A 72,089-nucleotide genomic window follows, 5' to 3' on the forward strand; every position below is an offset into this window, starting at 1 on the left:
GTGTTAGGGTATCTCCCCGGAAGGTGACAACCAAACTCTCCCTCAATTTGCCTCTTACATCGAAAGAATTCTGGGAGTAATGAAACTCATATCTGACCTTACAAGTATTGTTAAGGTTGAAGGTCATTTCTAAGGCTGTTATGGGCCATAGAACTGGACTAGGAACCAAAATTCCTAAAAGCCCTCAGTACCCCTTTACTGGCTACACAATCTCCACCTTGTTGAACATCCGTTTCCTCATCTCTGCTTTACATCTGTCTGGACACCTCACTTCACGGGACTGGGGGCCAGATGAAATTACAAGGTGTAGACTGAAAAACACTGCCTTATGTATAAAATCATATCATTATACTTCCCAACTAATGGCTACAAAGCTGTGTGAAATAGAATTTTTTCATTTTATTTCTGAATAAGTTTCAAAGGTAAGTGACTGAACCTAAAAAAGAAAAAAAAAAAGGATAAAATCCAACTGGAAAATTTGGGAGGGAAATGCCTCTTCTCTAGGAAATTTGCACCAATGACTTTTTGATAGGAAGCGAACGTGGGCCATCCATTCATCTCAGGTGATTTCGTGACGTTTTCTGACTGCAGTTCAGATGCCTGGGAATGCGACAAGAATAATGCTATTTCATGAAAAAGGAAACTGCAGTCTGTGGCAGTGAAAAGCTGGTACAACAGACGCAGCTTCTAATAAAACCTACTTTCCTACGTTTATGAAGCAATTCCTTTGAGTCAAACCACATGGAAATAAATGGTTCCGTTTAAATGAAGATAAAAAGAGCAGGGATAGAGCTGCTGAAACCTTCTCATTTTATTCCAGATGCCCACATCAGAAAATTCCATCTAATATTGTGCTAATTTTTTCACTGACATTTAGTTCTAAATGTCAAGTTGCACCAAAAATTTCCCTTGATTTTATGGTTCGTGGCCTTATTCAGTTGATAAAAACTGGGTTAGCATGATGTCATTTGACGATTCTCCAGTATGGGAAAGAGCATAAATGCCTAGGAGAGGAAAGAGACAATAAGAGTTACTGCTTCTATGTCGGAATCAAGCATGAGACCAAAATGAAAATATGCCTAGCCAGGTCCTTATAACTCTGGACAGCTCCGGAAAGATGATAGGGAAAGCTACAGAATGTAGTTGGCTGATAGGCAGCCACATTTTCATTAATTCCCAAGAGACTTGCGTTCATCAGACATCTCTCATTTGAGAAGAGAAGAACCACAGCTTTCAGATACGGCTGAGAGGTGAGATAAAGTAGGTGTGAGATCATCAAATGTAATTGCTAGAAGGAAACTTTGTGATCTCTTAGGTTTTTCATATTACTGACGAGGGACAAACATCCAAAAAGGTTAAGAGATTTGTAAACAACACGCAGGCGGGTTGGTGACAGTGATAACAGGACCCAAGGTTTCTGGGTGGGCACACTGGACATTTGGGGAGGGAAGCCTTTTCAAGTTCAAACACCTGAACTTTATTTGGAATTCAAATAATTTTTCTTAGAATCTAACGTGAGTGGCCCATTTCTCTGCCCTCATAAAGATATTAACCTAATTTAACACGTAGTGAGACTTGGGCATTTAAATGTGACTTCAGCTTAACTTGTAACACAATACCTCTTCCTCACCCCTCTTGATCCACTCTTCTCCTCCAGGCATATTGCAACTCTTTGCAAGGCATACCTATCAGTCTTCCTGTAGCTGAATATCATTGACTTTAGCAACAGCCAATAGATGAGGGTAAAAACAATGCATGTCACAGCTGGAGGGGACAGTGCTTTCTCACCCATAGCAAGTGGTGGCTTCTCCCTTTGCAGGAACATTTTAGAGGGGAGGGGATGCCTAATACCTGGCCCATGCCCACTGCTCAGTTGCTGACACAAGGGGAGTGACTCTCCGGTAAGGACAAAATTGGTGTTCATCTAGCCACACTCCTGCACCCCATGATCCCAGTGATCAATGTCATCAATTTACATAATGTCTAAGTGAGGAAATGGTGGTAATTTGTGATGAAATTAAAAGGGACACCATGGGTCTCCATGACCCTGAAATCCCTAACAATGTTCGGTCAGCCCTGAGCACCATCCAGATGAACTTCAGACATATGACCAGCTCATATTCCTATACTTCCCACCTGAGGTTTTTAAAAGTACCCCTTCAATTTTCCTCATGTGATATATTCATATTCTTTCTTCTATTTTTTATTAACCTTTGGCTTATTGTTAACTCACCTTTGTGTTGCAGTGGGTTGAAAGGCTTGGGGAATTTGGGTTTGGCAGATACATCTGTTGAGTTCTGCTGCATAAAAGAAAAACAAGTCATTCGGAAATTAATTCTATTCGTTTAGTGATGCTCTGCATTTCCGACATCTTAATGTCATTAGTGAACCTTTACTCCATTTACATGGTGCACTATTCTGTTTTATTAGAGTACTCCTTTCTGATGCTTTCTCCTGCTTTAATCTTTTTAAAATGCCTAAGGACTTATTTCTAAGTGAATCTTGTGTTCCTGTATATTCTCACAACTTCTGACAACAAACCAGAAAGAAGGGTTTTTTTGTTTAATTTTTTTTAATGTTTGTTTTTGAAAGAGACAGAATGCGAGTGGGTTAGGGGCAGAGAGAGAGGGAGACACAGAATCCGAAGCAGGCTCCAGGCTCCGAGCTGTCAGCACAGAGCCCGACGCGGGGCTCGAACTCACGAGCTGTGAGATCATGACGTGAGCCGAAGTTGGTCGCTCAACTGACTGAGCCACCCAGGCGCCCCAAACCAGAAAGAAGTTTTAAAGAGGGCATTATTGGGGTGCCTGGGTGGCTCAGTCGGTTAAGTGTCCAACTTCAGCTCGGGTCATGATCTCACAGCTCATGGCTCCCCGGCTCTGTGCTGACAGCTCAGGGCCTGGAACCTGCTTCAGATTCTGTGTCTCCCTCTCTCTGCTCATACTCTATCTCTCTCTCTCAAAAATAAACATTAAAATAAATAAATAAAATAAAGACGGCATTATCTTTTTTCATGTCTATGCTTACATTTCTTTGGTTCACACATGTATCACTAGAAAAGAAACCCCAGGGGGGAAAAAACAATAGTTCTATAAAAATGGTCTCAAATAAAACTTTGCCTTATTCTCACTCATCTTAGCATTCAAATCCCTTTGTGAATAATCCTTTAGCAACTGCTGCAGAGGCTAAATAGAGTTCAAAAATTTGAAAACTGAATTATCTCACTGAAATCAAATTTTTTAAATGAAGAATAAGTTCTTATGGGGAAAGGTAAATGTGTTAAGATACACTGTATCCTTTTCCACTCACCAGTTGATTTATTCATCAATTTAACATCTCCTGTTGAGTACCACTGTATGCTAGACACTATGTTAGGCACCAGGAATAATTAGAAAGAATAAGATCCATTTTCTATCACTGTCCATATCATGAGGAAGCTAAATCAAGATGGAAGAAAAAAGGTTCTTGTTATATGCAGTGGGCAACCCAGTGATAGCTCCTGATTTTCATGGAAATATAGAAGCTGCTACCCCACATTGAGCTCTGGAAAAAAAAAAATTATCATAGAGAGAGGAATGAGAAATGTCTGAAAGTTCCAAAGCATAATAACTGATTTTCTAGATTCGGGACTTAGTAAACATATACTAAAGAAAAATTCTACGGTCATTATCATTGCTTTTAAAACTGCATCCTGCCCCATAGAGAGAGAAGAATCTTAGATTGCTTAGATTTCAACACACTCAGGGATTCTACATGGTCTGGGATAAAGCAGCCTCTTCAGACATGTGAACATAGGGGGTTAAGCTCTTGGTCAAATAAAAGGACCTGAATCATTGGAACCATAAATAATTAAGTATCTTCTCTCTGGAGGGAAATTCTGTAGAGGCCACCAGTGTCTGCCTCTTGGCGAAGAGTTGCAGAGAACATGGCTAGAGACGATGGAAGGGCCAAGAAGGGTCCCTGAGCCCTCAGCAAGGATTTGAGAGAAACTGCACCATGGGTCCACACAGTGTCATGGCGGCTTGAGGGATGGTCCTTGTGGAGAACACTGTGGGCTACTTTCATTCCTTTCAGCCAACAACCCAAATTTCACTGCCCTTTTAAGACCCCTATTTTGCCATCCATTTTTCCATCTCTTATTGGATAGCCTTTTCTCCTACTGTAAAAAACAAAACAAAACAAAAAAGTATCCAGGTCTGAATTCTCTCACCCCCTGACCCAATCTGCACACGTTGCTCTATCTGCATCAAACTGATGCTTCCTGTGTCCAGGGAAGAGTCTGACCCCTCTGTCTTAAGTCGAGCTATTCCATCTGCCTTCCCAAGAATCTTCTTCCTTCAGTCACCCTTCCCAACCCCTATTTGTTTCAGACTATCTTTGTTGGCTCATCCCTCCCAGCATAGGGACTTGCTCACATCCTCGTGACTCAGCTCTACCATCACTGCTGTCCTGAGTCTGCGTCTGCTTTCCACCCTCACTCTCGTTTCTCTCACAACGAGTTTCTTGCAGGAACATTCCCACAGAGGTATCTTTTCCTCCCCTTCTCATTCCTCAACCCGGGGTAATCTGGGTTCCTGTTTTACATTCAAACTTCCTCAGCATTTAAATGTGACTTCAGCTTAACTTGTAACACAATACCTCTTCCTCACCCCTCTTGATCCACTCTTCTCCTCCAGGCATATTGCAACTCTTTGCAAGGCTTACATATCAGTCTTCCTGTAGCTGAATATCATTGACTTTAGCAACAGCCAATAGATGAGGGTAAAAACAATGCATGTCACAGCTGGAGGGGACAGTGCTTTCTCACCCATAGCAAGTGGTGGCTTCTCCCTTTGCAGGAACATTTTAGAGGGGAGGGGATGCCTAATACCTGGCCCATGCCCACTGCTCAGTTGCTGACACAAGGGGAGTGACTCTCCGGTAAGGACAAAATTGGTATTCATCTAGCCACACTCCTGCACCCCATGACCCCAATGATCAATGTCATCAATTTACATAATGTCTAAGTGAAGAAATGGTGGTAATTTGTGATGAAATTAAAAGGGACACCATGGGTCTCCATGAGCCTTGGGAAATTACGAACACCCATCTTCTATTCTGCCAAATACACATTGATTTTAAAGCAAGTGAGCCACCTAACCTGAAAACAAAATCCCACTTTTGTCATCTGATTTAAAAATGACATTGGAAAAGGAGTACAAATCCACAAGATGCCTCAGTGACCACAGCTGCCTGCTGACCAGTGTCAACACTTTACATTAGAAACAGGGAGAAAAAACAGTCAGGCATCCTTACTTTTGTTTTTGTTTTGATTTATGTTGGGGTGTTTTTCTCTCTTTGGTTTTCAAATGAGAAAAATTCTGACTTCCTGCTTGGTGGGGTGGGGGTGTCTGTGTTACCTTGTTAACTTCAGGTCTTTCTATAATGCAGTCACATATGCTGTAGCTCCCTCCTTTTCTGAAGAATAGTGAGTGATTTATTAGTTTCACTTTTCCCGGTTGAAGAGTTTGGTTCTTCAAGACATAAACTCAAAATCACAGAAAGTCAGAACTTCTGCTTTCAGTGACCAGCCCAACAGTTAATATTAACAGTTGAAACAAAAATTAAAACCAGGGGCGCCTGGGTGGCGCAGTCGGTTAGGCGTCCGACTTCAGCCAGGTCACGATCTCGCGGTCCGTGAGTTCGAGCCCCGCGTCAGGCTCTGGGCTGATGGCTCAGAGCCTGGAGCCTGTTTCCGATTCTGTGTCTCCCTCTCTCTCTGACCCTCCCCCGTTCATGCTCTGTCTCTCTCTGTCCCAAAAATAAATAAACGTTGGAAAAAAAAAATTTTTTTTTAAATTAAACCCAAAAGGTACCATGTGACTTTCCTAAAATCATTCAGCCAATTGGTTACTGAGTCAGAAATACAGGGCAGGTATGCTCTCACGGGCCACCGATCCCTAACTCACAGCAATTCCCGGTACTAGGAAATGCAGAGCCAGGGAAAAAATTTTAAAGTCAAAGGTTAATTTCTTCACAGTTGGGCTTTTTTTTTTTTTATTATTATTATTATTTCAAAAGATTATCTTGTCCCTTATAAAAATCTCTAAACACCATGTAGGTTTACATCGACTTAAGTCAGTTGACTTTTATCAAACACAAAAATCTCTGCTTTAGAGCTCGTTCTGAAAGGCCTTCAGTGTTTTGCTGAAAAGCAAAAGACTAAATTGACTTCAAAAATACAAAATATGAACACGAAGGCGTTTGTTCCTACTATATTCTCCTTAAATGGATTGCACTATCATGGCAAAGAATGAAACAGGAATCCTCTGTTGCCATACAAATGTCTCCCTTTGTAGATTTAAGAGCTACAGTTGCAAGGGACAGTTATACCCACTTAAGAGGGAAAACTCAGAGAGGACATTTCACATATTAGAAGTTAATCAAGGACTTCACCGTTTACTTTTATGAAAGCAAAATGGTCTGCAGGAGGTCCAGAAAGTCATTCAGAGAAAAGGGTCTCACTGACTCTAGATATTGGCAGACAAGTCAGACTAAAGCAAACGGTTGCTCAAAGGTAGTTGCCCACAAGAACACCCACAGACCTCAGTGCTTGAACATCTTTGTAACGTTCCCTGCCTTCTCATTCATTTATACACTCATTCATTCATTCACTCATTCATTGTCCTCACTCACTCAACTTTATGAGTATTGACGCTGTGCTAGGAACCATGCCAGATAACAGAAATATAATGGTGCCAGAGACTCAAGGGGTTCTGCGAGAGTGGGCTTGCTGTAAAACGGCACACAGAGAAAAGTATGAAACCGGAACTTCAGGCATTGGACTCATGGCAGCAGATGATTACCTTTGATTCTTGCTTCTGAGAGCTTAAAGGAGTCAATTTGTTGAACAGCAATTGTCGCAGCTATAAGGCAACAAAGAAATATTGAAGACAGGCACATATTCAATCATAAAAGACAAATCCAGAACAAAACTACAGATTGGAATTGTTGTTTACTAGAGGTATTTCCCGGAAGCGCTTAATAGACCTTAACCATGGCTATCTGATGAAAGGATTTGTTATATTTGTTTGCTTTACCTATAAACAAATCTAAGATTCAACAAAGAACAACAGTACCAAAAGCTGTCATAATTCAGGTCCTAGGCAATAGTAATTTATAATAGTTGCTAAGTTGAAATTTCTCTTTGAAGTAAAGACTTTCCTGACCATGTGAATGATGCCATTAAGAGAATTAGTTAGTCTCCTCAAGAACAGCAAATTGCTTCTCTGTAAACAGGGATTTTGTGTATGTGCTAAAATTGTGCTAATTATAAAATATTCTTATCTTCTTATTAAAACAAAGCCCGTATCGCTTAGCTTACTGTCTTTACGTCTCTCAACAGACTTGCTCAAAGCTTGGGCAAAATAATGAAACAAGTTGATATAAATTTTTTTCCATAATCTTTTGCTCGCATTGGTTGTCCTTCATTAGAGATTTTATTTAATGTTAAAGGCTATTTAATATTTACCATATAAAACTCTAGAAATATGGGAGGAGATACTTCTTTCAGCATGTTCTAAGTAAATGCATACATTTAATCGAGGAGAAACAGAAAATTCAACCTTCCTGAAAGTACTTTCGCTCTTCAATGACTGCCAAATGGTGGATAAAAGCGGCAAAATGAAAAGTAAAAACAATTTCCCTTTTTTGTCTACAATGTTCACATTATATGTCGTGATTAGTTCTATCTAGTTTTATTATCAGAGGTGAGTATTTCCACTGAGTCTTCCTGAGTCTGCCTTTTATAAAAGTATAGAATTTGATTACAAAAGTACCCAGGGTCTCACCTCTATTGTGAATAAGAGCCCAGAAATCTTATTGGGTTGGATGCCTGGATTAGAAGAAGAAAGAGATAAAGAGAGAAATGAACACACATACCTTACTATCCCAGAGCATTCCAAAACATAAGATGAAAAAACCCTAAAAAAAAAAAAAAAAAAAAAGAATAGATCACGTGCATGGTCTTATCTTTTCCAGAAAAATGAAGCACTGATATGTAATACTATTCTATCACCCAACATGGAAGTTGTTTTCTTGTCTGTCTTCCTACTAGACAGTGGGCTCCTTGAAGGCAAGGACCCTGGGTCACTCCCCAATGCCTGGCATAACACGAGCCCTCAAAAATGTTTGTGTCGAATGTATAAAGAAGTGAGTGAATAAAGTTTTAAATGCATGCCCAGATTTCTTTTCCCCCTTGTGTCATCCTAAACCCAATACAAATCACTTCCATTTGCCTCTATATCTTAGTCTTTCTTTAGAATAGGCATTAAATAAACATTGACTAAACATTTATGACGGCAGTGGGCATTGAGGTCCAACCCTAAGATCAAACGGAGGACCTTTATCTGCACCCTTTCCATCAAGTCCACCCTTGGGGAACCCCTGGAAGAGGCTTTCTTGTACCTTGGAATCCTCTTCCCTGTCAGAGCACCCTCAACTGGTGCCTGTTCACACAGCATATCACCATGGGTCTGCCCTCAACAGAAGCTCCCTAAGCCCGTCACCATTAGGTCCGTGCTTTCGAGGTTTGCCATTTGTCCCACCACTGAAAACATTCACCAGTACGCTAACATAGGTGGAAAACCACTCGCTTTTAGAAGACGTGTTAGCATCTGCTATGTGCCAGGCACTGTGCTAAGAGCTAACTTATGCCATTTAGTCTTCACATCTACTTTATGATACAGGTAATGATATTATCCGTTTAACGGATGAAAGAATTGAAAGAGAGATTAAATAATTTTTTTATTGGTCACAGTTGATAACGTGACATATTTGAGCTGAGACCTATTTAAGTACAGAGCTCAAATGTTTAACCACCACCTTCCCGAATCATTGTCCAGAGGGGACCAGCAAATTTTCGTCAAACCAGGATTAAAGGCTCTCTTCCAGACTCATCAAATCCTAAAGATTACTTTGTCTACCTACTCTCTGACCACTCTCTGGTTGTGGAATGTAAAACCCATGCTTTGCAGCAGGGGTAGGCCAACTGTTTCTGGAAAGAGCCAGAGAGGACATGTTTTAGGCTTTGCAGGTCATACTATTGCAACTGCTCAGCTTTGCCAGTGTAAAGAAAGCAGCTGCAGACCGTATCTAAACAAACTGGTGTGGCTGTCTTCCAATAAAACTTTATTTACAAAAACAGAGCTGGCTACAGTTTGCCAGGTCCTGCTCTGTCATGCTCTAGAGACTTCCTTTGCACCATGCAGAGTCAACAAACACTCTTGATTTCTTTCCCTTTCCCTGAGTGCTTTTGCAGAGAGGTCTGCCCAAGAGAAAGGGGACTGACTCAGCAGTAAGAGGGATTAATGTTAGCTATATGAACTCAAACAGATTTCAAATCCTGGGATGGAGGGGTGCCTGGGTGACTTCAGTCGGTTGCGTCCGACTTCGGCTCAGGTTGTGATCTCATGGTTCACGAGTTCGAGCCCCGCATCGGGCTCTGTGCTGACGGCTCAGAGCCTGGAACCTGCTTCAGATTCTGTGTCTCCCTCTCTCTCTCTGCTCCTCTGCCACTCATGCTCTGTCTCTCTCTCAAAAATTAAAATCCTGGGATGGATTACTGAAGAAGTCTCATATTCTGCTTCAGTATAAGAATAACTCTTGGAAAGTATGGATCCTTTTGTTTGTTTATTTTCTATTCACTGTTGCCAGGCAGTGTTGGTTTACAGACCTGGTGGGGCCGGGAGAGGAGATAGCCTCCAGAGTGGTATTACCAACCTCAGTTCTCTATAATTATTCCCATCACCTGATGATATAAGAAGTTATTCTTATTGTTCTTACCTGGAATGCATTGAGTAATGCAAAAATAACATGCCAAGCCAGATTCCGGTTGTCCACTATTGTTCCTATGCCAAAGCCCCAGGTGAGCCCCAGCAGAGGGGTCAGGATGAGGAGGCTCTTTCCCATGCGGACAATAGTGGCCTTGTTGTCCTGACTCGGCCTTTCTCCAACAGTGGGCCTCCAGAGCTTTGTGAGAACTAACAGCACCACAACCAAATTCACAGCCACAATAGTCAGTGCAGGAACAGCAAAGGCCAAGAGGGGTTTGCTCTTATCAGACCAATTAAGCCAACACACGTCTTTCCTTTCGTAGCCATTGCCAGGTTGCGTGACAGCAATGGTGATGACAGATATGATGAGAGGGCACCCATAGCCCAGGCAGAACCCGAAAGCCATCATCAAATGCAGGCCCATGTGATGGAACACAAAGAGGATCCGATAAGCTAGCAGGATGCCAAGCATGAGCATCCAAAAGAACAAGGAGAGGTAGAAAAAGTGCATAAAAAACACCGCAGCTATGCAGACTCCAGAAAAGCTTACTGTGGAGTCTGCAGTGGCAGCAACGATAAACCAAACATCAGCAATCAGGAGGCACAAGGCTATGTTCACCATGCAAATATGGCGTGTGTAAGAAGTTTGGTTTTTCTTGACCTGCTTCCAAAACAGAGCTTCAATGATTAGGCATAAGGTGAGACTTCCGATGGAGATGCCCAGTCCCACAAAAGTGATCCATTTCACAAAGGGGATGATGGCAGGGGGGACAAAGGGTGACATCAGTATGGAGAAGGAGGTCAGGTGAGTACATTGGCACGTCACCATGTCTGGAGTTTCATTCACTAGGTGGCAGCCCGCATTGTTCCATTGCAAATGCCTGAAATCCCAAAACACACAGTGAGGCTGGCTCAGATTTGACTCTGTCTTGGGAAAAACCAGGAAAATTTCATTTATGGAATAGTTTTGGATAACCGTGGATATCACTGGCCCATTGACCTGAGCATTTCCATTTTTGGCAATGGATAGAATATTCCCCAGGGTCAACGAGGCCATGCTGATAATAGTTTCTGGAAAGGACCCCTGGAATTGGTCTGACCCAATTAACACATGGCCTCTGATGGGAATGGAAGTATTTGGGGGGGATATTTTAGCCTCATAGCTGTAACCCATCTCAAGTTGGCTTTGGGACCCTGGAATCCCTCTCCAGTGAATGAATTCCCGAGAGAAACTCAGGGGCAGAGCTGTCAAAGGTACGAGGCTGCTGATGTTTTCCAGTGTCTCCAGTAATCGTGAGCTGGCATGCTGTTCTTCCCGCAGTAACACCGTCCAGTTGGTTACCGATGCTGAATTAAGGATGTGGTCAGCAATACTGATGACATCCTGAAATACAAGGATGAAAGTCGGTTTGCATTTTGAATAAGCAGTTCAGAGGACTAAGAGCAGAGAGTCATTAGAATATTAAGTATACTACAATTGCGGGGGTGCCTGGGTGGCTCAGTCGGTTGAGCGTCCGACTTTGGCTCAGGTCATGATCTCACGGTTTGTGAGTTCGAACCCCGCGTCGGGCTCTGTGCTGTCAGTTCACAGCTTGGAGCCTGCTTCGGATTCTGTGTCACCTTCTCTCTCTGCCCCTCCCCCACTCGTGCTCTGCCTCTTTCTGTCTCTCAAAAATAAATAAATGCAAAAAAAAAAATTTTTTTTTTTTCAAAAAGTATAGTACAAATGCCCAGAGAGTTGACTCGGTTGAGGACCACATTCAAATTCATCAGCAATAATCAGCTTAGTTGCTCTGCACAGTGGAAGCTTTGGGTTAAGAAACTTGGGTCAGCAGAATCATATAAGTCTCAGAGTGATCTCCCCAGGGCATTCATATGCACACTGGGGATCCAGCACGGCTGACAAAGAATTCTGTGATGTGGGTTGCAGCAGGGCCCATTTCTGTCCTCAGAGATGACCAACATGGCTGCCTTATTAATAGTTCAGCTGAGGCTCAAGGAGTAAGATGTTATTTTGAACTGCCCTCCAACATTATGTTTCTTTTGCTAACATCAGAAGTTCTAAATTCATGTCATGGACGTTCAAGTTTTAATCCATGTGTGTTTATGACCATTTAATAGAAGAGAATATAAAGTAAAAATCCTTAAAAACTGGACAGGCAACCAGGAAGCATGGAATTATTGTGGGTTTTAAGTGTCAGTCTTAGTTTAAGAGATTCCTTTTCCTAACAAGCCCTTGAAAGGTGGACCGTGTCTCTGGCTTATGGCTCAGGTTCCCAGGCATTGTCAACACCCCAGGCATTGTCACTCTGACTGAGTCTCACCCTAAATGAGCCCTCTGTGGCTTCTGGCCCTGAGTCCCATAGCATGCTTCTTGTACTGCCCCTTGGAACCTCTGCCTTCTTTTGGTTTCTGTTGGCCTGCTCTGTGCTCTTCAGTTTATTTTTAAATTTTTTATGTCGTTTTGTTTTAGCTGGCTTCTAGTAAACAGCACAAAGCCAGGCTTTAAAAAAAATTTTTTTTGAGCATCTTTCCTTTGATTCAGGGAGTTTAACCTATTTATATTTAATGTCATCTCTGACATATCCATTCTATAATCCAGTTGTGTAAAATATTATGTACTTTAACAGACACAATGCATGTATCCAAAATGGTTGGAAGGACATTTAGTTAAGAAATATTTATTGAGGGGCGCCTGGGTGGTGCAGTCAGTTAAGCGTCCGACTTCAGCCAGGTCACGATCTCGCGGTCCGTGGGTTTGAGCCCCACGTCGGGCTCTGGGCTGATGGCTCAGAGCCTGGAGCCTGTTTCCGATTCTGTGTCTCCCTCTCTCTCTGCCCCTCCCCCGTTCATGCTCTGTCTCTCTCTGTCCCAAAAATAAATAAACGTTGAAAAAAAAAATTAAAAAAAAAAAAAAGAAAAAAAAAAAAGAAATATTTATTGAGTACCTTCTATGTGCTACTTGTCATTTTGTCATTTTCTAGGCACTGAGGTGATACCTAAAATGTAAGCAATGGCTATTCTTGGGTGACCAGATTACATATCTTTATTATTATTTTTTTCCTATTTGCATTTCTTAGTAAGCAAGTTTTACTTGCATAAATTTTAAGCTAATTTTTATTTGTTTGTTTGTTTTGAGAGAGAGAGCATGTGCACGCTCGAAGGGGAGGCGCAGAAGGAGAGGAAGAGAGAGAGAACCTAAGCAGGTTCCATGCCCAGCCTAGTGCTTGATATGGGGCTCGATCTCACAACCATGAGATCATGACCTGAGCCAAATCAAGGGTCAGACACTTAACCGACTGAGCCTCCCAGGTGCCCCTAAACTAATTTTTAAATATCCAAACTAGGGGCGCCTGGGTGGCTCAGTCGGTTAAGCGTCCGACTTCAGCTCAGGTCACGATCTCGCGGTCCGTGAGTTCGAGCCCGCGTCTCTGGGCTGACGGCTCAGAGCCTGGAGCCTGCTTCCGATTCTGTGTCTCCCTCTCTCTCTGCCCCTCCCCCGTTCATGCTCTGTCTCTCTCTGTCTCAAAAATAAATAAACGAGGGGCGCCTGGGTGGCTCAGTCGGTTAAGCGTCTGACTCCGGCTCAAGTCATAATCTTGCGGTCCGTGAGTTCTAGCCCCGCGTAGGGCTCTGTGCTGACAGCTCAGAGCCTGGAGCCTGCTTCCGATTCTGTGTCTCCCTCTCTCTCTGCCCCTCCCCCGTTCATGCTCTGTCTCTCTCTGTCTCAAAAATAAATAAATGTTAAAAAAATTTAAAAAAATAAAAAAATAAATAAATGTTAAAAAAAAAATTAAATATCCAAACTAAACTTTGAATTCCCCGGTCAAAATGAGGGAGTTCTTAAAATATATACTACTAAAATTCGAGCTTTTAGCCACAGGAAAGATAACTGCAAAGACAGGAGAAAGTTGGCACCTGTGCCACACAGTGGAGAAGCTCATTCCTTCCTCTAAGCCTGCCTAGAGGCAGCCCCTCTTTGAACTCACATAGTCAATCCCGTAACTTCATTGTACACCGTGGAGGAAGCAGTAAAGCTCATACAAAGACTGTTACATGACTCTTCAGTCTTTTTTTCCCAAAGGTTATTTTGAGAGAGAGAGAGAGAGGGAGAGAGAGAGAGAGGGAGAGAGAGAGAGAACACGAGTGGGGAAAGGGCAGAGAGAGAGGAGAGAGGAAATTTCAAGCAGGCTCCACACCATCAGCACAGAGCCTGATGTGGGGCCTGAGAGACTGTGACCTGAGCCAGAATCAAGAATCCACGCTTAACTGACTGAGCTACCCAGACGCCCCTCTTTGGTCTTTTTCAATGGTGGGTCTTCAACTCAGGCTTTTATCATTCTTCCTAAGAGACGGAGCACACCTAAGGTGAATTCTTAGGATGCCTAGGTGACCCCGTCAGTTAAGTGTCCCATTCTTGGTTTAGGCTCAGGTCATGATCTCACAGTTAAGGAGACCATGCCCCACATCAGGCATTCTTTCTTTCCCTCTCTCTCTCTCTCTCTCTCTACCCCTCCCCAACCTCTCGGGATAAATAAACAAACTTAAAAAAAAAAAAAAAATACAGTGAGTTCTTCTAGCGCAGGCAGACCATACCTCCATGGTTGAATTGGACACCTTGAAATGACTTGACAGTGACAGAGACAAGACGTTGTCCAGAATGGACACCACTGAAGCCAGATTGCCAGCTGTAGTCGATGGGTTTTGCCGAATGACGACTGAAAGATTTCGCACCAAGGATGACACAGCTGCCTCAGTGGCGTTGCCTGCGATCACACTGAAATTCTAGGAATAAAAATGGTGAGGTTCTAGAGAACAACAAAATGCTTGTGTTTCATATACACTTTTACCCTGATTATACAGAAACTGATATTCAGTGAGATTTGGTGACTTTCCAAACTACACAGCGGGAAGTGGAAAGGTAGGCTCTACTGGCACTAAGTCCTATGTTATATCCACCATACGATGCCAAGAAATCCTTGTGGGATGAGAAGACAAAAGGACATATGTGGAGATAGGACTACACTTCGTCATTGGATCAGGAGTTTTGCTTCTTCCTTCAGGCTCCCCTCTGCCTTCGCTACACTGAGCTAGCTTGAAAGGCAGCCAAGAAGGGATATTCCTTTCCGTTCAAAGTCAACCCAGGAATCAGATCCCATCTGTTTTCCTTTTTGCTCTCCTCAACTGACAGTGCTGTTCTCTACTCAAAGCACCTGGGATCTGCCTGCCCTCACACTTGGAGGGGACTAGTCCCAGCTATGGTCCCTGTCTGGAGCCGATGTAGAGAAGGCAAGAACAAGGATAGACTCCAGAAGCCATCTGGTCCAATCTCCCTCCCCAGTTTACAGATGAGAAAACTCAGAAAGGAAGCAGTAAACTTTCCATAGTCTTCTGAGAAAGATCATTCTGAGTTTCATCTACAATAGCAGGGTCTCTGGCTGGGAGATAAGTTCTGCTCAATATGGACATCTATTTGCAAAATAGTGTCTGTGAACTGATCTCAGAGTCCCTTCTTTCTTTTTCTTGAGTTCTAATCCCTCGCCATTTGCTTCCATCTTTCTATCCACCTTGCCTTAAGGACCTGAAGCTTTCTAAGGAAACATCATGTGGAGGTCATAGTCCAGGACTGGAAATCAAGTGATCACGTTTCTAGTTCAGTGCTATTGCTACCAGAGGGACCATTGGCCTCTTAGTCTTTCAATTCCTGATCTACAAAAATGGGTTGACAAGCCAGATGGCCCTTAAGATCCATTGCAGCTCTGTCACTGTATACGGTTCACCCCTGGCTGACCCACTCCCTGCCCAGGTTTCTGATGTGTGGTCCTCTCACTTGTACTGAGTTTACAGCTTCTGACTCACACCTTCACTCAGATCTTTGAGTCCCCGGCTTTCTGGACTTCTAAGGCCAGCTTAGTTGCTGTTTTACTATCTTAGAACTCTTCAGCATTGACTCATTCCTCTGTAGCACCCTCCCCACCAGAAACATCAACTCTGACTTGTTCTGACTCTCTCGGCTTCCACCTGGAGTCTGCTACCCATGCCCACACTCCCTGGGTTTGCCAGGCTCTGATAACACCCTCGACCTCTGTGCACTAACCACTGAGACAAATTGATATATTATCTACCGCCTAGCCCACGCTCAGTGGGGGATGCCCTCTGTGAAATTCAAAACACGAGACAGACACGCTTCACCTTCTTCAGTTCGTCCAGCTGAGAGTGTACACATGTCTCCTTGAGGACCTGCCACCCAGAGGGCTGGCACCTGGCTGTAATGCTTCCAGTGTAGCCGCTGCTACAGGGAAGAGTGTACTCGTCATTCCCGGACCCAAATCCAAAGACAATGCTGTTACACTGGGCTGGGAAAAAAAATGGAAACAAAGAGGAAAAGTGTCTAAATATCCCGGCATGCCGTATAAACCATACGGCAATGTTTTAGAAGTCATGTTTTCAGAGACAAAACCCAGGCAAAATTCAGGAGTTGAAATCTGTCCTTGATGCCCAGCTTCAGCCTTGTCAGTACCCTTTTGTCCTTTCTGGCGCCTTCCCCAAGGCTGGCTGGTGTCTGATCTGTGCCAGCACTCTTGCTTTTGATGGGCTATCAGCTAGTAAGCCACAGGTGGAAATAAGACGGTGCAATCACTCTCAGGAAAGAGTTTCACTCTGTAAGGAAGTGTCAGAAAATCAGAAACTCTTCCAGGAGCGAGGGAACAAAGTAGCAATGATAACGATTAAAAGAGGAGCAGTTGCCGTGGTAGGGTGGCACGTGTGTTCCTTTGAAAGCTTCTCACATTGTGACCAGTCACGAGTTTGACTGGTTTCCACCACAGCCTGCTGAAAAGCCCATCTTCCACAGTGTCTGCCCTGGGAACTGGAGACCAGATCGCACCGAAATAGTCCACTGAATCTGAGTTTCATCATGGTGACGGGGGAAAGGCTGACTGTGTCTATGGAAAGTCAGTCTTAGAACAATCCTGTATCAGAAACATTTCCAGTCTACTCCCCGAAGACACAAGTAAGCGACTAATTAAAGGACTCCCGTAACCTGAGCCAGGGAAGGGAATAGGGTAGTACCTTTTCCAAATACTCTGAAAGAGCCGTCTTCTAGTGGGAACAGCTTGCGAAGGTCTGCCTTCACCTTCTCAGCCACCTGTTCGATGGCTGACAGCAGCTCAGATGTGCTGCTGGAACCCACAACTTCAAACCCAGCAATGATGCTTCCATCCCTATAATGACTATGTGGAAAGAAAAATGAGATTCATTCAGTCACACGGGGCCTGCTGTGTGTATGCACGGCATTGGGTCCACAGGAACACATCAAACAGATTTGGTGAGATATAATTATGTACAGTGATATGCTCAAACCTCATGTGTGCGGTTTAATAAGCTTTGACAAATGCTTGCATCAGCCACCTTTTTTTTTTTTTTTTTAAATTTTTTTTTTTTTCAACGTTTATTTATTTTTGGGACAGAGAGAGACAGAGCATGAACGGGGGAGGGGCAGAGAGAGAGGGAGACACAGAATCGGAAACAGGCTCCAGGCTCTGAGCCATCAGCCCAGAGCCCGACGCGGGGCTCGAACTCACAGACCGTGAGATCGTGACCTGGCTGAAGTCGGATGCTTAACCGACTGCGCCACCCAGGCGCCCCCAGCCACCTTTTAATAAGACAGAACATTTTCATCACCCCGAAAGTTCATGAAGCTTACATTCTAGTGGAGAAGACAAGGTAAATAGGGAACAAGTGACCAGCATACATAAACAATTATATATAATTTATATAACATAAAAATATACATACATATATATATATATATATATACACATAATATATACATTTAGTTAAGTGTTATAAGAGACAGGTGCAATGATAAGAATAGCAGGTGGTGGGGCACCTGGGTGCTCAGCTGATTGAGAGTCTGACTCTTGATTTCAGCTCAGGTCATGATCCCCTTGTCGTGGGATCAAGCCTTGAAGCTGGCTTCATGCTTGAGATGCTTGGAGCCTGCTTGAGATGCTGTCTCTCCCTCTGCCCCTCTCCCCTGCTCGTGTGTTCTCCCTCTTTCCAGAATAAAATAAAACAAAATAAAATAAAATAAAATAAAATAAAATAGCTTTAAAAAAATAAGAATAGCAGGTAGAGATGAGGCTCACTTTAAATAAGGCTGGATGGAAAAGGCTTTTCTGTGCAGAGAGTCTCTGAAGCTGAGGCCCAAATGATGAGAAGAAAAGCTAGTATTGCAAAGAACATGGATGTAGCGTGTCAGCAGGTGTGAAGGCCCGCATGCAGGAAAATGTCTATGAGTGGGACACATTGAAAGACTATGGGGCGCCTGGGTGGCGCAGTCGGTTAAGCGTCCAACTTCAGCCAGGTCACGATCTCGCGGTCCGTGAGTTCGAGCCCCGCATCGGGCTCTGGGCTGATGGCTCAGAGCCTGGAGCCTGTTTCCGATTCTGTGTCTCCCTCTCTCTCTGCCCCTCCCCTGTTCATGCTCTGTCTCTCTCTGTCCCAAAAATAAATAAACGTTGAAAAAAAAAATTAAAAAAAAAAAAAAAAGAAAAAAGAAAGACTAGCTTCCAGGGGTGCCTGGGTGGCTCAGTCAGTTAAGCATCTGACTTCGGCTCAGGTCATGATCTCACTGGTCCCAGGGTCAAGCCCTGTGTCAGACTTTGTGCTGACAGCTCAGAGCCTGGAGCCTGTTTCAGATTCTGTGTCTACCTCTCTCTCTGCTCTTCCCCCGCTTGCTCTCTCTCTCTCTCTCTCTCTCTCTCAAAAATAAATAAATAAACATTAAAAACAATTAAAAAAAAATAAAGTCTAGCTGCCAGGTCAAGAACCGAAGTTGCTTCTCAATGTGCAAATTCTTCAACGTAGGCTTCAATTATCCAGGGAGAATACATTGGGTTCAACAAAATCAGTATAAGTTAGAAGACAAAAATTAATTAATTACCTAGTTAACTAATTCTAGCATAACTAAGTTTTCAATGAGCAGGAGAGAAATGGTAGAAGATGGTATTAGATAAGCAGCCAAGGGCCAGATCGAATAGGGCCTTAGAGTTTGAATTTTATTTTTTATTAAAAGGTTTTATTCTTTAGTAAAAGTCAGTGGTATGCTCAGGTTTATTGCTGAAGAGCATCACTCTGGCTGCTGCATAGAATGGACTGAAGAGAGGGAAGCGGGGAAACAGGAGGACCCATTAGGAAAGAGGTGATGGTGGCTTGAACTTGGGTGCAGTGTATGTGGAGAGAAATGGCCAGGTTGTACTTGAAGACTGAGCCACTGGAATTGCTAAGGATGCTGGGAATGGAGAAAAGAACCAGTCAAGAATGACTCCAAGGGATAGAAAAAACAAATTGCGGTGTATTCATACAATGGAATAGCACTTGGCAATAAAAAGGAGGCAGCCCCTGACACTCAGAAAAACAAGAATGACCCTTGAAGACATTATGCTGAGGGAAAGAAGTCAGACACACAAAACAATTACACATTGGGTGATTCCATTTGTATGAAGTTCTAGAATAGACAAAACTAGCCTATGATGATAGAAAAATGAGCAGTGGTTATTTCTAGTGGCAGGTAAGGCATCGAATTGGCTAGAAAGAGGCACAAGGGAACTTTCGGGGTGATGAAAATGTTCTGTCTTATTAAAAGGTGGCTGATGCAAGCATTTGCCAAAGCTTATTAAACCACACACATGAGGTTTGAGCATATCACTGTACATAATTATATCTCAGTAAAAAATGATTACAAAGGATGACTCCAAGTTTGGGTCTCTGCAACTAGAAGACTAGCACCGCTGTAACTGAGATGGGCATGATAGCAGGAGAAGTAGGTTAAAGGTTCTGAGAAGAAAAGTTGGAGGACCCCTGTTTTGAACACATCATAAGTGACGTGCCTGCTAGAACATCAAGTGGAGATGCTAACAGGCAGTTGGATATTTGGGTTTGGACTTTATGAGAGGAGCCAAGCTCAAGTAATAAATTTAGAAGCCATCAGCATACACATGGTGTTCGAAGTCATGAAAACAAGTGAGATCACATATATTAAGTTAATCCTGCAATAATTCCATGAGGTACACATTGTATTAGCCCCATTATGTAGATGAGGGAGCTGGAATCCTAAAGAGAAGTTGGGTCAAGCAATTATTAGTTATTAACTGATACTCCAAATATCAAATTCTTAATCACTACACCGAACTACCACTCACAATGTATGAATAAATCCAAATATTCTTTTAGGTAGTGGGAATCACAATGTCTTTGCATAAATATGGTTCTTCTATCAAGAAAACATTGTTCACAAAATATTTTCCTGCCTATTATTTCATTTGATTTAATGAAGCTAAATCAGATTCCGCATGTATTAACAGTCCTGTTTAACAGAGAAGTAAATTGAGACACTAAGAAATTAAGATTTACTTTAAATCATATACATAAAGAGTGAAACCTAAATAATAGTATTTTATAGACTTATGCCTACTTTAGCTTTGATTTTTTCTACAAATTATTGGAGACAGCTTGTAAGACATTTGGAATGGATTATACATGGGAAATATAAATGGAGGGGCACCTGGGTGGCTCAGTCAGTTAAGTGTCCAATTTCAGCTCAGGTCATGATCTCACAGTTCATGAGTTCAAGCCTCACATCGGGCTCTGTGGTGACAGCTCAGAGGTTGGAGCCTGCCTACGTATTCTGTGTCTCCCTCTCTCTCTCTACCCCTCCCTGACTCACACTCTGTCTCTCTGTCTCTCAAAAATAAACATTGAAAACAAATTTTTTTTTGAAGAAATATAAATGGAAAGCCAGGACCAAAGTAAAGAAAAATATGAATATTGAAGACAAAACTTACTGATTAAGTTTCAAGTTTGTCTATGCATTCAGTGACTGCAAAGTCAGAAGGAAAATATGATTCGTTGTATAGACTTTAGAAGAAAAAAGAGGTGGGGCACCTGGGTGGCTCATTTAGTTAAGCGTCCAACTTCAGCTCAGGTCGTGATCTCGCGGTTTGTGAGTTTGAGCCCCGCATCAGGCTCTGTGCTGACAGCTCAGAGCCTGGAGCCTGCTTCAGATTCTGTGTCTCCCTCTTCCTCTGCCCCTCTCCCACTCACACTCTGTCTCTCTCTCCTTCAGAAGTAAATAAACATTAAAAAAAGAAAGAAAGAAAAAAGCAGTGTCCTTCCTCGTGTTGAATTTTAAAGAAAATTATCCACGTGGGCCTGTATATAAGAACATGGGATATCTGGAAGGATAAGATCCAGGACAGTATATTGATGACAAATGCTGTTGAAAATTTCCTATAGCTATTCTTTAAGTTAACTGTGAAAAAAAAAAAAAAATATATATATATATGAAGTCAAGTTCTCTGACCTCTAAGCCACTTCCTCTATCCAACAGGTTATAAATAGTTAGTAATCAATGTACACATGGCTAACTAACCATATAACTTTTGGAATGAAAGCATAAACAAAAAGATAATTTACTAAATATCTCTCTGTTTGCTGTAGACAATGCCTACTGGGTTATGAGTTATGGTGCATACATGATACCTGCAGAAAAATATAATGGTTCGCTGTAGGCTGCCCCCACGGCTCCCAGTTATACAGCTTATACAGCTTTGTACCATATCTCCCTGTGCTTAGGACAGAGAAAAACCATCCCTCTGCAACCCATAACCCTCATCTCCACCCCCTCATCCTGTTCCATACGTGCACACCACGATCTCCTGCTTCATCCCAAGTTCTCCCACTGTGGGTTTGCAGTTCCAGTCTCTAATCTATAGCTTGGAGAAGGCCATTCAATATTTAAGTTTCCTCTTCTGACATTTAAAAGCATTACAGAATCGCTTCTTGGCCTTTTGGCTAAGCATTACAGACTTTTGTCTAGTTTTAGTAAGAATACTAGAAAGACCAGTTCTGCCCTATTTTCTGTCAAGGTCATTTGGGAACCTAGCACTAGGAATTCTGCAGGATGGGTGCACAATTCTGAGGATGCCCTTCTAAGGCCATTGTGTTACTTACCGAAATTGGGTGACATGAACCGACTCAAAATCTTGAATTCTTTTGAATGCTTCTTTAAGCTTACAAACAGAAAAAAGGGTGACATGTTGATCTTTGCCCCCATTCGAGGAAGATATTTAAGCAAAAAACTGATGGAGATAATAAATAAACCAACAGAACCACTGAGCAAAGAGATACCACAAGAGGTAGTTGCTATTATACAAATATAGTTCAAATGGCACTTGAGAATGTACACACACACACACACACACACACACACGAGTCACACCATTTATTTTTTAGTTTGCTAATAAAGATGGAAGAACCAATTTGTTATAAGGGGGGATTGGGTGCCAGATAACACAAATTTACCCCCGAAATGTATGTTTTCTCCCTCATAAAAATACGACATAAATTTCCATATGCATTGAAACTGAATCTATTGGAAAGTATCTGTGTATGTCTTCAGTGAAAATCACATCTGAACCATCATCCGAGGCAGACGGGCATTAACCGAATTTTTGGATGACTTCATTATATAGTCCAGAATTTTTCTCAATAATTCTATTTAGCCTCTAACAAGAGAAGCTTCTTTCCGGAACAAATCCCAGATGCTGACAATTGAGCCTAGATCATGAAAATTTTCTTTTGACAAATAAAAAAACAGAAAACAATCAAGAAGACTCGGTAGGATATGACTCACATAAATGAGCAAAAGTGAGCACAAGAGAAATGGAACGAAGTCAATTACTAAAACTCTCCCAGAAAGAGAATGTTCAATGTACGTCAGTTGTGAGTTATGTGATTAACTGTTCTGTAATAACTCATTGAATGTGAATGATTAAGAATATGCATTAAATAAACACGCGGAATTGAAAACACTTGAACTTATGTTTAGCCAACAATTTCTTATGTAATAAGCAGAAAGTGCTTACTTGAATTTCAATTCCAGTTGTATACTTGGAATATGAAGGAGAAGATGAATTCAAAAGGTCTTTGGTAAATCGTTCATTGATTTTGAAAGTGCCCCAAACCTCTATGGGAAATAAAAAGAGGTTGATAGATATAAAAATTATTCGCTTGAATTTATGACAGCATAAAATTACAGAAGTACATTTGGAGCCCATCTATTTAACAGCAGTATTTCAATTTCTTTTTGTAATGAATGTTCACCTAAAATAATATAGGAAGTGTACATAAAACTAGATTTTCAACCGTGAATTTGTAACGTAACAGGAAAGTGCTGGTGATCAAGACAACTTTATAAGTAGGTAAAGGTGTGGCCCCCATGTGTGGTTTAAAAAAAAAAAAAAAAAAGCAGTCACTTAACCCTGAAATATATGCCCATCTAGGCATTGAACTTAACTACTGTCCCCATTAAAAATTAAAAAACAAGGGGCGCCTGGGTGGCGCAGTCGGTTAAGCGTCCGACTTCAGCCAGGTCACAATCTCGCGGTCCGTGAGTTCGAGCCCCGCGTCGGGCTCTGGGCTGATGGCTCAGAGCCTGGAGCCTGTTTCCGATTCTGTGTCTCCCTCTCTCTCTGCCCCTCCCCCGTTCATGCTCTGTCTCTCTCTGTCCCAAAAATAAATAAACGTTGAAAAAAAAAATTTAAAAAAAAATTAAAAAACAAAACAAAACAATAAAACACTACTTGCTATCTCTAGCATATGCTTGTTTACCCATTGCTGGTACTTTTTTGTTCAGGGACAAGTTGTTGCCCACTTTTATATGGATAAATACCATTTATCCTTCATTAAGGACCTAGTGAAATGTACCTCCCATGCAAGCCGTCCCCTGATCCCCAGTTGCAAAGATTCTTTCCTTCCTCTAAATTCCTACAGTCCTTTGTTTGTACCCCCTTTACAACCTCTTGCACAGACATATCTATTTGTGAGCATTTCTCACGTTTATATGTCCCTGCTCCACTTTGGGAAGACCTTTGTGAGTGTAATCCCTGTCTCATCCATGGTTGTCTCTCTTCAAGATGGAATAGACACAGACCACCCTTCAAAAGGTAGACTTTCATTCAAATTCGTTGAAGAAAATATATTATCTTCTTTCTTGTATTGTAGCCTAACCTCCCCAACTAGCCTTCTAATTCATACATAGAGAGAAGTGTTTCATTGTGTCCTCCCAGAATTTGCCTCTGATCCGGGTATAAAGATGGTGTTTCATAAATATGCATTGCCTTCGTGAATTGGCATCGTCCTGGGAAGGGGAGCGAGAAATGTCCAGAAGATCTGGGCTATTTCAGTTTCTCCTTCACTCTTTGCTCAGCTCTGCCCAAATCCAAAGCTTCAAGATAACTGGAGTAATCTCTGAGGAAACTTTTTAAAGACCTTCAAGCCCTGAAGCCCATGTCATTTGGCTCGCGTCATCACCCACTGAACATAAACCTAAGGCGACAGCTCACTCAGCTTCCACTGGTTTCCTAAAATAGACTTTTAATTTCTTGTTTTGTTTGGTAATACATTCAGTACACCTACCTGTTGGCAATTTTGAACATGTATTTCAATATAATCACTATGTGCTCCTCCCTGCTCTCACCCCTCTAGACTTCCCTTTTCTGAAAGCTGATGTTGGCAAAAGAAATGAAAGAAGGCAGGAAAGAAAATCATGTACTCAAGCAGCTCCCCTACTTGGGATTTCAGTGCATCTCCCTAAATCTCAATAAAATCAGAGAATTGCAGAGCTCAGCTAGATGAACCTCAGGGTTGAATTGATGCTCAAATATCAACTTGCATGTCTGAATTTTCTGCAATTAGGATGTTCTCACTGTGTGCAGTTAAGCCTAGTGGGGTATGCTGTTACCACCTTTTGATGACCCTGCAAACACTAGCTCTGCTAGTGGAATACGTGGGTGAAGAGCTAGGGTTCCCTCTCCATGGCTTGTTGGGCGCCGGGGTGCAGGCCTGGAGCTCTCCTCCCAGCACCCTGATGTGCTTACTTGCTCTCTCGCAGAAACTGAGGCTCTGGGTGAGGTTGTTGAGATGACAGTCACAGCTCTGGAGGGCTCCGGCCGTGTGAAAGTAGCATTTCTGGGGATCAAGGCATGAGGGAGGGAACCAGGAATAGCCGTCCTCACAGGAACACTGCAGGACCCCATTCTGGTGCCCACAGTCTGCACAGAAAACAGAGCTTGGTCTCGCGGGGTCTGATTTATCAATTGACTAGCATTGAGTTCTCATCCTTGTTTCTGACTTAGAGTCTGAACCCAGTGTTTCCCACCAAAAGCCAGAAGGATAAAACTAGGATGGCAATGTGTTTAAGGTAAGGAAACGTCCAACTCAATAGATTCTGAGGCTGATATCAAACGCTTGGCAAACATAAAATCAAGTGGCTGGGTCTAGCATCCAAAGGAAGGATGAATGCCCAGTAGATAGCCCTTGGAATGGCAAAGAGAAGCAAAAGATGGTATACAAACCTGATAGTTATTTAAGAGTTCTAGAAGGTATTTCTCCACTACTTCATTGCAGGCTCCTCTTATCTACCTAACACCGTTTTTAGGTAGGCCCCTTAAGCAAGATGGCAAACACCGAGAGACATTTTTGAGAGTCATGAGGAAAAATTCCATCAGCCAATTCTGTAGTCTCAGTTCCTAAACTGACCAAAAATGCCCCATCAAAAGGCATTCCTTTATAATAGACAAAAAACTGGAACAAAGTCACCAGACATCTTTGTGAAAACATGCATCATGATATGCAGTGAATGATTCTTTAATTTTGCCATATGTCAGAACCACCTGGAGGGTCTCATCCCAAAGTTTCTGATTCAGTAAGTCTGGTATGGGGCCAAGGATTTGGATTTCTATTAAGTTCCCTGATAATGCTGCTGCTGCTAATCTGGGCACCATACTTTGACAACTACTGCTTTAGACAAATCGTTTAACATCTCTGAACCCCAGCATTGTGGTCATTAGTGCTGTTTGTCAATTAGTTCTTGCTCTTTTCCAGGCACATAGTAAGATTACATATCTTGCCCCCACCCCCTCCCCTTCCCCGAGGTTGAATGGAACCATGAAACCAGTTTTGGCCAATAAATTGTGAGCAGAACTAATGTGTGTCACTTCTGAGGTGGAGAATTCAACTGCCAATGTGAAACCCTCTATTTTTCCATTTCTTTTTGGCTCAAACTGGGTACATTTGAGGTAGTTTCTGATTGATTAGCCTGGATTCCCAAGTGACACAAACACAACCATGCTGCCAAACTGCAGTAGAGATATAGCGTGAAGAAGGAAGAACGCATGTATCCTTTCCGGCCACAGATATGGTGGGGATGGTTGTCTCCATAGCATAACCTAACCTATCCTGACTGATACACCCACCTTCCCCATTTCTACTCCCAGTTCCCAGAGGGCAGATTTACATGTGGTGGCCTTTGCACTGATAATCTTCATTGGTTCATGTAACCATAACAATGGAGGCTTCAAAAGCTTCAGAAAATTCTTCAAGTGTCTCTTCTCCTTGGAATCTCTGTAGGCCACCTGAAGCAGCAGCTCATATTCCTGGACTGAGCCTAAAGAGAGGAAGAGAGTCAGGAGTCTCCTCTTTCAGCCTGAGAGACAAATATTGTCAAGGAAGCCACCATGAAGCAACCATCACATGTAGTCTAGGGGGTCACAGGCTGGGCCACAAAGCTTGTTACTGACATCTGCTCGTCCAGACATTAAGTACAAATGAGCGTCCAGAGCAAACACTTGCAGGCAGTCCCACATGTGGGTGATATATGTCTATCCCCCCACTTCTACTCAGGCAGCTGCTCCCACTCTCCCTGACCCACCCTGGCCTCCCCCTGCTGACTTTACACAGTTCCTCAGGACGTCCAAGGTCACGTTTCAGGGATCAAGACCCAAGGGAGAAGATGGGAGAAAATCCGAGTCACTCTTCCTTCTTACTCTCCCAGCTCTGGGCTCCTTGAAGTAGCTCTGGCATGAAACTCCCAGTCTCACACTTAGCAAAGAGCCCTTTTTTTCTCCTGGGAAGAGGTTCCAGCAATTAGCCAAGTTTGAGTACCTTATGTGATGTGCAAAAGCCAAACGAAACCAGACCCTACTCAAGTCTCATCAATGCCTTATCACTGAGGAGCAGCACCTTTTGTTTCCCTAAGGAGAGGCCGTTAAGCGTTCTGGGCTCAGAGAGAATATGAATCCTGTGAGTATTCTCTCACCCAGAACTCATTTAGGCACGTTCACGTGAAAGTTAGTGTATGATTTCATGGGGTTTCAAGATCCTACAAAGCTCATCTATGGATCCCAGATTGAGAATGTGAAGGACCTTAGAGAAAAAGGGGGAAAAGGTGAACATCCTTTTATCCTGGGTCTCCTTTGATTTCCACTGGCAGTGAAATCTCTTAGAAGTCTTAGATTTCTCGGGACATCCATGCTTTTTGCAGGGACAGATGAGCTGGGAGCTTCTATGAGACTGTCCCATTTCTTAGGGACCTGGTGGGGATGTCCAAGCAAAAAGGAAATTTGTAGAGAAAAAAATCAGCAGATCAACCCCTAGACTTTTCAGAAGGCAGGAAGCTGGCTGAGGCTAATATGTCTCAGAACATTTATAAGAGTTTCCTATCTGCCCTAACTTCCACCATCTCACTCCATAAATCCTCAGCCCTGCCTCTTACTCTCCCCTCCCTTTGTAGGCTGGAGCCTCTGCCCCAGGTTTGGGAGCCACACCAAGTAGAGAGAACTAAGGGGACTCCTGTTCTCACTGCCCAAGCAGGTAAGAGGTGGGGGAATGGTCAGTGTCAGAGGTTAATGGCACTGGTTCTGGAGCCAGGTTGACTGGGTTTTAATCATTCCATTTGCCCCCAGCTCTGTTTTTAATTTCAGTATCTATAAAATAAAGATGACCACTGTTCCTAAATGAGAGGGTCGATGTGAGGATTTAATTCATCTAATGCACTCAAAATAGTGCCTGGCATCTAGTAATAGCTCAATAAATACTAGCTGTATTTTTACTCCGTGGGAAAATGTATTCATGGCATTCCAAATTGAATTTTTATTTCACTTTCTGAAGAATCATAGCCAGCCTTGCATGCTGGTAAGTTCAATGACACCATTAGAACGCTGTTTTATGACAGACCACTGCACTGGGGAAAGGCTTTTGTGGACTAACCCAGGAACCAAACAACCATCTGTGGACATCATTATTTCCAAGAAATATATTCGGTGCTTGAAACATCAGAACGACAAATTGAATTTCAGAACACAACCCATTTCTCGACTGAGAGTTGTACCCACTAATGACTTTGTTAGGATTGAGATAAGGAAGGAAAGGGAGAGCTATTTGTCAGGTATGGTGCAGGATGCTATGCCTTCGTATGTTATTTAACCTTCACAAATGTTTTGCTAGTAGGGATTGCTGTTATTCTCATTTCACAGATTTAGGGTCATACCACCAGTCACAAGCACTACTGAGGTTTGAACCCTGGTCCCTTGGCACCAGTGTCTATCACACCACACTCTACAGGAGTCTCACCTGGATGCTTTTTCTTATTCACAGTGAGTCCTCTTTTTGTTTTCATGCCTTCATTTCTCTATTTAAGAGGGGAACAAAAGAATAATTACAACATGGCTTTGTAATGATGTACTTCATAAGGCGCTGTTGGAACTCCCAGAACAATTGAAATTATGGATCTAAAAATCCAAGCCAGGGATGGTGGAGAGGTGGCCAGAGAAGACCTCACTGAGGCAACTTTTGAGCACAACCCTGAAGGAGGTGAGGAACTGAGAATCCCTGAAAAAGAACTTTCTAGGCAGAGGGAACAGCACATGTAATATCCTTGGGATGAGAACATGCCTGGCATGGGAGGACAGAATGAGGAGGCCAGAGTAGCTCAGTGGAATGGGTAAGGGGAGAGGGGCAGGAAGTGAGATCAGAGAGTATCTCCAAGGAGACAGGCTGTGTAGATCTTTATAGGCTATAGCAATGGTTTAGCTTTTACTTCAGTGAGATAGGAACCCACCGGAGAGTTCTGAACAGAGGTCAGAGTGTTCTACTTTACTTTTTAGAAGGGTCAATCCCACAGCCATGTTAGGAACAGACAAGCACAAAAGCAATGAGAGCATCTCAAGAGTTAGTGCAATAACACAGGTGAGAGATACTGAAGGCATGGATTGAGGTGGTAGCCATAGAGGTAATGAGAAATGTTTGAATTCTAGGTGTATTATAAAGATAAAGCAAAACAAAACAAGAGCCAATGGTTTAGATATGGATTATGAGGAGAGTCAAGCACGAAAATAAATTTTCTTCCCAGGCATCTAGAGGGACAATGGCACCACTTGCTGAAATGAGAAAGGAGAAGCAAGCTTGGCAAGGAAAAACTCAAGAATTTAATTTTGGACTCATTAACTTAAGGGGTCTATTGGACACCCAACTGGAAATAGCAAGTAGGTAGTAGATACATGGGGTTAGAGTTCAGGGGAAAAGGCTGAGAAGTAGATGTAAATTGGGGAGCCATCAGAGAACATTAAAACCATGATCCTAGATGAAAGCATCAAGAAAGTGAGCGTAGAGAGGGAAGAGAGTCCAAGGATTGCCCATGTCAATCTGTATGCCTCTTCTTGGTCAAAGAAACCATAGGAAGGAATGTACTGAGCTAGCGGAGATCTCCAAGATGGTTCAGTCTGAGTTCTTTATTTTGCAGTTACATCATCTAAGCTCCAGGAGATGAAACTGTTTGTCCAAGGCTACACAGCTCATGTTGGTAATGTTGAGACAAGAACCCAGGACTTCTGATTCCAAGTCTACTAAATTATATAGCTCCAGTTGCTGAGGGAGTGATAGGTTCTCAAAGTGCAGAGGGAGAGAAGAGTGGTGGTAAGGAGGACAAATGGGGCATGTGCCAACTCACCCCCAGGAAGCCTTCCCCGCCGTCGGTGAGTGTGAAGAAAGAGATGAGCCAGAGCATGCGGAATTTCATCTTCAGCTGGTTTCCCTCCTTACCGTGGACTCAACCGGGGTCACGGTCTGTGGCCAGACGATTGATGTACCATGCAAGGCTGCAAAGCTGATGCAAAAAAAAAAACAAAAACAAAAACAAAAACAAAAACAAAAAAAACCAAAACCAAAACCAAAAAAAAACAAAAAACCAAACAACAAAAAACCACCACCAACAACAAAAACAAAAACAAAAAAACAAGTCGTTCAAGCCAAAATTTAAAAACGCACACAGTGGTTGGGCCTAAATGAGCAGATCAGAAGCCCTGAGTGTTTGAGGATTTTTCCATTTCACGTGTGTAGCCTGAGATACCATTACTTTCGCTCCAGTAGCAGAAGGTATTAAGTCTCTGTCTTTCCAAACTTCCCAGAAAATTGCTCAAGAGCACTCAAATTTGCCTAAACACAGGCTATTTTAATTTATTTATTTAAAAAAATTTTTTTTACATTTATTTTTGAGAAACAGAGACAAAGAGTGAACAGGGGAGGGGCAGAGAGAGTAGGAGACACAGAATCTGAAGCAGGCTTCAGGCTCTGAGCAAGTGGTCAGCACAGAGCCTGATGCGGGGCTCGAACCCACGAACTGTGAGATCATGACCTGAGCCAAAGTCGGACGCTCAACCGACTGAGTCACCCAGGCGCCCCAACACAGACTATTTTAAAATTATGACTTGCTTAACTTTGTGAGTAAATGCATTCAACATCCAGCCTTTTTATATTTCACGGTTTCCCTTTTATCAGTAAAAGCAAGCATTAAAATAACCAATGATCCTTAGAAGCGTTAATATATATGGAATATATATTGGAACATATATGGAATAATATGGAATCAGTGTTTAAGCATAAAAGTAATAATGAAGCAATGCAGCAAATTTCTTTCTTTATAGTTGACGTAATTATCAACAAATTATCCTCAAGTTTATGGTTATGTCAGAAGAATTGAGACAAAATTCAGCACATGGTCAGGGTCACAAAATTCATCATTTATACCCGGGTTATTTGGTGTCAACAACAAAAAATCACCGTAAGTTAGAATTGTTCTGTCCAATATAGTAGCCACTGGATACATGTGGCAGTCTGAATTTTAATTTTAATTACAATAAAATGAAATGAAAAATGCAACACCTCAGTCACACCAGCCACATTTCAGGTATTCGATAACCACATGTAGCCGGCGGCTACCAATATTAGGCAGTGTAGACACAGAACATTTCTGCTATTGCCAAAAGTTTTATTAGGCACAGAATAGTATTCAGCCTTAAAATAAAAGGAAATCCTGTCCCATGATACAATATGGGTAAACCTCAAGAGCATTATATTAAGAAAAAGAAGCCGATTGCAAAAAGGCAAATCTTGTATTATTCCACTTGTATAAAGTATCTAAAGTAGTCAAGCTCATAGAAATGGAAAGTAGAATGGCAGTTGCCAAGGGCTTGGGGGAGGGGGAAATGGGGACTTGTTATTTCATGGGTCTAAGTTTCAGTTGTGCCAGATAAGAAAGTTCCAGAGATCTGATGTATAACAATGTGAATATACTTAATTAACACTACTGAAACCACACACTTAAAAATGATTAAGATGGCACATTTTACTGTACGTGGGGTTTTTCCCACAATGTTTGAAAAGTGGTAATGGAGTGCAATGGGCTCGCAACATTCTTTCACATCGCCATAGGAAACGACGAAAAAATAGGATTCCTAGCCTCGATAACCCACCATTAGAATAAGTGTGCTTGACCAGCAGCACAGAAAACGCAGAGTTGGACCCTGCCTTCCAGCTCTTACCTTGTTTCCTGGGTGTACCTTAACCCTCACACAAGTCCTGACATCCCTGACAGGCCCCCACACTTTGCCCTCTGGTCTACAAGAAGAGAAAAAAGGCATTAGGGACAGGATAAAGACTACCACAGGCGTGGCCTACGTGTCAGCAGTGATCCTTTCCAGGGCTTTCTAGGGAAGTAAGAAAAATAAGCAATGAACCACATACAACTTTTGTGTGTACCTTCTCCCCTTAGGTGAATTTCGGTCCTCTCCCGTCGCTACCTTCCCACTTGCCAAAACTCCTTCAAAATCTACTGATTTTAATTTCTTTGAGCAGCCTATGCTCCAGATTGTTCTTATAGATTCTTGCTTCTCAAAATTTATCTTCTTCGGGTCCTATTCCCTCTGGCCTGCTCTGTGTGTTCTCAAAGTGATGGATATTTATGCTTAGGGCAGGGTTTTTCAAACTTTTTGACCAGGCTCAATAAAAAGAAATATGTTTTATAACATGTGCATGTATAGACACACATATAATAAAATGTAGGAGTATGTATGTATAAATAACAGGATAGTTAAGTAACAGAACAATTCTGTGAAATGGAACTTAATAATTTCTGAGACGTGCCCTTGGACATTTCTATTTGTTTTTGTGTGTGTGTGGTTGCTGTTGTTTTTTATTCAAATTCCAGTTAGTTAACATACAGTGTAATATTAGTTTCAGGTGTACAAAATAGTGATTTCACACTTCCATACATCACTTGGCACTCATCACAGCAAGTGCCCTCCTTAGTCTCCATTGTCCATTTAACCCATCCTCCCACCTACCTCCTCTCTGGTTAACCATCAGTTTGTTCTCTTTAGTTAAAAGTCTCTTGGTTTATCTCTCTCTCTCTCTCTGTCTTTTTCCCTTTTCTCATTTGTTTTGTTTCTTAAATTCCACATTTGTGGAAAGCTATTTGTCTTTCTCTGACTGACATATTTCAATTTAGTGTAATACTGTCCAACTCTACCCATGTCATTACAAATGGCACGATTTCATTCTTTTTTATGGCTAATATCACACACACACACACACACACACACACACACACACATATACCACATCTTTATCCATTCATCAGTTGGTTATTTCCATATCTTGGCTATTGTAGATAATGCTGCTATAAACATCAGGGTGCATGTATCCCTTTGTATTCTTCAGGGAAATACCTAGCAGTAAAATTTTTGGATAGTAAAGTAGTTCAAGTTTGAACTTTTTGAGGAATCTCCATACTGTTGTCCAGAGTGGCTGCACCAGTTTGCATTCTTACCAACAGTTCAAGAGGGCTCCCCTTTCTCCACATCCTCGTCAACACCTGTTGTTTCTTGTGTTGTTGATTTTAGCCATTTTGACAGATGTGAGGGGATATCTCACTGTGATTTTTATTTGTGTTTCCCTAATGATGAGTGATGTTGAGCATCTTTTCATGTATGTGTTGGCCACCTGAATGTCTTCTTTGGAAAAATGTCTATTCGTGTCTTCTGCCCATTTTTTAATTGGATTATTCATCTCCTGAGTATTGAGTTTGTTAAGTTGTTTTACAGATTTTGGATACTAACCCTGTATTAGATGTGTCACTTGCAAATATCTTCTCTAATACCATAGGTTACCTTTTAGTTTTGTTGATTATTTCCTTCACTATGCAGAAACTTTTTATCTTGATAAAGTCCCAATAGTTCCAATACCTTCTTGGAGTACAGCCACATTGCAGAGGAAGCCTGTGCTCTTTCCAACCCCATTTTCACTTTTTCTCCTCCTCCAGGGAAAACATTTTAATGTCAGTTCCTGACATTGTTTGGATGACGGTCTGTAGTGGTGAAGATTTCAAAGAGGGAAACAGTCTCTGTGCCTGTAAGGTGTGATCTATCCTGTCCTTGTGCCAGGGTCTGTATCCCAGTGGGAGGCTCGCCCTCATATGGCTCTTTCTCTCAATTCTCTCTCTCAATCTCTCTCTGAAAAATCTTTCTCACCTATGTTGTCCAGACTGGAGGCTGCAAACCCAACCCAATAAGGCCTAGATGACAGCCTGGGCATCGTAAGGAAACTCTTTCTCATACTTTTGGCCTCTCTATCCACTCTTCCTCCCATGTGGAGGGTGTATTCCAGGCTGGCTCCTCGGACTTGCTAGAAATGGTAAACTGTCACTTACAGTCAGGACTTCAGAACAGTGATTCTCAGCCACCACTCTGTAGGCCAATCATGAATAGCTAGACTATAAAACAAGATGGGGAAAGAAGAAGCAGATGAGAAACGAAAACACTGGGAAGCTCATTAGAAAATGCAAGTGTCTGCATCCCACCCTAAGCGTACTAAATTTCAAACAGGCTAGGCCCAGCCATGTGCATTATTATAATTACCAAGAGATGCTGGCCTCCAGGCAGGTTTGAGAGTTATTATTCTAGACTGGTTCTGGGATAGGAAAAAGGAGTTCTGCCCTAAGGCCAACCCTGTGATTTGAATTCTAATTTGGGGTTTGGGACCAAAGCTCAAACTAATCAAAATTTTTTCTTTGCTTCCTTGGTGTAAACACCTCCTCCTTAGATAGAGTTGGAAGACTGGATTTCAGGTAAATAATGGCTAATGTTTCAGTGTTAAGTAGGTTCCATACAACATTTGGGACACGATTCATTGTCCAGAATTATTCATTGTTTTTCTGAAATTCAAATTTAACTGGGCGTCCTCTATTTGCCAACTAGTCAAAGGTGGGAAAATGGTATCTCAAGCCACACGGATCAAAACAAGCACTGTAGTTGAATTGTCCAGGGTTCAGTTACCAGCTTTGATATTATCAAGTAGATGCCCTCTGACATTTTCTCAGGCTTCCCGTACCTCAGTTTACTAACCTATAACATGGAGGAAATAGTATATAATTCAGAAGTTCTTACGAGAGTTGAATGCATTATTGCATACAAAGTAACCAAAACAATACCTGGCGGGTGATAAGCCTCAATTACGTTAGTGGTTAAAATGAACATTACTAATATTTCAATTTCAGCACCAGCTTTTACAGTTACTTGTTGAATTGTGTCACAATTTGACTTCGATTGTGAACCAAATTAACTCACCAAATAAAGATGCTCCCAGGTCGATGGCCACCGCTATGTAAATAGAAGGATGGATTTCAGCGTCAAGGTAATACAGCTTCATAGTAACCGAATTATCTGACTCAAAGGAGACTCATCAACAGTGTAGATGTCAAGAAATACTCTGTGTGTGTGTGTGTGTGTGTGTGTGTGTGTGTGTGTGTGTGTGTAGGGTACGGTAATCTTAAATCCCACTTAACATTGCCTTTACTCGAGGCAACCTTCGTGGTATTCTCAGGACTTCCTTTCCAAACTGAAAGGGTCCTGATTATTAAAAATTCTCTGAATCTGTGTGACTTAGCCACAAACAAGGAGCTGTTGTTGTCATCAGAGTATATGTGTTTACATCACTTGCTTTTGGCAGCTGGGGGCCAACGATGCCTGAGCCACAGCTGTGTTGGCACTGGCTGCAGAGGGAAGGTTTGGCCATGGCAAGACTCTCGTCACTTCCTTGAATTCATTTAAGTGAATTCATTCCTGATAATCCCTGTCCTTCAGTTTGCAGAGAACAATCATTAAGATTTGCTGTTACGCCTGTGGAGAAGGCTGTCCATTGTCTCTCCATTCTTCCAGTTATGTATTTATGGGCTCCAAATATTATTTATTTATGTCAACAGCTGTCACCTTATCAACAGCGGTGCTTAGTTGGAACTGCTCACACCTACACTTCCCAGAATTTTTAGCAACATTCTAATCTTAGGCACGGTTGACCCGTTGGGCTGCTTTCTTGGCACCAATATTTATGGGATTGTTTCTTCCTCCATAAATAGAAGAAATCCTAGTAGAGTTGTCTCCCTCCTCTCTGTCTTGGACTCACATGGGCACGTGTATACAACACACACACACACACACACACACGCTAATGCAAAGAGCAGATCTCCAGCTAGGATCTGAAAGAAATCATGACTCAAATAGAAGTGCTTGCTTTATAGGCAGAGGACCTATACAACCCTGGTTTTATTTCATGTCTTATTTTATAACTCTTTGGTAACATTTTCATTGGATCTGTCTTTGTGTAGGAATCCTTGGGCCTTTTGCCTTTGAGGAAAGTTTCTTTGCGCTCCTTTAAGCAGGCAGATACAGTAGAATAGGTGAAAAGATAGGTGGGGACAGAGAAGGCAACCCATTCACATCTGGAAAAATGCTGGGAGGTCTGGTGAACCTTATGAGCTAGACAAACTCCTTCTGGAAGAACTACAATTTAAAGTTATTTAAAATCTTGGGGGGCCTGGGTGGCTTAGTCATTTGACTTCGACTCAGGTCACGATCTCACGGCTTGTGAGTTCGAGCCCCGTGTCGGGCTCTGTGCTGACAGCTCGGAGCCTGGAGCCTATTTCAGATTCTGGGTCTTCCCCTCTCTCTACCCCTCCCCTGCTTGCACTCTGTCTATCTCTCTGTCTCAAAAATAAGTAAACATTAATAAAATGTTTTTCTAATTTAAAGTTATTTAAAATCTCAGTGAGTATCTGCATAAATATGTGTGCACGGTAAATTTTAAGCACGTATTTCACATTTAGCAGGTTTTTTAGCATGCTTCTGTTGTATAAACATAGTGGAAAAGACCTAGATTAATTAGAATCCAACCCCAGGTTTGTCTCTTATCTGTCAGAACTTGTGAAAGTTAAAAAACAAAACAAAACAAAACCTTGCTGGACTCAGTTTCCTCCTCTATAAAATAACCAATAGAATAAGGTGAGTTCAAATCCATTCACATTCAGATTCTATTGTTATACGCCCATTTCCCAAGTTCTATTTGCATATTATTTATTTATTGTTCTTTTCCTTAGTATGTGTCAGTCATCAAATAGAACCTGGGAAAGATTAAAAAAAAAAATTTACTGGGCTTTATACCTGTTTTCTCCTCAAACTGGTTATTCTAACTCTGGAACATCTTTTGAAATGGGCTGAAAACCTACTAAGAATGATGCCCTTGGGTTGAGAATAGAGGTGTGATTTTTAAGAATCCTAAAACTTTAAGCCTGGAAGAGACCAAAGGAATGAATGACTTAGCTCAGTCATTCCTTCCCCAGGACACTTTACCAATCTGCTAAACTCTAATTTGAGAGCTTCCAATTTCCCAGGCACTGTGCCAAGCACTGGCGGTTCACAGCACAGTCAGGCGGGCTGTTCATACACCCTAACTCTACCCATTAAGAGAAACTCCAAAAGCAGCGATCCAGACCCACTTTTGAGGAGAACTTCTGGGTTGCTGGGGTCTCTGTTTCCTACTTAAACTCTCCAACGTTGCATCGAAGGGATCTCCCTTGAAAGTCCAGCTTGTGACCCTACCTCCTCCTTGATCCTTTTTGTTCCAAAAATTAACATATGTTTTACAAGTCTGTGTGTCCTTTGCCACTCATGGGAACTTCAGGTGCAGGGGATTACTCCTAATGCTGGTGCTGTCAGCCTAGCACGGCTGTGTGTTCCCCACGAACAAAGATTCTGGGCTTTTTTAAGTCATTCCATCTGTGCTTTGTGTCTTAGTTACAGGATGAACTGTTGTTCTGAGCTCATCACCCAATATGGATGTTCTAATACAGTTCATTTCCTACAGACAAGGCCAACTCAATCCCGTTGTAAGAGCCTGACTGCCAGCCTCAGGGGTTGGCTCTATTCCAACGCCTTGTAACTGAAGCTTTTCTCCTGTCACTCTTGGTTCGGTAGAGTCAACATTACCACCAAGCCCTTAAAGGATGATCAATGGCATTCCAGAGAAGGTGCCAAGCTGTTTCTTCCAGCCAAGCCTTCAGCTCAGCAATGGGGACCCAGCCTTCCTGGAATCCCCAGATGACTTCTTCCTCACATGACTCCATGGGTAAAACCCATGGAATTTGAACTTCCTCTCATATTGTTCCTTTGAAAAAGTATTTGCATGGCACTTGAGGGAGGTGATGGTTACATAAGAAGAAGAAATAAGAATGATTCTTTCTAGTTTACAAAATACTTTCATATGGATTGATTTGGTTATTTTGGCAATCTTGTAAATAAAGTGGGAATTATTTCCATTTCACACTTGCAGAAAATGAAAAGGGCAGGCCTGAATCCTACATAAAGACTTATCTTTAAATGTTTATCCTTTGAAGAGATTTTTATTCTTTAAAAAGAATTTATCAACTATTTCTCTAAATTTCTCTCCCAAAAACAATCTAACCTTCCTCTTGGACTTTGAGCCAATGCATTTTGTTGCTTGGGAGATGATTTTAAGAAAATCCGGATTGTTAATTTGATCTCCATCCGACATCCTTACGAATAAGGTTTCTTTGTTCAAGAAAAAGAAGAGTATACATTTCAAAGCAATCCTTCTAACAAATATGAGTGTCTTCAGTGTCAACGGATGAAAACACACTTTATTAGGCCTACTGGAAAGAACCAGAGAACAGGCTTTGTGGCAACTTCTTATGTGAAAGTTCAGATTAAAGACGTAACAAGCTCTTCCTGGGTATCTTTTTAAGTAACACAAATATCCAACTTCCATTCAATGCTTAGAGCCATAGAGTGATAAATCTTAATTATTTCAAATGCACCAAAAAACAATCATTCTTTGTTTCCCTATGCCTAGTAACAGTATTTTCATCATAATTTCCCGATGAGAAAAAGCAAGTTTTTCAATCATATTCCCCAAGTGATTCTTCTAGAAATAGAACCAGTTTCCTGGCATTCCCCCTACCTTGCAAATATTATGGCAGTTGATATTCCAAAACCTTCCAGGCTCCACTCTATGTTCAGATAAAGACGCATTATGGTGGCAAATTCGTTATTTGGACTCTTACCATCTGCCCTCAAATGTTCCTTCTGTGAAACTTCTTGCATATCCTTAATTCCAGGCAAATCGGGATTTTTCCAGGTTAGAGTGAAGTCCTGCCTCTATGCACTTTGACTTCTGATCCGCATGGCCAACGTGCCCTCCTCGTTTGTACCCCTGTCCACACCCCAGTGAGGTGTGGAAATGCCAGTGTCATCACCCTGTCCCCAGAATCTTTTTTAGTGTTTGCCAAATCGATAAGCAAAATTTTTTTCTAATTGCTTTAATTTCCCTGTCTTTGATTATCACTAAGAATAAGCATTGTTTTTCAGATGTTTATTAGCCATTTGTATTTTTTTTTTTTCCTGGCTTGACTTTTTAAGTCATTGTTCTAAGTTTTTCTATTGAAATGTTTACTTTTTCTTAAGAACTGCTTCTTTGGAGCTTTTATGTAACATGGATATTGGCTTTTTTTCACTTCTGTTATAAATCTGTGCCCATTTGTCTTTGGTCTTTTAACTTTTTATGTTCTGCACAAGAGCTCAAAATGTTCATGAAATCACATCTGTCGATCTTTCCCATTTTGTATTTTAAACTAGGAGTCAACCTCAAAAAAATGTTTTATAAAATAATTATAAAAATATTCTATGTTTCCTTCTAAACTTTCATTTTGAAATACATTTAAACTTTTAATCCTTCTGGACTTACTTTAGGTTTTGGTATGAAATAGGCGTTTACTTTCATTTTCCCCCAAATGAACAACCAGTTATCTCAACTATGTTTCTTAACTGAACCATTCTTTTTCAAGACACCTTGATAATTCTTTGACAGTTTTCTTTTTTCTTTTTTTTTTTTAACATTTATTTATTTTTGAGACAGAGAGAGACAGAGCATGAATGGGGGAGGGTTAGAGAGAGGGAGACACAGAATCTGAAACAGGCTCCAGGCTCTGAGCTGTCAGCACAGAGCCCGACGCGGGGCTCGAACTCACGGACCACGAGATCATGACCTGAGCTGAAGTCGGCCGCTTAACCGACTGTGCCACCCAGGTGCCCCTCTTTGACAGTTTTAAAAGCCACCTTGTCACATAGTGAAATTCTGATTTATGTATCTGTGAATTGTACCACTGTGTCTTTTTTTTTTTTTTTTTTGCCATTTACTTGTTTAATTGGTATCTTGATCAATGATACAGTAGAGTGTTATATGCCTAAGAATTATATCGTTAAGGTTCTTATGGGAAACAATTAGCCAGGTTCGCTAAGAGATTAAGTATACAAAAGTCTTCAAACAAAATTAGGCTAAACTACAAACACAAGTGTGCAAGGTTTTCATAGAAAATATAATCTCCTTAAGACAAGGTCTCTTTACCCAAAACTTCACAGGTGTGAACCTGTTCCATTGTGACCAGTTATCCTAATACCACAAATTTACAGTAAATGGGTGCTTATCCTTAAACAATAAAGGAACTTATATGATCAGGGTTTTTTTTTTTTTTATTTAATCTTAGTATAAAAAAGCAAATAAGGAAATTATCTTAGACTTTATTTAACGTCTTAATTTTAAAAGACTTTATTTAAAACAAAACAAAACAAAAAACTAGAGTTTCCAAGGTGTGTGGGCCTCAGAGATTAAAAACTGACATTTACAATGAGGACCCAGAGACACCATGGGGGCCTGAGAACCCTCATCAACGAGATTTCACTACAGTTTCACAGTTTGAGGGCTACATACCTCACGGCTATTCTCCTCTTTACTTGTTATTTATTCAACTGCCTCCTCGCGGGGAATTTACTCCAACCTTATGAAGTTCCAGGCACTGTCACACTGATTCTTACGGAATTTCATTCTCAACATCTCAGAGCCCAGGTTTCCACCTGCCATTGAACAGGACCCCCTGAGATTATCTTTGGCTTTGAGGGGAGAGGGGTGGTAAGAGGGCCTCCCTTCCCCACGGGTTTTGTGTACCATTCAGCAAAGCTAAAATCAGCTGTGCATGTGACAGACTATGTTTCAGGCCATGATACTATAGACCTTTTCCACTATCCCTCCAAGTTTCTAGGTTATTTTCACAACTATTAAGAACAGGTGTCTACCTATCCTTGAACTGTAGAGACCCTGACATCCTGTGAGCACCTCCCTGCTCAAACACAACTAGAACTCCCCGATGTGTCTGGGAACAGTTTCCCCTTTTCTGTAGCTATGGGTTTTTCCTGCCAAAGAGCTTGAGGAAGAAAACAAGGCAGAATATTGTTGAAGTGGTAAATACATGTTTAGATTGGCTGGACTACGGTTTCCTAAGCGGCGTTAAGCAAAACTGAGAATTCGGTGACATTGTACCCAGGATACCACTTCTCCACTGTCTGAGTTCTTCACCCTTTATGGCACACCCCTCCCGCTGGTAATGCCCTTCGATACTCAGTACCCTCTGGCTGCTTCCGGTTTACTGTTGCTCCCAACCAAAGTGCTAAATCGGTCACTTATACACCCTAGTTTAAATGAATGTGTTCATTTATTTTTTTAGGAGAATATTTGCATTCCTTTAATTGTGGAATGAATGAATGACATCAGAGGGCATGTGGATGCAAAAATCTGGTGTTCCCCTTACCCTCAGCACAGCAAGAGACAAACTGTGTAATGGGAACCCTACCTCTACTTTAAAAAAATAAATAGGGGTGCCTGGGTGGCTCAACCGGTTAAGTGCAGACTCTGGTTCGGCTCAGGTCAGGTGAGGTTCAGGTTTGTGAGATTGAGCCCCACGGGGTACATGAGATCCAATTCCGCACTGGGCTCTGGGCTGACAGCATGGAGCCTGCTTGGGATTCTCTCTGTCCCTCTCTCTCTTTCTCTCTGCCCTTCCCCTGCTCATGCTCTCTCTCTCAAATATAAATAAATAAAAATAAACTTTAAGAAAATTATAGAAATTGACTGCCATTTTAGAGGGGCAGGGCATGTACACCCATGAGGCATGTCAACAACAGTTCCCATCAGTTTGTGGCTGCGTACAAAACAGAAGTGTTTGCAAGTCAACCTGGTAAATCTCAACATGCACGTGCTCTGATTTTCAGTCCTAATGCTTATTGCCACCATTCAGCAAATTTAGTAATCAGAGCACGAAAAGCTTAAATAATGTGCCCAAGGTTATAACCCTTGCTAGTATTACTAAGTGTGGCCATTTTGTAAGATTGCTCTTAATTTCGATGATGGTTGTATAAGTAGCAGTGGTCTGTTACAGGAAAAGAAAATAAATAAAAGGCTGTGCAAATGTTCTAATAGATTATAGAATATATGCTTATCTATTTTTATTATTTCTTTCCTATCTGTAATTTCGCACCAATGTGTGTTATTATCAAGATTAGTTTAACAGGTATCATCACGGAAAAGCCACAGGTATCATTTACCTATATCTCTTCCACCTTGATCTTCTTTCTGTACTTTCTCCAGTGACTTCCCATATCAGGCTCACATAAATGAAGTTTTCATTTCAAAAAAAGGAAGAGGAAAAGAAAAATTACCAATTTTCAAGGCCCATCAGTCAGAAAATAGAGTTATCGCTTTATATGTATTAGTGGGAAGGAGCAGGGAAATGATTGTAAGGGTCAATGTTTGGATTTTTTCTCAGTTCAGGGAAGGAGCTAAATTGCAAAGTACTTCCCAGATTTATACTGGTTCATGCAAAGCTTATATGAATTCATTCTAAAGTGAAAATAAATTTAATCTTCTCGAGCATATTTGTATTTTAAGAGATTGCTAAAGCTAATACATTACTAACCAGTGGAAGTCGTGAGACTGATATTTGTAAGTTTCCTTGGTGGCACCTTCTTTATTTCAGCCAATCTACCTCCCAGGCACACCTGAAGAAGAGGGTACCCCTTATTCTGTGTTATAATCGATAGGGAGACGTGTGTGCTTTGAGTCAGCAAACCTGGAGTCTGCGAATCGGCAAATCCCCTCAATTTATATAGTCACCAAGAGGATGAACTCTCTGCTCATCTCTGCTTGTTGCTTTTCCCATCCTCTGTTCCTTTATTTAGCCTTCTTTGGGAAATGGGATGTTGAAATCAGAGTTTTCCCCGGGGGAAAGGGATCTCAACTCAACAGGTAGTACTGGGTGATAGCAATACACAGTCTAAGGAATCAAATCTCAGCTATTGGGCTTACCTGGTGATTCCTCTCTTCACATCACAGCCTTAGGGAGCCCCTCCTCCAGTGTACCTGTGGTTCAATCACTTCTTAACGCTGTTTGGAAAGACATCGCTAATATCTGACCAGCAGCTCACTGGCATTCATGCAGGTCCACTGATTCATAAGCAACTCCTGGTGCATGTTGCTGCCCTTGTAGGCAGACAAGCCCGGGACACACCCCCTTCAAGAAGGAAAAGAGAAATACTTTTATGCTGACTCTCCCTCCCACTTCGAGTCAATACCAGGCCTGGTAAGAGGAAGGAGATCTGAGCCCAAGACCTAACGATTCTTGCAGCAGACAGATTTCTGAAACCACAAAAGGAAAGTGGCGGAAAAAAATGCTCTAGGGGAACGCGGAACACTTCTGTCCTAGATCAGTTTGCTATCAAATGCCACTCTGTCGAGTTTCATGTCCAGCCTCAGGACACCCGCGGGTCATACCCCATAAAGCGGAAGGAATGCGGCCCTTCGTGTATAATTCCAATGGCAGGGGAGGTGGGCAATTCCAGTGGAGTGAAGATAGGGGTCAATATTATTTTTCCTTTTCTGACTTCTTTCCCAGACAAAGGAACCTCAGACTTACCCGTGGGATAATATGGAATGGGCAAAAGAGAACAACAGCGTACATGCTGAGGGTGGAATGCTCTTTGGCCTTAGAAAACCTGGAATGGAATCGTGTTAACTTTTTAATAAATGCTTCTTTGCTTTCTAAGGACCCATCTGATTTGAAAATTACCATACACACATACACACACACACATATATATTTTTTAAGTGTTTATTTATTAATTTTTGAGAGAAAGACAGCACAAGCAGGGGAGGGGCAGAGAGAGAGGGAGAGAGAGAAAATCCCAAGCAGGTTCAGCACTCTCAGCACCGAGTCTGAGGTGGGGCTCGAACTCACAAACTGCGAGATCATAACCTGAGCTGAAATCGCGTGTCAGACGTTTAACTGACTGAGCCACCCGGGTGCCCCTAACACCCTTATATTCTGCAAGTGACTTGAGGTGGCTCACCATGTCAATGCATTTAAAAACATTGTATTGGACTAGAAATAAGGAAGCGTGAACTATAAAAGTTCTATGTACACTACACAAATGATAGAAAGGGAAGCTAGAGAGTGTCAATGAAGAAAAAGAATGCAAATAGAAACCTATGAGGTATCTAAACTATTTTATAAATTTGAAGCTTAACTTTAGGAGAAGAGCTTCCTAGCATTCAAGAAAAGGGGAAGTCAATCAGGTACATTGTTCTCATCACAGAAGAGAAAACATTCATCTTCTTCAGAAGGAGAAAATGGTCTTCAGAGCACTGGATTCTAATAGAAATATCTCTTTTAGAGTGAACAATTCTCCAAATAAAATTGGAGCTCATAATTTCATGCTGAAGACCTTTGGTGTCGAGAAGGCCTAAACACAATGTGCCCTTCTTGTTTCCAATACCAATTGAGCCACTTGGTCTATAGCCTAATTTTTCATGATCGGGTCTAAGTCTGGTCCAGTGGAGAAGTTATCAAGAGAACAAAGACGACTTGACAATCCCTAACTGTTCAAAGGCATCAGCCATCCCTCCTTTGTCGGCCACCAGCCTGGGCAAAATAGAGCTGATCTCACAGTCTAATCAAGTCAATGTCACTCTCTGCTGTGCCCTTTCTGCAGGGTTTTGCGCATTTTCCAGATCCACCAATTGCAAATGGAGACCAAATTTCCTTTCAGTACAGAAGGTCGAGGGCTTCCAGAAGGTCCTCACTCAGTTGATCTGATGTCTGAAGTTCTAGGATTAAATGCCATCTTTTCAGTTCAGTGCTATTTGTTTCCTATTGTCTGTGTTAAAATTCAAGTGCATGTAGGAGCACAGAAGTCACTGACACCGCAGTGGGAATGGGTTTATAAAATGGTACTAATAGTCTATTAATTACTTAGGGAGGAAAGTGACCGTGGAATTGGAAGGGGGTCAGGCGAAGGAGTAAGACAGACAAAATGGCCACTCACTCTGGAGTTTAATGGGGGAGGGCTTGAAGCTCAGATAGAAGGTCTGTTAGTGACCTCCAGCTCATCGTGTTGCAAAGCCCAGCAACTTCCTAGGGGCTGGCATGTGGCCCTTGGAACCAAAGGGATCCCTATAGTTTCTTCTTAGACCGAAAACACTTTAGCAGATAGTAGAAAATTAGGCACCCAATAGACACCAATAATTCCTTGAGTAGATTGGTTTTGGAGAAAATCTGAATCCAAACAAATGAATATATTTAATTGTTTGTTAATTCCGCATTTAATGGAAGGAGATCATAGTATGCCCAATATTTGGGTTGTTTCACAAATAGGGTGTGCTTTTGAATTACTGATGGGTGACTCACCAGTAAGCCACTTACTCACCCCTTCTAGTTTCCTCCTAACCATCTACTAACACATGCGAGGCTGAATTCGATACTTCCTGGTTAGGTTATAGGGCTCCGAAGTCCCTGCGGAGGACAGAAAGCAAAAGAGAGTAACACGGGTTTTTGCACACTGTGGCAGCATGGTGACATATCATTCTTCTGAGCCCAAGGAGAGCTGGTCTTCTGGGAAGGCAGAGTTGAGGAAGGCTTGCCCCTCTGGTACAATGGCAACTCTCCTTTGGCTGCAAAATCGCACACACTCCCCTGTGAAGCAGGTACAAGGTGTCCACCTGAGCATACAAAGGCAGCTAAACGAATGTGTTTTGGTCCCTCTGGTATATTTTATATCGTCTGCTCATCTGGACCACAGAACTTCCTTGACTAAACCAGCCCCCAGCCCCGGCATCCTATAGATAGATGCCCAAGAGAACAAGGAGGAAGACCAGGGGGCCGAAGAAGCCCTTTGAACCCTGTCAAATCATCTCTCTGTTTGCGTTGGTTTCCTGGGCAGTCTGATGGCTTGCTTTCCTGGTAAAAGAGTAGAGTCACAGCAATAAATAGCAACAACCCTGAGGCCCCGGAGAAAGGACGAAGCGAACAGACTCTCGTTATTGGAACTAGTTTTCTAAATCTTATCACGCATTATCACTGGGTGTGAGGCACTATCTGAATGTGGTCAACAGGTGAGCTGGAGAGGATCCTGGAGGGCAGTGTTTATCCTTCAGAGGTGCTAGGAGGTCTCTGCCCTTGGTCTTAGAGAAGCTCTAATCCAGGGGCTGTAAACACAGTTGGTCGCCTTGAATGATATGGTGACTCGAGGGTGTGATAGGCCCTGAGCTGTTTCAGGTGGCTTTATTCCACACTGTGAAATGATTAAATGCAATAAGAAATATTTCAAGTATAATTAAAAAAAAAAAAAAAAAACCACAAACCTGAAAGGAACAGTAAAGAGAAGAGTTGAGTGTAAAATGTACATTATAGTGAGAAGGTTTTCCTAACTAATAAAGATTTTATCAAAACTGATATAGTCTTTTAACACTCAACACCAGGGCTTAAAAAATAAAGAGAGATGGGAATTATTAAGTTATTTGAGGATAAAGCTTAGTCACAGGGGCTTATGAGAAACTGTTTGGGGGTGGTATTTAATCATTGTAATGCTACTTAGCCTGAATATAAGGTATACTCAAATAAACAAACGGAGAGCTCACAAAACTGTAGGAAATCTTTTCCCATCCATATCACAGACAAGTGTAGCAATCTATACACATGAACACTGGCCTGGGCAGAAAATCAGAGAAGAGATCAACAGTCAAGCACGTAGTAACAGCCCCCATTTACTAAGCACTTACTATGTTCCAAGTAGTGTTCTGAGCAGTTTCCAAGTGCTTTTATACTCCCAGCAACCCGCAAGGCAGTTCCCACCATCATTCCCCTTTTATAGGTGAGGAAATGGAGGGACAGAGCAGGTAAGTAAATGATGGGCCTGCCTTCAAAGTCTGTGTTCCTCTTTTTTGTTGTTGTGAATTTTTTAAGCTTATTTATTCATTTTGAGAGACACAGAGTGCATGGTGGAGGGGCAGAGAAAGAATGGGAGAGAAAACCCCAAGCAGGCAATGCACTGTCAGCGTGGAGCCTGATATGGGGCTCGAACTCACGCAACATGAGATCATGACCTCAGCAGAGATCAAAAGTTGAGCGTTTAACCGACTGAGCCACCAAAGCACCCTGCGAGAACAGGCAGGTGAGAAATAAAAACAGAAGTGTCCGACCTTTCCAAAATAACCAAAGAAAAGACCAAGGCAACATTATGGTCTTAGGCTCTAATGAGACATAGCATTCTTATCAGCTGAACCTCTTATAGTAAAATGAAGGGCCACCAAAGCCCCCGGAGAGAATCCACATTTCCATTTCATTCAGCGAGTAAGCTTCACATGTCCCTAAATTCAAGGCCCTGGACAAACTTAGCAAAGCCAAGCAGAATTCCCCCACTGCCTGTCATCAGTTCAGAGCTTACAGGGTTTGAATGCCAGAGGTAACACTGACTACGAAAATCATGAACTTTGCTTTTTTTTCCCTCTGCCTGTCTTTAAAATGAGAATTACACAACATCAAGCAGCCTTCTCTCTAGACTCAAGGGACCTTCCCGGTGTGGCGGGGACAGTGCAGTCACAGGCAACAGAGCCCATCCACTTACACTCAACGTGATGTGGAAAAATCCATCCGCGGGTCGGGGCAGCCTCAGTGGAAATGCTCAATCTGATGCAGTTTACAAGAATCCTGCTTTGACCATGCAGGTTCTAGAACACCAGACCTTTAACAGGAACGTGCATTTCTCCACTGACCTATAGCGCCAGACAAAAGTAACACAAACAAGGCTCCCAAACAACAGTCAGGAGTCTGCTAGATTAGAGGCTAAAACCCAACAGACTATCACTCCGTCTCCCAAGGGAGAGATCCTGTGGGTGAGAAGCTCTCCCAGAACAAAATAAATCTGATTCTGTCCCTGGGCATTTTTTCTTTGTCATTGTGGCTGTACTCAACTTCCTCATGAGGACAAACATCTGAAGAGGCAGCCTGAGATGAAGACATTCTATTTTTTGCGGAAGTATGGTTTCTGTTTAGCAAACCGCCAGTTGACCCCAGGGTTTCGGAATGTCCTTTAAGCAAAGGGAGACATCTAGTGGCCAAGATTTGCATGTTAGAAGAGGCCACCTGTTCATAAAATCACTGTAGGGTACAGAGGTTCAGTTGCCTTGCGGATGGACTGGGGGACTGGGGCACTTGGCCAGAAGGGAGTAGAAAGGAGGAGTGATCTGAATCAGGTAACCCCTGAGACCCTGAGTTACTTTGTTCAGATGCTTGGCAGGGATCCTGCTTGTGGTGGAATTCATTCATTCATTCATTCATTCATTCAGCTATCTTATTAAATATTGACTAGGTACAAGACTGCTAGGCCATGGGGACCTCAAAATCTATATATACTGCCTTCAAGGATCTTGTAGCTTAGTAGAAAGACTAGACCAGCAACAATCAGTTAAAATACATCATGATAGGGGCTGAGCACACTACGTTATAGTAGCCCATAGAAAAGTCACTTAAATGTATCTCCAAGGGTGAGAGGAATAAATGTCTAGACGGCAATTCCCAAACTGGCACCCTGTGGGCCCCATCTGGCCTCCAGATGTGTTTTGCTTGGCCCATGCAATGTTCTTAAAACTCTGAAATAGTTGCTAACATTTCAAACAACAGGGGATTTCACATGAAAATCCAGATTACAGCTTCTTTTGAAAAATGACAAGATCTGACAGCATGGTTTCCATATTGCTGTAGGGAGATATTAAAGTGGAGCTGGGTAGGGGCTGCTCACCTTCCTGTTCCTGTTTCATAACAATAAAGAATTTACTTATTTCAGTGAAGTTTTGGTAGATTTCACACGAATGGGGTACAAAAGTCAAAATTACAAAACTCTATTCATTGAAAAATTAGTCTCCTGCAATGCCTTGTTCTACAGCCAACAAATCGTCACCTACAAAGGCACTCACTATTGTTACCAGGTAGAGATTGAACGTATCCCTCCCTAACCCCTCACATCAAAATTAATTTCATCTGTTTTACAAATTTTAAAACAAAATATAAAACTACAAATACTAGAATAAAACAAAAAAAAAGTTATTTTCTTTGTATTCTTTAAATAATATGTTCATTTATGAGTAAGGCATTTTGTAAAGAGAGACCATAATTCAGGCATCACACACACACACACACACACACACACACACACACACACACACTTGATATTTGACTACATAAAAAGGGGGAAAATTCTTCTTGGCAAAAAATGCAATGAATAGCATCCAAGCATAAATAAGTACCTAGAAAAATATTTTTTATTTATATCAGAAATGACTTTTTCTTGAATATGTAAGTAGTCCTTATAAATCAGTAAGAAAAAGACACACCAGGGGCATGTGGGTGGCTCAGTAGGTTAGGCAACCGACTTGATTTTGGCTCAAGTCATGATCGCATGGTTCGTGAGTTCAAGTCCCATGTTGGGCTCCGTGCTCGTGGCATGGAGCCTGCTTGGGAGTCTCTCTCTGCCCCTCCTCCCCTCTTGCTTTCTCTCTCTCTCTCTCTCTCTCAAAATAAATAAATAAACACTAAAAGAGAAAAACATGCCCAAGGACACAAATGGGCCAACAGAAATAAGCCAAAAAAAGAATACAAATAGTTCTAAAATATATTAAAAGGATGAAAAGTGACGTTTCACCTCTCAGGTGAGAAAAAATTCAGCAGAAATGATAACATTTGTGCAGGTGGGAAGAAACAGGTAGTCTCATATGCAGCTGGTGGGTGGATAAACTAGCAAGTCAGTATCAAATTTTAAAACGTGCTTGTCCCTTGGCTTAGCAGGTCTACAGGCAGACTTCCTTTAATGCATCTCACTTGGTTGTGCTCCACAGATAATGTGTTTCTTTTTTTTTATAAACTGAAGACTTGTGGCGACCCTGAGTCAAGCAAATCTATCAGTGCCATTCTTCCAACAGCATTTGTCCATTTCATGTCTCTCTGTCACATTTTGGCAATTCTCACAATAGGTCAAACTTTTTCATTGTTACTGCATTTGTTACGATGATTCGCGATCTGTGATTACAGTTCGCTGAAAGTTCAGATGATGGTTGGCAATCTTTAGCAATAAACTGCTTGTTAACTAAGGTATGTGCATTGTCTTTGTATACGTAATGTTACTGCACACTTACTAGACCACCATACAGTGTAAACAAAACTTTTATATGCACTGGGAAACCAAAATTTTTGTTTGATTTGCTTTATTGCTCTATTCACTTTATTGCGTTGGTAAGGAACCAGACTGGCAGTATCTCCAAAGCATGCCTGTATCTCCGGAATGTAAGCTACAGATATGCTTGCCCATGTGCAAAATGATATCCACACAAAGATGCCCGGTGCAGAATTATTTCTGATATGTGGAAATTAGAAGCGGTATAAAGTTCCATTAATAGATGCGGTGGATTGTATTTGTTTACAATGTGTTATATGCTCAAACCATAAACCTTTTTCCTGTCTATGTCAAGCAATTGAAATTCTGAAATTGTTACTGCAATGTCAATTAGCTAAAGTTACAACGGAAATTGGTCCTAAGAGTGGGGCAAAAGCTCTCATAAGAGAGATCTGAAAATACATGGCATTAGCCTCTGGTCTGCCGATGGGAAGCAAGGAAATTTATTGGAAAAGAACGGAGGCTGTGTATGTAATGCAGTGAAACATTTTATGAACTTGGATGGCAGATAACGTGCTAACCAAGCTTGTGGCTTTAGGCAAAGAAGTTAGAATCCCTTTTAGTGCAACAGTGGCTCTCCTGACAGGGCAAGCCTCTTTAAAATATACTTGGCTTTTTACCTATCTTATTCCAGTTAGCTCTAGGTGCCTGTGATATGATTAATAAGAAGAAACATGTATTTGGCCTTTTCCCTGTGCTGGCAAAGAGCTCCTAAAACCCTTGGAATTTCCTAAGTAATGAATGCAGTAAAATTGTCTCATGTTAACGAGATGATTTTTGTTTAGCACTAGGATGCAGGGTGGGGGAGGCTGGCTGCCAGGAGAACCAGCTGAGTGGTTAAAAGATTAGAACTTTTAACCCCACCGCCCTGACCTCCCTCCCAGGGGAAGAGATTGGTGCTGGAGGTGCTTGAATCCATCGCCAACGGCCAGTGATTTCATCAACCATGTCCGTGTAACGAAACCGACATAAAAATCCAAAAGGACGGGTTTCAGAGGGCTTCCAGGTTGGTAACCATGTGGCGATTTGGGGAAAGTGGCACACTTGGAGAGGGAACAGAAGCTCCAGCCCTCTCCCCAGCCTTGCTCCATGCATCTGATTCATCTGGCAGTTCCTGAGTAATATCCTTTTATAATAAATTGGTAATCTCGTAAGTAAAATGTTTCTCTGAGTTTTATGAGCCACTCCAGCAAATTGAGCAAACCCAAGGAGGAAGTCATGGGAACCTCTGATTTATAGCCAGTTGGTCAGCAGTATAGGTAACAACATGGGGTTGCAACTGAAGTGGGGGGTGTGGGGGACAGTCTTGTGAGACTAGCCCTTAACCTATGGAACCCGACCCTATCTCCAGATAGACCGTGTCAGAATTGAGTTAAATTCTGGGACACCCAGCTGGTGTCCAAGAATTGCTTGGATTTCTGTGGAAAACCTGCCCCCCTGCCCCTCCCCCACACACAATGGAACTGGATACAGAACTTTGAGTGCCGGTAGTCATGCGCCCAATTCTTTTCCAGACAGATAACCTTGAGGGAATCGGGCTTCAGAGGGAGAGGCACACCTTTGGTCTCTTTTCCCTGAGCACTTTTTCAAAGGAGAGTATTGACTTAGAAGCACCTTAATCAGGGGCGCCTGGGTGGCTCAGTCGGTTGAGCGACCAACTTCAGCTCAGGTCATGATCTCACGGTTTGTGGGTTCGAGCCCCGCGTCGGGCTCTGTGCTGACAGCCTGGAGCCTGCTTCTGATTCTGTGTCTCCCTCTCTCTCTGCCTCTCTCCCACTCATGCTCTGTCTCTCTCTGCCTCAGGAAATAAATAAACATTAAAAAAAAAAAAAGAAGCACCTTAATCATTCCAGCTCTTTAAGCAGCAGGTTTGTTGGCCCTACCTTGACTTGTTTCTAGTCATGAGTCTTAGCTATAATTGGTCCTAATCACTGAAGGTCCATCTCACTTTCATATTTTACCAGTTAGAGGTAGGAATTAGTTACTAGTTAGAGGTGGAAGTATGTTGCATCTTCTAGTTGGAATTTTTGTGCTTATTGTTTTTCCTTTTTGCACCTGTGTGAGAATTCGTCATTGCTTTCTTGCAACATGTAGTATAAGCGGGCCAATAGCAGCTAAGGCGTGCTAATAATTGGTGTTTCAGCTATCTAGCCATTTTTCCCACACCAATGACTGAACAATCCATCTTTTCCTCACTGTTTTGAGATGCCACCTGCATTAAATATTAAATTCCTGGGCATCTTTGGGTCTACTTATGGACTTTGTTGTTCTTTTCATTCATCTGTTTACTCGAGACTAAACTCAACACTACTTGCTATAGCTTCATGATATATTTTCGTATCCAATACAATAAGTCTCCCTTATCATTCTTCCTTTTCAAATGTTTTTCTTTCCAATATTTAATAATTTTTTATAGAGGGGCGCCTGGGTGGCTCAGTCAGTTAAGTGTCTGACTCTTGATTTCAGCTCAGGTCATGATCTCACAGTTTGTGAGTTCCAGCGCTTCGTCGGGCTCTGCATTGACAGCATGGAGCCTGCTTGGGATTCTCTGTCTCCCTGTCTCTCTGCCCCTCCCCCACTCACATGCTTGTGCATGCTCTCTGTCTCTCTCAAAATTAAAAAACATTTAAGAAATACTTATTTCTGGGGCACCTGGGTGGCTCAGTCGGTTGGGCGTCCGACTTTGGCTCAGGTCGTGGTCTCACAGTTTGTCGGTTCGAGCCCCACCTCGGGCTCTGTGCTGACGGCTTGGAGCCTGGAGCCTGCTTCAGATTCTGTGTCTCCCTCTCTCTCTGCTCCTCCCCCACTCGTGCTGTCTCTCTCTGTCTCAAAAAATAAAATAAAACATTAAAAAAATTTTTTTAATAAAAATAAAATAAAGAAATATTATTTATTTATTTATTTATTTATTATTTATTTATTTATTTGAGAGAGAGAGAGAGAGAGAGAGAGAGAGAGAGAGACAGAAATACAGCATGAGCAGGAGAGGGGCAGAGAGGGAGACACAATTCGAAGTAGGCTCCAAGCTCTGATCTGTCAGCACTGAGCCCCACACGGGGCTTGAACCCACACACCGCAAGATCATGACCTGAGCCAAAGTCCAACACACTTAACCGACTGAGGCACCCAGGTGCCCCATTAAGAAATAATATTAATGTTACACATAAACTTTAGAATAATTTTTCCACATAGACTTTATTTTTTATTTATTTTTTGAATATTAAATTGTTTTGGATTTTATTTGTTTGGGTTTTGCTAACAGATAATAGGTATATGACAGAATTTGATTTGGGGCTTATTTTCATTGTAGCATATGAAGTTAGGAGATACAGATATCCTATGTGTATATATATATCTTTCATTCCCTCTTAGTATTAAAGGATATAGTTATTTATGAAAAATAGTAATATAGTGCCTCTGTCTTATAGCAGTTTACAACAGAATGAAACAATAAATTAACAAGGTATTATTAGGGTGATGATTGAAGTTTTTTCCTAAGTGTTCATATTTAAGTTGAAGGATGAGAACGATAACTATATTACTATCAATATATTGGGAAAATTGGGGAACTATATTCTGTATTTCAGAGAGAGAGCATGAGAAAGAGAGTAAAAATATTGTAAAGATCTTTAAACGGGAAGAAAACATGACACAATCCAGAGAATGTCAGAGGGATTTAAGACAAGAAAAAAGTCAAGAGAATGGAGAGCCACTAATAGTCAGCAGGTGAATTTGAGAGTTTGGAATTTCAAGGCCTTGCAAGGCTTGTTTAAAATAAGGCACAAAATTAAATATTATTGTAAGTAATATTAAGCATAATCCTGTAAAAATTTCAAGAGGGGCATTCATATGATCTGTTTGGGATATAAAAGGAATACTCAAGATGATGTGTGAAGAATGAAGGACTAAAGAAGAGAAAATAAGGCAGTAGAGAAACCGATTTAATGGCTAATAATAATAGTCATTTAGACATTACTAAGGTTGAAGAGGAAGATGGATGCAAATATGTTTTGAGGAGATCATTAATCTAGATGTTGAATTCACCAAGGATGATGATAGAAGTATATAGGAAGATTATGAACCATAAATATTCCTAAGAAGGAGACCTCTTTTCCCAAAGTATATGGTGTCAGAGAAGTAAATGTTTCCTGCTTATGTCTGTCACTGGGGAAAAAACATCATCAGAGAGTAGCTACATATCATCCACATAGACTTTAAAATCAGTTTGTGGGTCCCTCCTTCCAGCAAACACCACCCTCCCAAATCTATTAACATATTTATTGAGATTTTGTTAAATGTATAAATAAACTTGGGAACCATTAATGTCTTTTGAATGTTGAGTTCCCATAATTAAGAATATGATTTGATTTTCTAGTTCAAATAAAATAAAATATTAAGGAATAATTCTAACAAATATACAAGATCAATGTGAAGAAATCTTTCTAAATTTACTAAAGAACATAAAAAATAATTTTTTAGTTACATCCAAAGCTTGTGAAGCATGTGTGCATGCTCACATGTATCATTAAAATATAAAACAAAACTAACCTGATGTTGAGAAATATTTCCACTCAGGATGATGTTCCATTGCAAGTTTACCATGAAATTGCAAAGAGGAGCTGCTGGGATAAATGGGTAAAAGATACACCTTTATTTTACTTATTTATTTGTTTGTTTGTTTGTTTTGCTTTTCAAATTCTTATTTAAATTCCAGTTAGTTAACATACAGTGTGGGGCACCTGGGTGACTCAGTCAGTTAAGTGGCTGACCTCGGCTCAGGTCATGACCTCACAGTTTGTGGGTTCGAGCCCTGCGTTGGGCTCTGTGATGACAGCTCGGAGCCTGGAGCCCGTTTCGGATTCTGTGTCTCCCTCTCTCTCTGCCACTCTCTCACACACACTCTCTGTCCCTCTCTCTCTCTAAAATATAGATAAACATTAAAAAAAAAAACAAACAAACAGTGCAATATTGGTTTCTGGAGTCGAATTCAGTGATTCAACACTTACATACTACACCCAGGGCTCATCCCAACAAGTGCCTTCCTTAGTGGCCATCACCCATGTAACCCATCCCCCACCCACCTCCCTCCATCAACCCTCAGTCGGCTCTCTAAAAAGATACACCTTTAAAAATAGATACATTTTCAGGGCGCCTGGGTGGCTCAGTCGGTTAAGCGTCCGACTTCGGCTCAGGTCACAATCTCACGGTCCGTGAGTTCGAGCCCCGCGTCAGGCTCTGGGCTGACAGCTCAGAGCCTGGAGCCTGTTTCAGATTCTGTGTCTCCCTCTCTCTGCCCCTCCCCCGTTCATGCTCTGTCTCTCTCTGTCTCAAAAATAAACGTTAAAAAAAAAAATTTTAAAAAAATAGATGCATTTTCTTCATAAAGAAAGGGTGGCAAGGGAAAGGAAAGAAGACAGGGAGACAAAAAATATATATACTCCCTTTTGCTGCTCTGGCTATTTCTGGTTGTTGCTGTTCTTTGATGATCTTGGAGTATGATGCGTATTTTCAGACAGCTTTTATTTTCCTGCACACAAATGAAATTTCAACAGGGCCAGAGCATGCTCAATTATCCATCTACATTTGCTACCCCCCCTTTTTTCTCTCTCCCTTCCACCTTTTCCTCATATTGGCGTGGTGGGGGAGGGTACTGCAAATGATGAAGAGTGAATCCAAAACCTTTCTTTTGAAATACGTGTTCTGTCCCTGGGTAAGCATCGACACAGATTATTGACAACCTCTCTTAAAAGACTTCTTTTAACTTGACTTAACTCTAATTCTCAGACCTCAAAAGCAGACTTTTATGTAAAGTATTCTCACATTAAATGTGTCTTTCACGTATTCTGTAAGCCTTTATTCATAAACTTGATCAAACACATTCTCATACTTACACTTTGCAAGCTGGAGACCTAATTTATAATTTGTCATATACAAAATCTTTTAACAAAAACTTAAACAAAAATCCACATAAATCCACATAAAGGATATTAGGGAGTCGTGTAAACATATCTTCATAAATCTATATTCTCTTTCCTAGTTCACAGTTAGGCAGCAGGTCAGAGTTAGGGGTGCAGTTACTTAAAGTGGGAAAGCAAATTTAAATGGCTCATCAAGTGCCTGAACATAATACCATGGCTAAACAAAAGTATGTTTAGTTTACCAAATGTATTATTAGTTAGGGTTCTCCACAGAGATAGGACCAATAGGGTATATGTATATATCCACTTAGAAAGAGATTTATTATAAGGGATTGGCTCAGGTGATTATGGAGGCTAAGAAGTTCAAGATCTGCCATCAACAGGCTGGAGACCCAAGAGAGGTGATGTATAGTTCCAGTCCAAAACCAAAGCCCTAAGAACCAGGAGAGTCAATGGTGTGAGTTCCAGTTTGAAAGCTGGCAAGTTCAAGATCCAAGATCCAAAAAGAATTCAAGTCTGAAAGCTTGGAAAGACCAATGTTCCAGCTCTATCAATCAGGTGGCAATGTTCTCTCTATTCACAGGGAAGTCGGTATTTTTGTTCTACTCAGGCCTTTAACTGATTACATGAGGGCTACTCACATTATAGAGAGCAATTTTCTTTATTCAGTCTAGAAATTCAAATGTTAATCTCATTCAAAAACACCTTCACCCTCATTACAAGCTAACTAGCCACAGACTGTCCAACCCAAGGTTCTGGATTTTTCATGCTACTCTTATCAGCCTCCACATGATTTCTTTTTTTTTTTTTTTTTTTTTTCAGTATATGAAGTTTATTGTCAAATTGGTTTCCATACAACACCCAGTGCTCATCCCAAAAGGTGCCCTCCTCAATACCCATCACCCACCCTCCCCCTCCCCTCCCTCCCACCCCCCATGATTTCTACCACATTCTTCGAAAATTATAATACTGTACTAATTTGTTGAGACTCATCTATTTAACCAGCCAGAAATAGATAAAAATCAATGAAATATTGGGCATTACACAGAAGCCATCAGTAGATCAAGACCTGCCATCTTTGTCAATGGCATGGAAAATTTCTGACACTTCATCTAGATCACCTTAGCCACCCTGATCCCACAGATAACTCCTATCACCTGGTAGATATCAGGTATCTGGATACACAATACATGAAGAACCCAATATTAAATCCAACTGTCCCCAACAACTCTGACTAGCTAAAACAATATCTAGACCCTTCAGACTCACTCAACAAGCATCAATGCTGTGTTTAACATGACCCAACATTTCAAGAGGTCTCCAAGGGTGACACCTTTTCAGAGCGAATACTTGAGAATGGGGAATACACTGAGAATTACAAATATCAGTTCTTCCCTGCATTAAAGCATTTTAAAATATTGGCTTGCCTACCAGATACAAGAAACAAAATCCAAGAGACAGAAAAGATTTTTCTGAGTGTACACTATTTCAGGTGGTCTTTGGAAAAGAAGTATATGATATAGAACAGGTTTCTAAACTAAGAAACAGGGAGAACTGTCATTCAGAGAAAATGTGAGGATCTACCTTTCTCTATGATGTGGACAGGGGGAGCAGTGAATTTCATTCAGGCATAACGATACCTATGCAATTCCGCCACTGACTCATGGAACCTGTTGAAGCAGCTTTTCCATGTGGTTGTCCCACAACAAACAGACCACAACGCTTCCTTCAACCACCCATCCTCCTGTGCCACCTACTCCTTCCTAGGGGACACAAATAGGCTTTGAATGGAAATAACCAAGGCAATTCTACTAATTTATTTCACCTACTAATTTTACAGTTATAGAACACACTAATGTCGGGAAATACTTTGCATGGACTTTCTCAATTAAATTTCACAACAACCACCTAAGATGGGTTCTATTTTTTTCTTCCATTTTATTATGACAAAACCAAGGCTTTGAAAGCCAGTTCATTCAAGGTCACAGAATCAGTAGAAAAGCTGACTGTGGAAATCAAGTCTGCCTACCTTGGGTTTCTGAACTTTTCCTTATTTATCTTTAAATCATGCCTTAATGCCTGTCAGTCCAAATTTAGAAATCATGAGACTTTAAGTATATGGTTTAAAGCAAACTTTATCAGTCTTGGGATATTTCAAAGGATGAAATTCCCCCATATGTGCAATGCATAAAATTTTCTGAACCTACAGGTTAAAAAAAATGCTACTTCAGAGATTTTATTTGGGTCCCAGAACATAAATCTAAATTACTGCTTTAGAGTCTTAAAACAAGTTTGACTGAGGACGCGACGGGAGCCTTGCGCCTGCCTGTTTTGTAATTTTACTCAAAATCATATGGCTGACATTGTTTTTCCTTTTTTCTTTTCCCCAGCTTTATTGAGATATAATTGACATACATATACCATTGTGGACATTTAAAGTGTACAATGTGAATAACTCGACATGTGTGTCTATTGTGAAAGGAGTACCACAAAATAATTTGATTTCACCAACTCAACTTGAGGACCTCTTGAAGGGATTGAGGTAACCGGAGTTTCTTTAATTACTGAGGGACTTAACTGAGCTAAACACTAGCAACCCCACCCTCAGGGGACATACAAATTAATAAAGGACATGGACAAATAATAATGGTGTAACCACCCCACCTATAAATTTGGGAATTGGGGAGTAACAGGGCTGGTGATGAGCAGACTCATCCGGGTCATTTCATTAGCCTCGCAATGAGCTGACCCTACACCCCATGAAACTGAATTTGGGGGATCTCGTTGACGTGGTTACAGCCGAGCTTTCTGTGACATTAATATAATAGCTAAGTGTTAGATCAACAGGTGCCCAAAGAGGTACTGAGCACCTAGCCATCTCTGACTGCAGAAAATGTACGTAAATCGCATCCGTTTTGCCAATCAAATCCACTCCCCGCTTCTTCCCAGAACTCCCTCCTGTCTCTCCTGTCCCACCATGAGAAGCAGATAGTGCAGGGGTTGAGAACAGAGCTCAGGGGGACAACCGCCGGGTTTAAATCCAACGACACGTCATGGGCTGGTGATGCTAAATAAGCATCCCCCCCTAAACTCATCCATAAACCTACAGCACCTCGCGCCTACCTCGGAGAGTTGCTGTGCAGATTAAATAGGACAACGTATGTAGAACACTTTGCTAACAAGTAGCGTGTAATAAATGCTTTTACAAAAAGCGGCTTCAGAAACATGAAATAAAATAAATTTCTAAAGTGGTCTCCTCCAATGAATGTCCATTTCCTTCTTCTCCATCTCATCAGGTTCTGTAGTGAATTGAAAGGCTGAATCAGGGGCGCCTGGGTGGCTCAGTCGGTTGAGCGTCCGACTTCAGCTCAGGTCATGATCTTGCGGTCTGTGAGTTCGAGCCCCGCATCGGGCTCTGTGCTGACGGCTCAGAGCCTGGAGCCTGTTTTGGATTCTGTGTCTCCCTCTCTCTCTGACCCTCCCCCGTTCATGCTCTGTCTCTCTCTGTCTCAAAAATAAATAAATGTTAAAAAAAAAAAAAAAAAAAAAAGGCTGAATCAAGTGCTCTTCTCCATGGCTACTTTCTCCCTGACGATTCTGGCTCTTAACGGGAATGATTTCCTTTAAATAACCACTACCACACATGTAAGCCCTGGATAATAGGTTTACTAGATTCTGGCGACTCTTGAAGAGGAGCTTGGTTGGTGGGTAAGGGACAAACGGGCAAGCACAGTGCTGCTCATGCTGGTCCGGGCTGGCCAGGATGTCAGGATGTTCCCAGGAGGGCACAAGAGGGGACCAAAGAGTGCGTTTTGGCCAGGATGTCAGGATGTTCCCAGGAGGGCACAAGAGGGGACCAAAGAGTGCATTTCTACCTTACATTCCTACCCCCGCAATCTATTTTCTAGCTGTACAACCCAAGATAAGGCCAGGTTTGGTTGGTTTACCTATAAATGGGAAGGATCCCACTTTCCCTAGCTGCGGTAGGAAAGCTGAACCATACCCTAATTGTAAAACCTCTTTCGCCGCCAGATCTGAAATTCTCCTGGCACGTGTGCCGCAATCTATTTTCTAGCTGTACAACCCAAGATAAGGCCAGGTTTGGTTGGTTTACCTATAAATGGGAAGGATCCCACTTTCCCTAGCTGCGGTAGGAAAGCTGAACCATACCCTAATTGTAAAACCTCTTTCGCCGCCAGATCTGAAATTCTCCTGGCAAGTGTGCCCCTGGGTGTGGGAGGCTGCAACACCCTGAAGCCAGGTGACCTGTACATCTGGCCTCTCTAGAGGCCTCCATACCTTCCAAGTGAACAAGACATGTTGTTCTTACTTCCCTCCACTCCCTCCAAAATCTGGAATCTCTTTCCAGTCAGGCTCATGAGCCAACAGCTACTTGAACCCAGGCTGCCAGCAGGGCAGTGCCCAGGGCTTGCTGATGTAAACACTGATGAGGAATGATGGAAGTTTGGCTCTGTCCGTCCCTTTCTGTGCTATCTTCAGCCAAGGGCCTGCAGGCTTTCATCTGCTGAGCTGAACAGTGTTAAACAACAACATTATTCTCCCTGCCTGCCTCAACGGCCACCCCTCCTTCTGGCTGCCGTCTCAAAGGAAATAAGCAGCAAGGACGGAAGAGCCCCTGCCATTTAGACCTCTTATAAATGGGGAGGATTCTGGGAAAGACAGCCAGCTTGTCTACTTTCTTTAGTACTGGCCTGGTGACTAATCTCAAGGGGAAATGACAAAGAGATAGAAGAGGGGACTGGGGACTTCTTCTGGCGGGAGAAGAGAGGAATTTGTGAGCCAAGAGTCCTGATCCAATCTGTAACCAGCCAAATCCTGTCTCCCCCCAGGCCTGCCCTAGGCATTACAGGAGTAGGTCCTTGGTGAGAGTGGCCATGAGCCCAAGGCCAACGTTGTACCTCACACACAGTGGGAAGGCAGCAGTCTTTGGAGGCCATTATCAAGGAACTGCATACAACTATGTAGGTTGTATCTTCCCAAGAGCACCTGGGACAGCAAAGGCTGAAACTCAGCTTGGTCCACACTTGCCAAACCATTGTATTGTCTCATAATATAATGCTCAAAATGTCCAGATTTCCGTGGCAAATCATTTGTCATATCAAGAACTGGAAAGATCACGAAGCGAATAAAAAGAAGTAAGCAATAGATCCCAACATGGAGATAACAGAGGTGTTAGAATTATCCGACAAATATTTTAAAGCAGCTATAACAACAATGTTTCAATGAGCAATTATAAACATGCTTGAAACAAATGCAAAAATAAAAAGTTTCATCAAAGAAACAGAAGATAAAAAGAAGAAGCAAATGGAAATCTTAGAATGGAGAAGTAAAATAATAAAAATAAAAATCCAATGTATAAGATAAGTAAGTACTGTGAACGTAATGTTCTAAATGCGAACTAGAGTTAACACTGCTGTATGATATACAAGAAAATTGTTAAGAGAATAAATCCTAAGAGTTCTCATCACAAGGAAAATTTTTTCCTTTTTCTCTTTTTTCTTTTTATTGTAGCTATATGAGAAAATGGATGTTAGCCGAATTTTTGAGGTAATTATTTCACAATACACGTAAATAAAACAATCGTGCTATGTGCCTTAAACTTATACAATGATGTATATCCATTATTTCTCAATAAGACTTGGGCACAAAACTCAGTGTATAAGTTCAGCAGTAAAATAGAAGGCACCAGGAAAAGAATCAATTAATTTGAAAATATAACATTAGGAATCACCCAATTTGAATAACAGAGAGAAAATAGACTGGAAATAAATGAACAAAGCCTTAGTGACCTGTGGCACTATAACAAAAAATATAATATTCATTGAAGTCACTGGAGTCCTAGAAATAGAGAAGAAAGCAGACAGGGCTGAAAAAAGTACTTAAAATGTCAGAAAATTTTCCAAATTTGACAAATGACTTAAATTTACAAGCTAAAGAAGTTAAACAAATCTTAAATAAGATAAATCCAGAGAAATCCACACCAAGACACAACAAATTCAAATATCTGAAAACTAAAGACATAGAAAAAAATCTTAAAAGCAGTGAGAGAAAATGATATTTTACCTATAGTGAGAAACAATTAAATTGAAAGAAAAGAATTCTTTACCCAAAAAAATATCCTTCAAGAATGAAGAGCAAATCAAGACATTCTCAGATGAAAGAAAACTAAGAAAATTTATCAATAGCAAGCCCACCCTAACAAAAATGGCTAAAAGAAATTCTCTTAAAAAATAATAATGGAGCATAATGTTAAAAAAAAAAAAAAAAAAAAAGGAAATTCTCTAAATAAGAAACAATGAAAGAAGGAACTTTAGGGGGTGCCTGGGCGGCTCAGTCAGTTGAACATCCGACTTCAGCTCAGGTCATGATCTTGTTGTCTGTGAGTTTAAGCCCTGCGTCAGATTCCACTCTGACAATGTGAAGCCTGCTTGGGATTCTCTCTCTCCTCTCTCTCTCCCCCTCCCCCATTCATGCTTTCTTTCTCTCTCAAAATAAATAAATAAACTTAAAAAAAAAAAAAAAGGGAACTTTGGAGAATCAAAAAGGAAGAAGGAACCTGGTAAGCAAAAATATGCATAAATACAATAGGCTTTTCTTCTTTGGAGTTTTCTAAATTATGTTTTAAGGTTGAAACAAAAATTATACTGCTATTTGGTGCGGTTCTAAATGTATAAAGAGGAAATATTTAAGACAATTATAAATGACAGAAGGTAAAGAGATTTACAAGGAGGTAGAGTTTCCACACTTAACTCCAACTGATTAACACCAGTAGAGTGTATTATGTATATACACACTTAACACAATCACTAAAAAAAAGCTCTACAAAAAGACACACTCAAAAACACCATAAGTAACTAAAAAAAGAATTATAAAAATATTCAAGTAACCCACAGGAAGGCAGGAAAAAGAAAACAGAGAAATGACTGGGCAGAGAGAATAAACAGAAAACCAAAAATAAAATGGCAGGCTTGTACCCTAACATATCAATGTATTACCTTAAATGGTCTGAAACAAATGGTATGAAAACAGCAAATAAAGGACAGAAATTGACAGAATGTGCCAAGAATCATGACCCAATTATATGCTATCACAAGAAACTCACTTCAAAATATAATCATATGGGCAGATTAAAAATAAAAGAATGTATGTTATAGAATTATTAAGCAAAAAAAAAAAAGATTAAGAAGCAGGAGTGTCTATATTAGTATAAAATCAAGTAAAATTCAGAGAAGAGAAATTATCAGAGACAGAGAAAGGCACTATAAGATGATAAAAGGTTAATCCACCCAGAAGACATAGCAACCGTACATGTATATGGACCAAAGAACAGAGCTGCAAACTATGTGAAGCAAGAACTGAAAGGAGAAATGGACAAATCCACGATTATAGTAGGAGATTTCAACATGCTTCCCTTAGCAACTAATAGAACAACTAGACAGAAAAGCAAGAAGAATATAGAAGAACTCAACACTATCAACCAACAGAATCTAATCAAAAGCTATAGAGCACTCCACTCCAAAACAGTAGAATATACATTTTTCAGGTGCCCATAGAACATACACAAAGATAACCCATATCCTGAACAATAGGGAAAATCTCAAAAAATTCAGATAATTGAAATCATACAGAAAATGATCTCCAACTACAATGTCATCAAACTAGAAACCAATAACAAGAAAAATTACAAGAAAATCTCCAAACTTCTAGCAACCTAACGATACATCTTGAAATAATCCCTGGATCAAAGAGGGAGTTTTCAAGGGAATAAAAGAATACATTAAACTGAATGAAAATTTGAAAAAATAACATATTGAAACTTATGGGACAAAGTGAAAGCAGTGCAGAGAGGGAATTTTACAACACTACATGAATACTTCAGAAAAGTGGCATGGGGTACCTGGGTGACTCAGTTGGTTAAGCATCTGACTTCAGCTCAGGTCACGATCTTGTAGTTTGTGAGTTGCAGCCCCACGTCTGGCTCTGTGCTGATAGCTCAGAACCTGAGGCCTGCTTCAGATTGTGTGTGTCCCTCTCTCTCTGCCTTTTCTCTGCTCACGTTGTCTCTATCTCTTGCTCAAAAATAAACAAACATTAAAAAAATAGAAAAGTGGAAAAATCACAAATCAATATTCTAAGCTCCCACCTCAAAAATCTAGGAAAAGAAGGGCAAAATAAGCCAAAGCAATTGTAAGGGAAATAATAAAGATAAGAGCATAAGTCAATGGAACTAAAAACAGAAAAACAGTAACGTCAATGAAACAAAGACCTGGTTCTTTGATAACATCAATAAAACTAACAAACCTGTAGCAAGACTGGTTTAAAAAATAAGAGAACACACAAATTACCAATACTAGGAATGAAACAGGGGATATCATTGGATATATTAAAAGAATAATAAAGTAATGAATAATAATGTAACACTACAAACATTGTACACGTAAAGCTGACAACTTAGGTGAAATGGACTATTTCTTAAAAACCACCACAACTCACCCAGAATGAAATAGACAATTTGAATAGCCCTATAAGTAAGGAAATTAAAGTTGTAATTTAGAAACTGCCCTCCCCTGTAAAAAAAAAAAAAAAAAAAAAAAAAAAAAAATCTCCAGATCTAGATGATTTCACTGGAGAATTCTACAAAATGTTTAAAGAAGAATTAACATAATTCTACGCACTCTTTTCCAGGAAATAGAAGGGAGATGAACACTTCTAATTTGTTTAATAGAGACAGTATTGCACAGATTAAACACAGACAAATACACAGGTAGACAAACACAGAATTAAAAAACAAAAACAAAAAACTATAGACCAGTATGCCTCATGAATAATAGACAAAAATCCTTAACAAAATATTAACAAGTAGAATTCAGCAAAATATAAAAGTAATTATATACCATGATCAAGTGAAGCTTATTCTGGGAATGCAAGACTAGTTTGATATTGGAAAATCAATCAGTGTAACCTACCATATTAACAAGTGAAGGAAATATCAAATGATCATATCAACTGATGCAAAAACCATATTAAACTTCAACATCTATTTGTGATATAAAAAAAACCTCTTAGAAAACTATGGGGCACCTGGGTGGCTCAGTCGGTTAAGCAGCGGACTTCAACTCAGGTCATGATTCTGTGGTTTGTGAGTTCGAGCCCCACATCCGGCTCTGTGCTGACAGCTCAGAGCCTGGAGCCTGCTTCAGATTCTGCGTCTCCCTCTCTCTCTGCCCCTTGCCTGCTCACGCTCTGTCTCTGTCTCTCAAAAATAAATAAACATTAAAAAAAGAGTTTTTAAAAACCTCTCAGAAAACTAGAAATAAAGAGGAATTTCCTCGATTGATAAAGAACATCTACAAAATGCCTACAGCTAGCATTAGGCTTAATAGGGAAAAACAGAGTACTTTCCTCCTAAGATTGGAAACAGGGCAAGTATATCCACTCTCATCACTCTTGCTCAGCGTGATGCTGGAAATTCTAGCCAATGCAAAAGGGCAATCAAGGAAATAAAATGTATATAGACCAGAAATTAAGAAATAAAATTGTCCCTATTTGCAGATAATATGATCGCCTGCATAGAAAATCCCAGGGAAACTAAAATGCACACACACACATACACGCATGCACGCGCGTGTTTGCACACACACACACATACACACACACACACACACACACACACCAGCTGTTTGAACTACTATGTACATTTAACAAATCTGCAGAATTCCCGTGTAAAGGCAATTATATTTCTGTATACTAGCAATTGCATTCCCAGGCATTTGTGTAAGCCTATGTTCACACAAAAAGCGGTACATGAATGTTCATAGCAGCTTTATTCATGATAGCCAAAAACTGGGGGGTACCTAGGCGGCTCAGTTGGTTAAGCATCCGGCTCTTAATTTTGGCTCAGGTCATGATCTCACAGTTCATGGGATCGACCCCACATTGGGCTCCATGCTGATAGCAGGGAGCTTACTTAGGATTCTCTCTCTCCCTCTCTCTCTCTCTGGCCCTCCCCTACTTGAGCTCTCCCTCCCTCTCTCTCCCTCTCAAGCTAAATAAATAAGCTTTAAAACATAATGGCCGGGGTGCCTGGGTGGCTCAGTGGGTTAAGCGGCCGACTTCGGCTCAGGTTATGATCTCGCGGTCCATGAGTTCGAGCCCTGCATCAGCTCTGTGTGGATAGCTCAGAGCCTGGAGCCTGTTTCAGATTCTGTGTCTCCCTCTCTCTGACCCTCCCCCGTTCATGCTCTGTCTCTCTCTGTCTCAAAAATAAATAAACATTAAAAAAAAAATTAAAAAAAAAAACATAATGGCCAAAAACTGCAAACAACTCAGATATCCCTCAGCAGCGTAATGGTTAACAAACTGTGTTGCATCCTACCATGAAATACATCACAGCAATGAAGAGAAACAAACTACCGATACCTGCAACATCCTCTGAGAGAATTTCCAGAGAATTATGCTGAGTGAAAAAAAGCCAGTTTTGAAAGATTATATACCATATAATTATATTTATATAATATCCTCAAAATGTGACAGTTATAGAAATGGAGAACAGATGAGTGGTTTCAAGGGCTAAGAAGGGGGTGTGGACGGGAAGGAGATAGATGTGACAGTAAAAGGGCGACATTAATGATCCTTGTGGTGAGAGGAGTGTTCTGTATCTTGACCGTATCAATGCCAATATCTATATTGCACTGTGATGTTGAAATGTAGTTTTGCAAGATGTTTACAGTTACCATTAGGGGTAAAAGTATACCAGAACCCCCTACTGTTTCCTACAACCATAAGTGATTCTACAGTTATATCAAAATTAAAAAGCTTAATTTAAAAAAAAAAATTAAAAGGACACATCATGCAGCAATGCAAGGTAAATATAGTATCCACTAAGCTTTCAAGAAAGCAAACAAATAAAAGTCATGCAAACAGTATTCCACCCAGTTCTGTGGGTTCCAAATGAGTCATAATACCATTCTACATTCAAGCAGAAGGGGAATTAGACCCCACCTATTGATGAGGGCATAACAAGGTCCCATTAGAGAAAAGCATGTGGAATGGGAGATGTGGCCATCTTTTGAAAACACAATCTCTGAGTGTTATTTACCACCATCTTCTTTTTTTTATTTTTCCTTCTGGAAAAGGGCTGGAGAATAAATGAGTGAATCCTTTTATCCTATTTTTATCATATCTCTTCTCTTTCATTACTATTCTCCAGCCCTCTTTATTTAGGTTTCTGCTATCTTGGACTGTTTTTCACAGACTTCTTGATGTTGAGCTTGTTGGCTGGAGTCTTCTGAATGTTAATTCTGGGATGTTAGAACAGTTACAAATAGGTACTATTTTGAGTAGGTCTAAGTCTACTCAAAAAATGTGTTTCTGAAAAGGTAAATTGTATTTTGTAAATCAAGTTATCCCGTAAAGTTCTTTAGGAGACTGTATTATTGAAAAAAAAATTATAATCAACCTTAGTAAATGCTTTCATACATCTTCCCTGAATTGATATGTTAAATTGTCCTGAATTGGTCCATTCTGCAAAAAACAAAGGATATCCCTTATGTATTTGGCAAAAATTTGCCAACTATTTCCTTTAGGATATGATTGCTGTTTCCACCTCTAAGGGTCCCTCCATCTTTGTGTATATGTAATAATGTGAATTGTTTTCCTAGTAGCAATGAAGAATTTGGGCAAATCCATTGGAAGTTCTTGGTTGAGTTCTTACTGCTGAACCTGCTACCATAAACTAGAGATAGTGACCTTTTATAATCTAACAGCTGTTAAATAAACAGATAAAAGGCCTAGGTAAAGTGAAGGAAGGAGGTATGTTCTGCTTAAGTAATGTTATTTGTTCAAAATCTATAAGAGAAACCAAAGGCCTAAATACGATTTTTTGCTTAAAACAATGATTTAATGGATAAGAAAGATGTCTTGCCTCTCTAATACCTATAAAGTTTTAATTGCAAGTATCCTTGGGAGAGAAACTCACTAGCTTGAATTCACACTAATAAATGCCTACTCATTCATTGTTTTCTGAGACATTTGGGGCGGTGGGCTCTGTATATGTGGACCAGGTGAAGAGATATAGTAGCCTGAAAGAGAAAAGTACATTACACGGGCAGTTAAGAACCATAACAAGGGGAAGCGTGGACTTACCCGAAAACACCACAATTTTCCCTTTTAATTGGTTCCAGGTCCCATAATATGTGCACAGGAACACATGACTCATCAATTTACTTGGCCTCTTTCTTCCTTTGCAGCATTTTCACTTCTACTATACGCAGTCTTTAAGTTGGCAGCTAAATATTTGGGGTGATAGAAGATTCGAGGTGGAAAACACTTAAGAGACAATCACATCCATGCCTTCTGACTCTGGAAATCCTCTGCTTCACACAGAGAGCAGTTGAAAACATTAGGAAACCTTAACCGAAAGAACAAACCCAGGGACTACATTGATCGTCTTAAGGTAGTTGTAGTTGAAACGTTCTCCTATGAAAGGGGTATTAGGTTTGTTCTCTCTCAACGTGGGGGTTCAGAGTCCAAAAACTGGCTAGAGGCCAGAGAATCCCAATGTTGGGAAGCAGTTCTGTGGCTAGATATGCTCACCCAGGGGCCAAGTAGCTACTTAGCCTGGATGCTCTCTATGGGTTTCAGTCCTCAAAGAATGGTAGGATTTGATAACTTTGGGTTTTCTTTCTACCCTGGGATTCTAGAGCTGTGCTACACAATAGGGTAGCATCTAGTTATAGAGCTCTTGAAATGTGGTTAGTGGAGTATGTAAAATACACACAAGATTTCAAAGACTTGGTACTAAATAATTACAAAATACCTCATACTTATTATATTGATTATATGTTAAATAATATTTTAAATCAATTAGCCTAAAGTATATTTTTTAAATTAAGTATATTTTAAAATTAAGTTTCTTTTTATTTTTTTGCAATGTGTCTCCTAGAAAAGTTTAAATTAAACATCTAACTATGGGGCTAATATTATATTTCTATTGGAGAGCATGACTCTAGCTAATCTGAGGCTTTTTCCCAACTCAAGGCCTCATACTTTCCTAAAATTGCATATCTTGCAGCCAACTGTGGCATGACCCTTTCCCACTTCATGCTTTGAAATTTATTCTAAGACCCATCCTTTGGATATACAATACTGGCACAGTATGACATAGTTTCGAGAACACACTTATTATAATTTTCAATATGAATGGGAAAGATAAAGATTCCCTAACCCTCCTCCAATTACTTACTAACATAGATTATAAGATTGGAAGATTGGTATTTGACCTTGAAAAGAACATCTGGTTCAAGTTGAATTTCAGAGGGGTTAAATTTGAGCGCAAGAAATACACTGACACGTAGGTAGTCAGGGAGCATGAAAACTAGGGATGTAAGAATCACAGTAGAATGGGGACACCTGGGTGGCTCAGTCGGTTAAGCATCTAACTTCAGCTCAGGTCTTATCTCACGGTTCATGAGTTCAAGTCCCTCACTGGGTGAGCATGAGCCCCGCTTTGGATGAGCCCCCCTTCTTTCTCTCTCTCTCTCTTTACCCCTTGCTCACTTATACCCTCTCTTTCTCTCTCAAAAATAAATAAATAAATAAGTAAATAAAATAAGATAAAATAAAATAAAATAAAAGGGGGAAAAAAAGAATCACAGTAGAATGATGCAACCAAGTCTTTATCCCAGGTAGTTATAAAGGATGAAGGTTTCTGGGTACAGCAAGACCCAGGATGATTGCCAGGTACTTAGAGGCCAGGGATTGGCAAGGATTCGCAGGCAAGCACCTATGCCTCCTTACCCTACTCTGTACAAAGACATCACCAAAACACATTGATAAAAATCCACAGTTGGGCAGGAATCTTTCTACTGAATGGCATGTGTAGGGCCTCAGTTTCCCCTTTTGTACATGAACCCTTGCCTCCAGAGATTGTTGTAAATATTAAGTGAATGTTGTAAATATGTAAATGTTGTATGTAGAATGTTCCAGAGTAAGTGCTCAGTAAATGGTGGTAGGTATGATGCGTCTTTCCTCCGTCACCTTTAGGCAAAAATGTTCTACGGAGGTAGACCTGAGGATGTGTCCCTCACAGCCACCAGTGAGTGAACTTGTGCTCGCGAAAAGTAAAACAGCACACCCCACATTCAAGTCAGTTGTGTTGCTAGTACCTAAACGCCAAATACAAATCCATTTGCAAAACTTGTAAATTCAAATTGCTTAAGTGTTCTCTAAGCAAAATATTAAAGAACATTAAAAGCACTTACCTTGACAGAGCTATTGTAATTTTGACTCACAGCAGGGTATGTTTCTGTGCTATCTCATACTCAGTAAACACTCCACAAACCCTAAATAAGAGAAAATTCAAATTCTTGATTATTAAAAATATTGGGTAAACCCAATGACTTTTAGTTCCTTTCTCATAGCAGATTTAACTTCTAGGAAAAAACTCTTCAGTTGTCAATACTTGAGATTTGTAAGTTACCCTTGTCCAACTAGAAATGGTAAGAGTTCATTCATTCATTCAGAGGAACATTTATTCCATTCTGGCATGGTAATAAGGGGCCGGCATGGAATTGGGGGCTGGGCACAGGGAAGTTGTTGTAGGGGAGGTTCAAGGTTTAAAGAGGAAACCACAGTCATGGGAAGTATAATGGGTAAGTGTAGTTAGAAGTAAAATGTCAAATATAAAGTATCCTTTGTAGGATGTGATCTGGAAAGGGAAGGGAAGAGAAAGGGAAGTAGCTGGGATGAAGGGGGAAAAGACACAGGTTAAGTAAGAGAGAATGTTTTTTTTTTTTAAGTTTATTTATTTTGAAAGAGAGAGAGAGAGAGAGAGAGAAAGAGAGAGAGAGAGGCAGGGAGAAAGGGGGAAAGAGAATCCCAAGCAGGCTTCATGCAGTAATGACCTGAGCCAAGGTCAAGAGTCAGATGCCTAACCAACTGAGCCACCCAGGTGCTCTAAGAGAATTTTTTTAAGGCTTATTTATTTACTTTGAGAGCAAGACAGTGCAGGTGGGGAAGGAGCATAGAGAGAGAGAGAGAGAGAAAGAGACAGAGAGAGAATCCCAAGCAATCTCCATGCCCAGTGCAGACCCCAATGTGGGGGTCAATCCCAGAACTTGAGCTAAAACCAAGAGTCAGACACTTATCTGACTGAGCCACCCAGGTGCCCCCAAGAGAATGTTTTTAAAAAATAAGAGAGGCTTGAGCATTTTCATAGGATATGAGAATGGACCTGTTCATGGAGAAAAGGATATGACAATACAGAGCAGGGATAACTTGGGGCAAGCTCCTGGAGGAGACCTTTGGATGAAGAGCACAAGAGTAGGGACCAGCAGTAGCCTGGAAAAAGGCTGCCTTTGCCTGAACCTGGAGGAAAAGAGAGAGGCATACGGTGGGGGACAGCCTCAACCTTCCCTCACAGGTTGGAGGCCAGTAGGTCTGCTGGCAGGCAAAGGCTTGAGGGGAGTGAGGAAGGTTTAGGAGGGCAGATGTGGAAGTGACGACGTGCCCACTGTCACGACGATCGGAATTAAACCCTCTAAATGAATAAGAACATTCTGTTAGAAATGAAAAAGGAATTGGTTTAGGCTGCAATCCTGGGGGTGGTTTTCCTCTGAAGAGATACCCAGCTTACTTAGAATTTCTTTGCCCTTTATTTTTCACACTTCTGTGTTCATTTTAATTAAATTGGCCTTTATTCTTGTGAATAATCAAGGAATATTCTGGGATGAAGCATGCCACAGCATGCAAAAAAGCTACTCTCATTTCTCCCTGTGGATCGAGTTAGCAGCCCCTGAGAGCTCATCATCACTCTGTCTACTGAAGTGACACAACCATTCTTGTGGTGCAGAATTACAGTAAGTCTGGGTTGGCAATCTGCAGAGGTTGTCAAGGATCCTTGTGAACGGAGCGAGCCTCCTGGTACTGAGGGGAACAGGTCTGCTCTGTGTAACGGTATTGTGGTGAGAAAGCTCTGACAAAAAAAAAGGGCACAACATCTCCTTTGGAGACCAGATCGTGGAGCCAAGCAAGATGCTATCTGGGCTTGTCGGTCTCAGAAAGAAAGATTGTCTTGAAACAATTTGGGCAGGAAGACAATAGAATTCTTTATTTCTTGGCACAGGAATGAATGAATCTTTATCCCAAATGCAAAGCAGGCTTTAATCCAAGGACAATAAATGGTGAGACCAGCATTCCAGGAACAATCCTGGGCTTTCTCTGTGTGCTCACAGTGAAAACAGACCCACAGGGCTTCAAAGAGATACGTGGACTTCTTTTTCTCTTCTTAAGTAAACAAAATTAAGAGCGAACAAGCACTTCCTACAGCTGTGGATGCCAGAATTTCTCCCTACCCTATCCCAACCCTGACCCCAAACCAAGGAGCCGCCATCATCTTTTCTGGCTTAAAGCAGTGTGCACACAATGAC

At 41.2% G+C, this 72,089-nt stretch overlaps 1 protein-coding gene across 2 annotated transcripts; it reads right to left on the reverse strand.

Annotated features, from left to right (window-relative positions):
* Positions 1–787: 787 nt before the first annotated feature.
* ADGRF1 (adhesion G protein-coupled receptor F1) lies at positions 788–30,208 on the reverse strand. 2 transcript variants are annotated; one of them, XM_045498472.1, is made up of 14 exons: positions 29,662–30,208; positions 28,287–28,344; positions 26,173–26,322; positions 24,755–24,928; positions 22,742–22,842; positions 21,828–21,886; positions 16,884–17,044; positions 16,005–16,168; positions 14,409–14,597; positions 9,823–11,196; positions 7,921–7,962; positions 6,846–6,905; positions 2,234–2,297; positions 788–1,004 (listed from the first exon to the last, which is right to left on the reverse strand). In XM_045498472.1, exons 1-14 carry the CDS (start codon positions 29,728–29,730, stop codon positions 931–933), a joined length of 2,739 nt encoding a protein of 912 aa, XP_045354428.1. In that variant the 5' UTR covers positions 29,731–30,208; the 3' UTR covers positions 788–930. The 2 variants fall into 2 exon arrangements, with proteins under 2 accessions (XP_045354428.1, XP_045354427.1); XM_045498471.1 differs by having other exon boundaries at positions 2,234–2,300.
* Between the last annotated feature and the right edge of the window lie 41,881 nt (positions 30,209–72,089).

Source organism: Leopardus geoffroyi, chromosome B2 (genome assembly GCF_018350155.1).
Source record: "Leopardus geoffroyi isolate Oge1 chromosome B2, O.geoffroyi_Oge1_pat1.0, whole genome shotgun sequence".
Lineage (NCBI taxonomy): Eukaryota > Metazoa > Chordata > Mammalia > Carnivora > Felidae > Leopardus > Leopardus geoffroyi.

Coding starts and splice junctions, on each gene's coding strand:
- ADGRF1 (XM_045498471.1), bottom strand. CDS start 29,730: ATGAAATTCCGCATGCTCTGGCTCATCTCTTTCTTCACACTCACCGAC. Junction 11,197..14,408: donor TGTCCAATTCAACCATGGAG/GTATGGTCTGCC, acceptor CTTGTATTTCAG/GATGTCATCAGTATTGCTGA. Junction 7,963..9,822: donor CATTACTCAATGCATTCCAG/GTAAGAACAATA, acceptor TTTTTTTTTTAG/GGTTTTTTCATCTTATGTTT.